Below are 72089 nucleotides of genomic sequence, written 5' to 3' on the forward strand. Positions count from 1 at the left end.
TATATATATATATATATATATATATATATATATATATATATATATATATATATATATATATATATATATATATATATATATATATATATATATATATATATATATATATATATATATATATATATATATATATATATATATATATATATATATATATATATATATATATATATATATATATATATATACATATATATATATATATATATATATATGTATATATATATATATGTATATGTATATATATATATATATATATATATATATATATACATATACATATATATATATATACATATATATATATATATATATATATACATATACATATATATATATATATATATATATATATATATATATATATATATATATATATATATATATATATATATATATATATATATATATATATATATATATATATATATATATATATATATATATATATATATATATATATATATATATATATATATATATATATATATATATATATATATATATATATATATATATATATATATATATATATATATATATATATATATATATATATATATATATACATATATATATATATATATATATATATATATATATATATATATATATATATATATATATATATATATATATATATATATATATATATATATATATATATATATATATATATATATATATATATATATATATATATATATATATATATATATATATATATATATATATATATATATATATATATATATATATATATATATATATATATATATATATATATATATATATATATATATATATATATATATATATATATATATATATATATATATATATATATATATATATATACATCACACATATACATATATACATACATCACACATATATTATATATATATATATATATATATATATATATATATATATATATATATATATATATATATATATATATAGTATGTATATACATATATATATATATATATATATATATATATATATATATATATATATATGTATACATACATATATGTGGCAATATGTGTGTGTGTCTCCTCCATAACTCCAAAAGTATAAAACTGAGCAGCCTGAAACTTTACATGCATATTAAGAAAAGTTTCTCCTCTTCCTTTAGGAATACTGTACAGTAATCCCCCGTTTCTCGCGGGGGTTACGTTCCAAACCTCCCCGCGCTAAGTGAAAATCCACGATGAATAGACCCCTCCCCAAAAAAATTGACTCGTCTGGTCTGGTCGGTTTGGCAGTGATTGGGTTTGAGGTGCCAGAGATCTACTCGTCTGGTCTGGTCGGTTTGGCAGTGATTGGGTTTGAGGTGCCACAGATCGACTCGTCTGGTCTGGTCGGTTTGGCAGTGATTGGGTTTGAGGTGCCAGAGATCTACTCATCTGGTCTGGTCGGTTTGGCAGTGATTGGATTTGCGATGCCGGAGATCGACTCGTCTGGTCTGGTAGGTTTTGAGGTGCTGGGTACGAGCAGTGCTCGTCCAACGGCGGCAAACCTTTTTCCTTCCCAAAGCATATATTGAGCACCTTAACCTTCTCCTGGAGCGTCCCAGGACCTTCCTCTGGTGCTTCGGTTCCTTGCCAGAAGCCTTAAAAGCTGCAGGGCGTTTGGGCGGCATGTTGGGGCTTGGAGAAAAAACGTAGAAAATATTCGAAGTTCACAAGCGAAACTTTGTCTCGTGCGTTGTGTGACTGGTTGAGCGCCACGCGTTATAATTTATTGCTTAAATAATTTTTATTTTATATATTATTTCCAAGATGTACCAGGGGAATCTGCAGAAAAAAAAAGTTACATTCCAAGGGAAAAACCGCGATGAACCAGGGACGCGATAGGTGAACCGCGATGAAGCGGGGGTTGACTGTATATCCAAAACTGGAGAAGGCAATGAAACAAATTTAAATGAAAGGATCAAAAACTATAATGAATGAAGCATTAACTAGAGAAGATACAACTCTGAGGAATAATAAAGATAAAATTTGTTTTTATATTTATAATTTAATAGTTGTAGAATATTGGGTTAGATATCCTGAAGAAAATTAATATATCAGTAATCTTAATGAAATTGAGAAAGGAGAAATTAATGGTGTTAATTTATGAGTAGAAATTGTTTTTCATTTAATCGTTGTCAAAACTCATTTTAAAATAACCTTTACTGTTAATAAAAAAAATTATTGATTGTGTTTACACAAATAAATATATAGATATAGATGTTTCAAGAAATTATGAATCAATATTTTTTCCTTCATATATGAGTCATTATACAGCCAAAGATTTTGAAGATTTAAATACTGATAATAGTGTCTGTTGAAACAGCAGACAGTTTTGAAACTGAGAGTTTGTGTTCAAATTATGGCTATGAAAGTAGTTTTATCAATGATTATGAGAGTCCTGCTTATAGTGTTGATTAATTTTATTTTAAGTAAAGTTATACTTTATAAATATGAGAGTCCTGCTTATTATGAGAGTCCTGCTTATAGTGTGGATGAATTTTACTTAAGTAAAGTTATACTTTATAAATATGTTGAATCCAAACAATATACCAGATATAACCTCTTGAATTCCCTGATACTCCATGTGATAAATTTGAGAATTTGCCTGCATATGATAATGTGGGTTAAACACAGTCAAAAGCCTATAAACAATGTATATTCTGTGATTATCTTCTCATTAATGACAATAAAAAATATAAAAAGGAACATAAATGTTTCAAAATTACAGCAAAAATGAATTACAATGCAAGAATAATAAGAGAAATTAATGTTAAGTACGGGGGTGATAATACACCTTTTCTTACAAGACAAGAGACTGAACAAATGAGGGTCATGTTATATGGATTGATATTATTTATTTTTCATGATTGTTATTTTCAGGGAAATATTAACACAAGATATTATTTAAATAAAATAATTGATTATCTTGAAATTAAACCTGAACTCAGGTTAAAACAAAAAGTTTCTAAAAACGCTGATAAAATTTATATAATTTACATTCTAAATATATAAATGAATGATTTTTTAGCCATTTGAGAAAATATGATAAAATTTAACAACCATAAAAATCTTCCAAATTCATAAAGATGTCTATAATAGTTGGTTCAAGTGGATGTGGAAAAACCTTTTTGCATTTAAAGATGCTCCTTACTCCCAACTTAAGCCTGGTGTTGGCTTAGTGGTTAGGGTGGTGGCTTTGGATCCTAGGGTCCTGAGTTCAAGCCCTGTTTGCCACTGAATTAACATATACCAGGAGGTTGACTCAGCCCCTCATCCTTCCGAGGTCAGCAAAATAGGTACCAGTGTACTGGTAAGGGGGATACTGCATCAGCGGCATAATCGCGTCCCAACCAATGATGCAACCAGCAGCGACAGGCTGCACTCGATAGTGAGACTTCAAACTTTTTAGATTATGATAATTTAATAATGTTCACAAAGTCAAGTCTTCAACCCGTGTATAAACTACTCTCACAAGGTTTTAATGCGTTTCTACAAAAAGAAGACATAACCGGTGTATTTAAACTTCAAAAAAAAACTTAATGATGACAATATTGAAGATACGAGAAGCACCCGCTCCCTACGGGATTCATAAAGGGGGTCATGTTATTATATTTATGCCTATTTTACTCCAAGGGATCCCAGGATTACACACCAAAAAATGGTTGTGATCGGTACAGCCGTTTGTGCGGTACCTGGAAACAGACAGATGGACAGATGGTGAATTATAGTAAGATAAAATAACTATTTTGTGATATACAGAAAAGTTCAAAAAAATTCAAAAACTGTAACTTGTATTGTTAGTGATAATTCAGATGATATACCTTCATGCCAAGATTTGGAGAAATCAAAATATAATCTCGTCATCTTTGATGATTGTGTTAATATGAGAAACCAAACGGTTATGGATAGTTACTACACAAGAGGGAGAAATTCTTCTTATAACACTGAACAACAAATTTCAAAAAAATTTGTTTACTGGAGATGTGTAAAGTGATTAAGACTAATTTGGGTACGCTGATTTCAAAAATCATAACCGTTTTGCTGTATCACGTCAGGATTTTCAGGAACAGAAATATTCCCATTGCCTAGAAGTCAGGATTTCAATGAAATTTACATATGTCTTTAACATGTCTATTTCATACAATTGTTGTTAACTTGTGTTATATTTCTTTCTTTCAGATAAAGATGAGTAGGCGTTCCTGTACCAATCATCCTGACAACTTCTGTTATGTCTGTGGTCGGTATACCAAAAAAGATCAACAGCGAAGTATATCTACAGCAGTGAAAATGAAGGCCGCCTACTTTCACTACTTCGGGTGTAAGGTGGGGGACCAAGAACAGAGCTGGGCACCACACATCTGCTGCACAAGCTGTCACACAACCTTGACTCAGTGGTTGGTGGGCAAGCGCGCGAGCATGCCATTTGCGGTGCCCATGATATGGCGTGAGCCGCAGAATCATCATGATGATTGTTATTTCTGCTGCACAAGCATCGCCGGCTTCAACAAGAAGAATAAAGGTCACATCAAGTACGCTGACTGCGTCTCTGCTCGTAAACCTGTGCCTCATGATGACGAGAACCCCGTTCCAACACCTCCAGCTGATCAGAACATAGCTGTAAGCAGTGGTGAAGAGGATGGTGATGATGAACCTTTTGAACCCGACACTCAAGAATCACACCTTCTGAACCAGGGAGACTTAAATGATCTTGTAAGAGATCTCTCGCTGTCAAAGGCGAAGGCAGAGCTGCTTGGATCAAGGCTGCAGCAGTGGAATCTACTTGAACCTAACACCAAGATATCCTTGTTCAGAGCACGTCACAGAGACATGGCTGAGTTCTTTGAGATGGAAGACACGATGACATTCTGCAGTGACATCAACGGTCTGTTGAAAGAACTTGGGTGTGATCACGATCCTGCAGACTGGCGCCTCTTCATCGACTCGGGGAAGAACAGCTTGAAGGCTGTTTTGCTCCACAATGGCAACGAGAAACCATCAGTCCCACTGGCTCACGCGTTCGGCATGACAGAGACCTATGAGACTATGCGGCAGCTGCTTGATTCCATCAAGTACAATGACTTCAACTGGCACATCTGCGGAGACTTGAAAGTGGTGGCGCTGTTGTTAGGGCTGCAGTCAGGCTACACGAAATACATGTGCTTCCTTTATCTCTGGGATAGCAGAGACGACAAGAATCACTGGACGAAGAAAGATTGGGAAGAGCGAAAAGAGCATGTACCTGGTCGACACAACGTGAAGCATGTCGCCCTTGTCGACCCAGCCAAGGTTTTCCTTCCACCACTCCACATAAAGCTCGGCTTGATGAAAAGTTTTGTACGGGCAATGGATCTGAATGGGCGTGGGTTTTTATACCTCAAGAAAAAGTTTGGCAACACCTTGTCGGAGGCCAAGATCAAGGCTGGTGTCTTTGTTGGACCGCAAATCCGACAGATTATGAAGGACGAAACTTTTCCGACAACTCTAAACCCCAAAGAGCTGGCAGCGTGGAGGAGCTTCAAAGCTGTGACGGACAACTTCTTGGGGAACGAGCGCACGGACAACTATGAAGAAATAGTGCAGCAGCTGCTGGAGTCCTTCAGGAAACTTGGCTCCAGGATGTCCCTGAAAATCCATTTCCTACACCAGCACCTGAACTTCTTCCCTGACAACTTGGGAGCAGTCTCGGACGAGCACGGCGAGCGATTCCACCAAGAGATTTCACTCATGGAGACGCGTTACCAAGGGCGGCACAACCCGAACATGATGGGCGATTTCTGCTGGTTCCTGCATCGTGAAACTGACACAGAGCAGCACAAACGCAAAGCCAAATGCCTAAAGCATTTTTAATTACATTCTAGTGGAGTTTTTCTGTAATTTCTATAATTTTGAAGCATTCATGATGAAATAAATGAATAAATGAATTTTTGTAAATTTCATTGAAATCCTAACTTCTAGGCAATGGGAATATTTCTGTTCCTGAAAATCCTGACGTGATACAGCAAAACGGTTATGATTTTTGAAATCAGCGTACCCAAATTAGTCTAAATCACTTTACACATCTCCAGTAAAAAATTTTTGTTGTTCAGTGCAATTGTACTTATCTTTGTCAATCATATTTCAACTCCCTCATCGCTTGATAAGAAATAATGCCAATACTTTTATTTTATTCAAGTTAAATTAAATAGATACAGTAAAATAATTTTTGGACAGACAATTATTCTGTATTATGTAGTAAAATGGAATTTGAGGAGTATATGAAACACACGATTGGAAGATATAAATATATTGTTGTGAAACAAGATGAGATACTAAAGCATGTTTTTCAATAAATAAATGGATGTGAAAAAAATGAGCAAGAACGTTGAAGGAGTATCAAGAGTTGGTTTCAAAAGTTGTAAGGCAACAGGAAGATGTGCATAAGAAACCGAGACAGAAACTAACAGGTAAAGAAGCGTTTGAAAGAAAAGAAGGGAAATTTTATAATACCACTTTTAAAAACTCCTTAACAAATAGCTACAATTCCGATGATATAATACACTCCTAAAAAACTTCAAATGACAAAAGATTTTAGTCAAATGATGGAGGAAGAACTTGGTAATATGGGAAAAATGATGATGAAGGATTATTCCAAGAGCTGGGAATGGTAAATCGATCTCCTGATTATGCTGTTCAAAACAATGAATATTCAGCAAATTCAAAAACTATAGTGGGTCTCAAAGCATAACCATAATGAAAAAGTAAGAATGAGAAGGAGAAACATATTATATATGCTTGAAGTGAGCTCGGTTCAGGTGTTAGTTTTCTTCCAAATGACAGATCACAATTAGTCAAGAGATTGTTATTGCTGTTAGGTAGTAAGAAGGCAGGAAACAACAATTGTTTTATGGAGGTATCAGCCATTTCAGATTATTTAATGAATATGAAAATAATGTCAATACAAAGATATTTTAACCCATATTAAATGAATTAAATTCTCTCTCATGATGAAAATAAAAAATACAATCTATTGTAGATGCTAATGAAAAATATTTTTTGTTTTTAAAAGATGACAAATAAGTATTTATTTTTCTAGATGAGATAATGATGGAGTTATTACCACTAAATGTTGGAAGAAAAATGATTTGTGTTGTCTTTTTTTTCAAGATTATTTAGCAAGTGTAGTGTTTCAGAGAATACAAAAGAGATTTATAATAATTATATAGAGACTTTTTTAAAACTTATAAATGAGAAGCACAATCCTTAATTTTAAATCCATGATGAATGATCACACGGCTTCATTTCCATACATGCGACAACTTCACCCCACCAAAGATCAATATGAAGCATCTATTTTGTCTTCGGAAACTTACAATACCTTGTTTAATATCTCAGAGAAAAACAACAAGTTTAATTATATTTTGGGAAACGGATACAAAACGAAAACAGTTTCATCTGGAGCCTATGAGATTTCTGAAATATCTTCCAAAATTGCTCTCCTTCTGAAAGAATAAGTTGATGAACCAAAATATTGTTATAGATATTCAAAAACGTACTTCAAAATCAACTATCAAACTTAAAAAATATTGCAAGGTTGATTTCACAATTGATAATTCATTGAGAGAGTTATTGGGTTTCTCCTCAAAAAAAGATTGAAATGAATGGATTTTTTTATAATGATATTGTAAATCAAATATCCGCAGGTCTATATTCAGTATTGATTCACTGTGATTTGATTTATGTTGCTTATAATGATAAAATAAGAACAAATACAATATTTTCATTCAGCACATACTCAACACCAATTGGTTAAACATTCAAAAGGGACCTGAAAATTCTTGTTTATCTACTCATGTCAGAAAAAAAACCATATACAGAGCAAATTTTAGGAAAACCGATCAAGAAAGTCATATGATTTCCTTCAATGGAGAAATTATATCCATTAGAATTCAACTACATGAAGTTTTCAAAAAAATTAATATGATGGTTATTGTAAGGAAACATGAGTTGGGAAAATTTCATATAATTAAAAATTATGGGATGTTCATTTCCCAATATTAAAAGGGTGAAGGTATATATCTTGGTAGAGGATATTATAAACCTAAGAGACAATGAGTTATAGGACATCAATTTAAAGGAGATGGGATAATTGATATTCGAATGGGTAGAGGTTCAGTTGCTTTGAAACATAAGACCGAATGGATTCAACCATTTCTGCCATGGGAATGTCATAGATGCTATAAAGAGTATAAAAGATGCCCAAAAGGAATCCCATAAATTGCAAGCAATAACAGAAATTAAGAAAGCTAAAACTCAGTTGTCTCCCCAAGAAAGACAAAAAAGTCGAATATTTTGGTTAGGGTTTCAAAAGTTTTAACATCTGTTTTTTTACTCAATATATACAAGTATGGAAGCAATTGATAGGAACTATGATTTGGATGATACCATTATCATTTCAAAATTTACTAAAATAGAAGACTGTTTCAAGGTAAATGCTATAGCACGAACAGACAGGAATATAAACGGAATGAAAAGTTTTGAAATAAATTATCAACAAACTTCCATGAATATTGTCGATAGTTTCTTGTGTAATTTTCATTCACTAAGGCTGGGAATAACAAAAATGCTACACTGTAAATGCTTTTTCTGGAAAATGTTCAATGGAGTTCATTTGTATATTTGAACACAATAAGTTGAAGTGGCTGATTATGTCTCTGCAACATCTGAAATGATGAAATTTACAATAAATTCATTTATTGATATAATGGATAAGTGTGCTGTCGAAGGTATTATTCCTGATATGCAACCAGAACAAATGCAGACCCTGGTTATAGTCAAAGAAAGGCAATGTATAATGATGATACAAAAGCAAAAAAAAATAGTTTTACCGTGGCAGTTCCCCGAAAGGGTATATTTGGATTTTGTGATTATGATAAAGTGATTATGATAAAGATAAAGATAAAGATTATGATAAAGATTTTGTGATTATGATAAAGTCTGGACTTAAAATGACATTTCAACGACAAAGTGATGATAAAGAAAATAGATTGCTTTTTGAGGTTGGTAATGCTTTTGACACTCAGAATAAATTTGCTATTGATGAAATGAGTTGATACATTCGTGAATATATTCCTAATCTTAAAACAGAAGAGATGTTGAATGGAAGACTTAAACACAAAGTAACCACTAAATGTCAGGTCAGATATGGGAGCATGTGCCAGAACAGCGCATCACTGCGTTCACTTTCTGCTGGTACTCCAGGGGCCTCTGTCTGGCCATCCCCCAGGCAGATGCCAGGCCCATCCCCATCTCCTTGAGATGATGGTCAACCTGCTGCAATCACGATGCACGTGATCGACCCACTGGCCTCCTCCACTCATGAGACTCCCTCGTTGAGAGAATCTGGTGAGCAGGATCAGCGTCAGGAAAATGAGCCACATGTCCATACAGCCGCCACTGACACTCACTGACTATCCAGGCAACAAATCTCATCCGAGTCTCTCTCAGCAACCGCTCGTTGGACACAAAATCCGACTAGCGATAGGCAAGGATTCTCCGAAGAGACCTGCTACCAAAGGAATAAAGACTCTGTATCAGATCCTTGGTCAGAGTCCAAGTCTCGCATCCATAGAGCAAGACTGGAAGTACCAAGGACCTGAAGACTCGGACTTTCGTCCTCCCGCACAGGTACCAGCAGTGCCACACCCCATGATCCAGTGAATCCATGACTCCCCAGGCCTGACCCAAACGTCTCTTGACCTCTGACTCACAGCCAGCAGAGACATGAATATCACTGCCAAGGTAAGTGAATCTCTCCACGACTTTAGCATCCTCAGCACAAACAGACACAGACAGGACAGCAGCATCCAAGATGTCACCGAAAGCCTGGATCTTAGTTTTGACCCAAGAAACCCATAACCCCAGCGGCTCCGACTTCTCATTCAGCACCTCGAGGGCTCCCAAAAGGTTATCTAAAGTCTCCGCAAAGATGACTGCATCATCTGCAAAATCAAGGTCCGAGATCTTGACATTCCCAAACGATGCACCGCAACTTGATCTCTCCGACATCCTCTCTAAAAACAAGTCCATACAAGTGCTGAAAAGTGTGGGGGCCAGTACACACCCCCAACGAACTCCAGTAACAACTGGAAATATGTCAGAGATGGTACCACCACACTTCACAGCACTCTCAGTACCAGAGTACAGTTCAGACATCAGATCGATCAGTTTTGGTGGCACCCCACGAAGACCAAGAATCCTCCAGAGGACATCCCGATTCACTGAATCGAACGCTTTACAGAGATCAACATAGGCTGCAAGCAGCCCGTGCCGAAACTCTCGTCTGCGTTCGGTGAGGATATGAAGAGCAAGGATACGGTCAATCGTTGACCTCTTTGGTGTAAAGCCTGAATGCTCTGGATGCGGGTGTCAAGCAGATGGTGGCGAACCCTCTCAAGAATTAATCGTCAAATCGTCACCCCTCGGTAGTTGTTGCAGTCTTGGCGATCACCCTTCCCTTTCCAGAGAGGAACAACAAGGCCCCTCTTCCAATCAGTTGGGATGATGCCTGTGTTGCAGGCAGAGCACAAAACTGCATGCAACGACACAAGTGCAGCATTTCCACCAGCCTTGAGAAGTTCAGCATGGATGCCACAGATCCCTGGAGCTTTGCCCCGTTTCAACTGGTTGACTGCAGCCCGTGTTTCCACAAGCAAAGGTGGACCACAGTTGATTCGAGGGTCAGCAACAGGGATTGTAACACCCTTGACGTCCAACTCGACAGCTGGGGGATCAGCCTGGTACAACCGCCCAAAGTAACCGGCCCAGCGGGCCTTCACTTCAGACTCCTCTGTCAAGAGCCTAACACTCTCTGCTCCAACTGCAGTGCTCGGAGGGATGGGCTTGGATGAATGCAATGCGCGAATTCCCCTGTAAGCGGGACGAGAATCACCTGTCCACAGGTGATGCTCTACCCCCTCACAGATTCCTCGCACATAGGCCTCCTTGTCCACCCTCATTGCACATAGTTTTATGCCTCAGCTCCCTGAACAGCTCAGCTCTGCCATTCAGCCTGGCCCTGTGACTCTGGTCAATAGTATCCAGTGTCCCTTGAGAGACAAAATTCTTCTTTGCCCTGCGGTGAGTTCCAAGACATCCACTGGCAACATCAATGACGGTGGTCTTGAAGGCACTCCACAACTCTTCAGGTCCCCCCAAAGCACCCAGACCCACCAAGTTTCCACTCAGCCTGTTCGCAAACTCGTCAGCTACTCTCTCATCCCTGAGCTTGCCAACATCCAGCCTAGGCTGGGATGGTACCATTCTCCAGGATTGAAGGTGCAGCTTTAGAGTTGCTACAACAAGCCTGTGGTCAGTATTGAGGAACTGAGCACTCCGGTAGACCCTGAAGTTCTGCATCATCCTCCAACGACCGTCAATGAGGACATGGTCAATCTCCTTTGCCACACCGCCAGCGTTGGAATACCAAGTTCAGCGATGAGCTTGTGGGTGCTGAAACCATGAACCAGCCACCCTAATCCCATGCCTTCTTGCAAAGTCAAGGAACTTAGTGCTATTCTCATTCATAGTTCCTGACCCATGGGGACCAACACACACCTCATAACCATCCCTATCAGTTCCAGTCGATGCATTGAAATCCCCCAATAATAGAAGTATCTCTTCTGGGGCACTGATCAACCACAGACTCGAGCGTGGCGTAGAAGGCCTCCTTCACGGTGAGATCACTCGCCTCAGTCGGAGCAAAAACAGAGACCAGGGAAATAACACCTAAGGAGTGACGAATCCTTAATCTCATAATACGCTCGTTGACCGGTTACCTCAATTATGATTGGGGTCAGCTTATTGGACACAGCTAGAGCAACTCCTTGGGTATGCTAACCATCAGAGCGACCAGACCAATAGTAGGTGTAAACACACACCATTATCTCGCTGCAATCCGGTGTTCGAACCTCAGAGAGAGAGAGCTGCAATCCCGATGTCCAAACACTTGAGCTCAGATGATAACAGAGACAGGTGATCATCCTCTCTTAGGGATAGGACATTCCAGGCACCCACCCGAAAGTTAACCCAAGGAGACGGCCGTCTGGTGGACGACACCTCAGCACCACTCTGACACACTCTCCCGCTATCTGACCCAGGGATGTTACCCCGTGGTTTCCCTCCTATCATCAAAGATTGGGGGTCCCGAAGGCTTTGCCCCAATCCCGTCATCTGGTGAGCTGCCCTGTGAAGGGAAGCTGCACAGGAGGTACTCCCACGGAGTGGGTTTTCAGATTTTTTTGCGTTTTTATGTTTTGTGGAATGAAGGGTTTTACCGTGGCCGGTGTGCAAATATTGCCACCAACCTCCTCATAAAAAAGTAACCCAACTGCAGGAGGACGTCCGCAGACACAGTTGGGCACTAGATATGGATGGCCGTTGGCTCACAAGGAGCTCCTCCGCCCTTTGACAGGTTTTGTTTTTAATCCTGCTGGGTGTCCATATCAAACACCCTCCTCACCAGAAAACCTGGTGGGGAGACGGTTTAGTCGCCGACAACCCGACCATAGAACAGGTTAGTACAGGTTTACATGGTACCTGTAGCAGGTCACAGTTCTAACCTGACCTGACACCTAAATGTATCATACCTTAAAATAACATGCCAACACGTTAAACTGAACCAAACCACTTACATGTGGAATTTGAGTGTTCTGGAAGGAAAGTCACATTTCCTATGGCTCATTTGGAAAGAAACCAGATGGAGATATTGCTGCTGATAAGAATAATGCATTGAGTGATAATGCTAAGATGAATCAACTTCAGGTTTCTCTGGATGGAATCGTTTATCCACGAGATAGATTGGAAAATGATTGGGAAAAGAATATATGGGTCAAGAATGTTAACATCAATTTCAGGGAATAGATTTAATCGAGAAACTGGAGATAAAGAAGAGGAATAAGGAAAATATTATATTATTGATGATGTTGGTGTTATTGACTTTGGTTAAAGTTTTACATTTTTTCCTCAATAAATGGGGGAGATATTTTAGGGGGAGATGGTTCTAAGCATATTTTGTGAACAAGTGAAGGCATTTTTAAGGATTCGTTATGTTTTAAAAATTTAGATTCAAATGTCTGTGTTGGAAACTTGAAATTTTTTCACACTCTGTATGAATTTTTCTCATAAATATATACAATAACAATGATTTATTGACTTCAATGCAAAAATAACACCAATGCTAAACCTATCTCATATGTTAAAAGTAAAAATAATTGGTTCATACAAAAAGGGATATGTTCAGTGTGTGGTTCTAAAAAGAGTAAGTTCATCTCTCAGCATAAAAGTGGGGGAGATATACAAAAGTTTTGATCAGGAAGTAAATTTCCAACAACTGGACTACCGGGGAAATCTCATCTTCTGGGGTATTATTTCTGTGCTCTGAGCACAAACTTGGATAAAAGAGTAGATGAGGCTATCAATCCAAAACCTTGGGTGAAACTTCTAAATTGGATTGATGAAGTGTGTATGAAGCACAATATTGATTATGGAAATGGCGCGACGTGGAAGAAAAACACAAAGCCGATAGAGAAATGTTGTTGAATTTGTCTTTAATACGAAATCCAACATTGAGAGGAAAAGTTGATAGGATCATCGGGAAAAAGATGATAAGTGCTAAATTAAGACTTGGGCTTGGAAATTCAAAAAACTTATCGGCTTGAATGATGTTAAGACTGAAGAACTTTTAGCTGATGCATTACATAAACCAATGATCACAACGTTTTAAAGAAGGAAGGTTTATTCCAAAGGAGTTTATTACATCTGGTCTGCTGACTGAATTGAATTCAATAATGATAAGGGATACAATTATGCTTCAATTGTTGTTGGTTTGAGGAGTCGATATGCCTGGGTTGTTTCTTTTTAAAAACAAAAGAGGTAAAACTCTTATGTTAGCCTTCCAACAGATAATTAATAAAAGCAAGAGAAAACAAAATTAATTGTGGAGTGATTAGGGCAAAGAGTTCAACAACAAAACTTTTATGAATCTTCTTAAATATAATTGTTTGACATTATACAGCACCTTTAATGAAGGAAAGGCAGTTGTTATTGACTGCTTTAAATCAAGCAAAATATGACAATTGAATAAGAGTTAATGATATCTTAGACTTTCGAAAGTTAGATCTTTCAAAAAATGTTACACTTTTTATGATGATGGAATGAAAAGACACATTCCAGGAACATCAATTAAAGTATATTCAAGATGGAAAGATTGACAATTTTTTTTTGATATGGACTCATGAGCAATACCAAGGTGGGATCATCATCAAACTAACATAGAACACAATATATTTTAAGGTGATTAATGTAAACAATGAGCTCATATATTTATCGTTTGGAACAACAGCAAACAGGAAGGGATGAGGAATACGTATTGACCTTAAGGCCCGATCACACCTTGACGTTTTAGCCAACGTATGCCGATTTTTGAATTTTTTTTTTCTAAAACGCTGGCGCACGTTGAATACGTTATGGGTAAGTTTTGATAACATTGAGAGCACGCTGAAAAACACTGCCATACGTCGTTGTACACAGGCTTTAAACGTACTTTTCGGTTGTCCTCAAATTTTTTCATGCTTGAAATTTCACAACGTATGCCGGCGTATGACTCACACGTTCCGCTACGCTGGCCACAAGTTGTATGCACGGTCTGCGATCGTTGACAGACGTCAACACATGCTATTTGTAAGTTAATCATAAGTTGAGACACGCCGAGGTAATGTTTAGCGTACCCGAAACTTATTTCTAACCTATGATTAACGTGTTGTTGGCAAGTTACGCGATCGTTGCCACACATCGACAGACGTTACTTTTAAGTTACTCATAGGCTGAAAGACGTCGGTATAATGGATCGTCCTTGCGTCAGCGTCCACGGCCAGGGCCAGGACACTTATTTGCAGCATTCTTCAAACTTTTCTCCGGCATGACGAGGATGTTCACACTTTGATGTCTAGCTTGGCTATGATTCCAATTTTAAATCGGCAGCGTCTATTTAAAATAGTTGAGTTTGAGCGTTTTAACACGTTCAGAAGAAACGCTTCAAATTTCAAAACCCCAGCATCAAAAAACAAAGGCGAGTGAGAGCAATTTAAATCGTTCAATGTAAACAATGAAAATAGCTGAGTTGTACCATTTAAAAGTCGTTGAGTGTAAAAAAATCCAATTGTTGAGCGCAAGCATCTACTTTCAATAGTGGAGTTTGAGTGATTTAGCACGTTCAATAGAAACGATTAAAATTTCCGAGCGCCACCGTCAAAAAACAAAGGCGAGTGACAGCAATTTAAATCGTTCATTGTAAACAATGAAAATAGTTGAGTGGTACCGTTTAAAAGTCGTTGAGTGTAAAAAAAATCCAATTGTTGAGCGCAAGCTTCTACTTTCAATAGTGGAGATGCAGCCATTTAAATTGTTGAGTGGCAGCCTATGAATAGCAAACCCTACGTCACCGGCAAAGATAAACTGCCGCACGATATGAGTAGGGTGAATATACTGGTTCTGGCTCACTTTTCCCCATGTAAATGAATGGGGGATTTTCAGCAATTCATTTTTTTTCCCTAAAAATAAACCCCCTTTTTATCCCAAGGTATATTTATTTGTCTCGCCTTTTAACCAGGAGACACTTTTTTTTTCAAATAATCCATGCAATAAGATAAAGATTTGTTAAAGTACTAAAGTTGTAATGTGATTTGTTAAAGGTGATTTAAAAGAAATATCTCCCACAAGCCCCGCCCACACACGCCCCTCCCACCGAAGCCCCGCGCACACAAGCCCCACCCACACAAGCCCCACCCACACAAGCCCCACCCACACACACCCCGCCCACACAAGCCCCACCGAAGCCCCGCCCACATAAACCCCACCCACACAAGCCCCTCCCACACAAGCCCCACCCCTCATCCCCCCTGTGTGCCCCCCACCTTTGACCCACCACCTCCCTCATCCCACCCCACCCTTTCCGCACACACACACATGGGGAGGGGAGGGGTGGGATGAGGGGGTGATGGGTCATTGGGGGAGCGCACCTACCCCTCTCCCCCCACCCCCCCTCTCCTTCATGTCTTGATCCTTTTTTTGAAATTCAAAATAAAGTAATTGTAAACAAAACAAATATAATTAATCAAAATTGAAAATATTAAATATTCATTTGCGAGAATGTACAATCTTTCCCAGCAATCTTCTTCAGATGTCTTGTGATTTCGAAACTCAGACACCATATTCTGTTTTGAAACAAAAAGTGGATAATAATTAGGTTTTATAAAGATAATTACATGGAAATATGAGTAAGCCTGTTGTTGGTTCTAAGTTCAAGCCTCGTTGACCACTGAATTAACACACCAGGAGGCCGACTCAGCCTGTCATCCTTCCAAGGCCAATAAAATGAATTCCAGTGTACTGGTAAAACCGCGTCCAAATTAATGATGCAACCAACATAAGACGACATTCCAAAGAGAGAGTGATATTAATAAACAAATAACTAAATAATAATTCAGAAACATTTACCTCCAGAAAATCATGTGTTGTACCAGATTGCTTCAACAGCTGATGTTGTCTGATTGAGCTAAAAAAAAAAAAATAATGAGTCAAGGGTATAGATGGAGAGACAGACAGAGAGAGGTAGGTAGAAAGACAGACAGAGAGAGATACAAAGAGACAGACAGGGAGAGATAGAGAGAGACAAACAGACAGGGAAAGAGACACACACACATATATATATATATATATATATATATATATATATATATATATATATATATATATATATATATATATATATATATATATATATATTCACACACACACACACACACACACACACACACACACACACACACACACACACACACACACACACACACACACACACACACACACACACACACACGTGTCTCACCATTGGTTTAATTTATTCGAGATCAGAGGCCGTGATAAGACTTCGTACCAGTCATTATAAATGTTTTTCAATTCTCTTCTAAAATCATTGACCTCTTCAATAAGAGCATTCATTTGATGCACCTCATCGTGATATGTAAACTCCACTTCTTCCAAGGACCTGCCAGGAAAAAATATATATTTTCGCATTATCACGATTTAATTTATAATCAATTGCTTCATCATTCAAAGAGGAAACCATACACAAACTTACCAACTTTGTAGTGAGCTGTTATCTTCATCGGAAGAGAGTGAGTCCATGTCTCAGTTTTTTTTTACCATTGGTACAAGATGGGAAAAAGATCAGAGGCTGTGATAAGACGTCGTGTCACTCTTTAAAAATGTTTTTCAATTCTCTTCTAAGATGATTGACCTCTTCAATAAGAGCATTAATTTCATGCACCTCGTCGTGATATGTAAACTGTTCTTCTTCCAAGGACCTGCCAAGAAAAATATATATATATATATATATATATATATATATATATATATATATATATATATATATATATATATATATCAGAATTATCACGATTTAATTTATAATCAATTGCTTCATTGTTCAAAGAGGAACCTATACACAGGCTTACCAACTTTGTGTTGAGCTGTTTTGTTCGCGGAAGAAAGATCGCTCATGTCTCAGTTGTAAAAATGAAAATCCCGTCTGGCAGAAACTTTGTCTGGCGAATCACTTATAAAGCAACGATGAGGAGATTGCTTAATCATTGGGTGTGGCCACAGGAAATGACGCTTCGGGAGAGATAGCTTGGAAAATAACTGGGAGATATATTCTCAAATTGTATGAATCATTTTTAAAACATACTTAAAATACCCTAAAATGGTTTTGATTCAAATGTTTTCAGTTCGTGTTCTGAGATAAAATATAAACACGAGACCTTGTCTCACAGAATAGTTCCTATTTTTTCACAGCATGACTGTCCAAAAACACTTCCTCATTCACACAGCACGACCGTGTCAAAAAAAACACTTCCTCATTTTCATGACATGAACTTAAAACATTTGAAACAAAACTTTTTTTATGGCGTGGTTTATGCACAAAAATGATTTGCGACTCGGGTGGTGGTCAGATGAGATCATTAAGAGAAGTTTATCATTTCGTAATGGCACAAAAGGGGTATCTTAAAAAATATAAAGATTCAAATGTTTTGTTTTTCAATATTTTATATGGGGATTATTGTGCAAAGAAAATTAAACTATTGAAGGAATTTGAGAATGAACAAATCTTTATAGGTTCCATGAGTGAGCTAAACAACATGCATCGGTTATTTGATAAAGAGTGTCCCGAGTCTTCGACGTTTCAGATATTTCTTTAGAATCACCTTTAACAAATCTTTATCTTATTGCATGGATTATTTGAAAAAAAAGTGTCCCAAGGTTAAAAGGGGAGACAAATAAATATACCTTGGGATAAAAAGGGGGTTTATTTTTAGGGAAAAAAATATGAATCACTGAAAATCCCCCATTCATTTACATGGGGAAAAGTGAGCCAGAACCAGTATATTCACCCTACTTTTATCATTTCGTAATGGCACAAAAGGGGTATCTTAAAAAATATAAAGATTCAAATGTTTTGTTTTTCAATATTTTAGATGGGGATTATTGTGCAAAGAAAATTAAACTATTGAAGGAATTTGAGAATGAACAAATCTTTATTGGTTCAATGAGTGAGCTCAACAATATGCATCGGTTATTTGTTAAAGAGTGTCCCGAGGGTTAGACGTTTCAGATATTTCTTTCGAATCACCTTTAACAAATCACATTACCACTTTAGTACTTGAACAAATCTTTATCTAATTGCATGGATTATTTGAAAAAAAAGTGTCCCAAGGTTAAAAGGGGAGACAAATAAATATACCTTGGGATAAAAAGGGGGTTTATTTTTAGGGAAAAAAATATGAATCACTGAAAATCCCCCATTCATTTACATGGGGAAAAGTGAGCCAGAACCAGTATATTCACCCTACTTTTATCATTTCGTTATGGCACAAAAGGGGTATCTTAAAAAATATAAAGATTCAAATGTTTTGTTTTTCAATATTTTAGATGGGGATTATTGTGCAAAGAAAATTAAACTATTGAAGGAATTTGAGAATGAACAAATCTTTATTGGTTCAATGAGTGAGCTAAACAATATGCATCGGTTATTTGTTAAAGAGTGTCCCGAGGGTTAGACGTTTCAGATATTTCTTTCGAATCACCTTTAACAAATCACATTACCACTTTAGTACTTGAACAAATCTTTATCTTATTGCATGGATTATTTGAAAAAAAAAGTGTCCCCAGGTTAAAAGGGGAGACAAATAAATATACCTTGGGATAAAAAGGGGGTTTATTTTTAGGGAAAAAAAATATGAATCGCTGAAAATCCCCCATTCATTTACATGGGGAAAAGTGAGCCAGAACCAGTATATTCACCCTACTGATATGGATAAGTTAGGCTATCGTTGGGCATAGTTTGTGAACGCTGGCTTCACGATAATTATTCGTTGGTATATCGTATCTATAAGTAATCAAAGCGCTCTATGCACATTATTAGTTCATTGTGCATTTGTCCAACCCGTTATGAATAGAGCTAAATCGTAAAAACAAGCTATAGCTCATTGTTGAAAAAGCCCCATAAAAAAATAGCCGCGAAGAACTTCGAACAATGGTGAAAAGATGTCTCCTACCTGTGGACACGCGGACGCAAGGACGATCCATCATAACCCACACCCTCCCCCTCACACTCGCCTACTACTGCCAACATGAACAAACTACTACTAATACTAATACTAATACTGATACTGATACTGATACTGATACTGATACTGTTACTGCTGACATGGACATCGACTCAAAAAGGACTCGAAAACACTGTTGGGTTCCCCTTTTATGAGCAGCATTTTTATATACCAATTCCCAAAACCGCTGGTAACACGTCTTTATATGGCAGTTGTAAGCTAGAAACACGTTCATTTTTTTTTGTTGTTGACCGGAAGACGTCATTGGAATATGTCTACATACGTCGATGTGTGTTGGGACTACGTAAATAATTGGTTCAAAGCACGTCAAACATAAGTTAGAAATCAGTTTCGCGTAAAAACGACATTACCGCGACGTTTCGACTTATGAGTAGCTTATAAGTAGCATTTCTGGACGTGTGTAAGCGTCCACATATCGTGTGTAAAACTTATCCCCATCGCATGCGAAACGAGTGTCATACGCCGAGTACGTCCAAAAATTTTGAACATGTTTAAAATTTCTTGACGTACTCTACTTACTACGACGTATGATAGCGTACTTTAGTGTTCTACTCACGTATACCAAACTTACTCATACCGTATTTGACGTGCCCCAACGTTTTAGACACATTTTTCTTAGGTCGGCATACGCTGGCAAGATCGTCAAGGTGTGACCGCGATGTTGTCACTTCCATTTCTACGGCAGTTATGATTCGAATTGTTGTGCGTCAGCCTTTTAATAGGCTACGTCACGACATCGTCGGCGATGCGTGCAACGCGCTATGCCTAAGTTAGACTATCGTTGGGCATCGGTTGTGTAGGCTGACAACAGGTTCAGCATTCGTTGGTATAAGTTATCTATAACACAACGAAACGTTCTGTGTCCGTTACCAATGTGTTATACATAAGACCAAGTCGCTATGAATACATCCGAATCTTTAAAAAAAAACATCAAAAGTTCAACGTAAGCCAGCGTTTTACATACATTTTAATACGTTGCCATCGCTGGCTAAAACGTCAAGGTGTGACTGGGCCTTTAAAGAGGAAATCTTCGACAGAAGCAAGAAAGCAAAGTGGCACATAACAGCAGATGTAACCATACACATATTCTTTCTTATACAATCTTATTTACACAAGGGACACATGGCTATCATTCAAATCAGGGGAGAATAAGATGAGAAGAAGAACTTGAGAAGAAAAAAATGTAAAGTATGGAGAAAAGAAAAGTAGGGTCTTTTATTTTCTCCCTCACCTCACACAGCCCGACAGGGCTGCACCAGCCGAAATATACTAGAGAATGGGGAAGATAGATGGGGAAGATAGGCAGTAGTGATGCAGTGCGATGGGACATGCAGCCGCATCCCTGAGGTACCCAAACCTAAAAGACCCCAAAGACCCAAAAGTCCGAGGAACCAAAAAACTCAATAGACCCCGATGACTTGGATGACCCAATAATAGCCAAGGATCCAAAAGACCAAGATGACGCAAAAGACCCAAAGACCCAAAAGACCAAAAAGACCCCGAAGTCCCAAAAGGCACAGATGACCCAAAAGTCCTTGATGACCCAAAACACTGAAAATACGCTGAAGACACAAAAATCATTGAGGACTCAAAAAACCCTCAAAGACCCAAAGGTCCCAAAGGACCCATAAGCACCTAAAGATGCAAAAATTACCAAGGACCAAGAAGACCCTAAAAGTCCCCAAGGACCCAAAAGTCCCTGAGAACCCAAAAGACCCAGAGGACTAAAAGACCCCATGGACCCAAAAGACCCCTCAGATCCATCAATCCCTTGAGACCTTAACACCATTTAGACCCCTTACACCTTTCAGCCAAATTAGTCAGCTTAGATGCATGATCATTTCGACCACATAGACCTTTTTAAATTACAAATAAATATCTCACCAATATTGCAAATAATTTTGTACAACGTAAATGTTTTTATTATGATCGGTGTAAGTCATGAAAACACAGAAAATCTGTGACTTCAATCTCTGCAACGACGTGTGGAGAGGCGAGCATAGCAAGCCGATCCATGCTGGTCAATTAATAAATTCAAGAATTCTCGTATCCGAATCCGGATTTGGATCTTCACTGGAATTGAATCAATTCATCCTTGTCACACACACACCCAACCTATTCTCCAAGATTCATCTGAATCCATGTTTAACGTTTTGCGATATCATGCTATATATCAGTTTTAATCATATCCCTCAATGGTGAAGAATCATTTTAATATCCTTGGATCCGGATGCGGTTCTCCACCAAAATTTAAATGATTCGTCCTTGTCACATACCCAAACTGTCCACCAAATATCGTCCAAATTCGTCCATAACTTTTTATGATATCGCACTCGCATACAGACAGACAAACAGACAGACAAACAGACAGACAAGCCGGTAGGTGGCCATGCGTCGCCGAGCATCCGATGACCTTTGACCCCTGATCTGAGTTAATCTAGTACTAATAACTTACGAAATTGCAATCAAATCGGTTAACCCATGTATGAGCAAGGGGGCTTTGGATGGTCATTTTGCCTGAACAATGCACTCATTGACCTTTGACCCCTGACTTAGCCGAGATAGGTCAATATGTCCTGAAGCAAAGTTGTAGTACTCATTGAGTACTGTGTACCTATGAACTTTCATTCATATCGCTTAATCTGTGTAGGAGCAAGGGTGCCTTGAATGGTAATTTCTCCCCCAAAAATGCACTTATTGACCTTTGACTGCTGACCTCCTCGAGATAGGTCATTATGCAAAAGAGCAAAGTTGGAGGAGTCATTACGGTCTATAAGCTTGTGAAGATTCATTCGATTTGGTTCAACCATCTTGGAGCTGGTGTGCTTTGAATTTTCAGCGGGAATGCTCAATGGCCCTCGGACACCCAAGTTGAGAGGATTACCATTTGGAAACTATATGATATAGAAAAAAATGGATGTCATATGGCAGATAGAGAATTACTTTAAAATTATGCATACCAAATCTCATCGAGTTCCATCTACTGATAACTACTCGGTATCAATTTAAATGAAAAGTACGAAAATGCGAATTGATATCGGAAATCCCCAAATTTCGAGGGGGTGCTGTGGGTGAAGAAGGATATAAATCGAAAATCCGGCTTGATCTTTTGTGCACAATGCATTGCAGATATAATTAGTGTGAATTACCATGACCAGCTGACCATAACCCTAGGAGGAGTAGCATTTGGTGCGAAGGCACCCCCAGCTCTCGCATATTATCGATTTTTGCCCTTTGACCCCTGACCTAAGTAATATCGGTCAATATGTCCTCAGGCAAAGTTGTAGTACTCATTGCTTGCTATGAACCTGCAAAGTTTCATTCAGAACGATGCAATCACCTGGTTGCTAGGGGGGCCATCAATTTTCGCCAATTTTCGGGCATACCCCATTTGTAGGGGGTGCTGCGGGTAAAATATTTCATATATCACAAAAACCGGAATATATTTGGTAGAGCATCACCTGTAGATGATGCATGCCAAATTTCATAAGCCTATGAGGGATAATCGCTTTCGGAATTGATTTCGCGTGAACGGTACCGATTTTGAAGGTTTTTTGGCTGTTGCTCGGGAACCAAGGCGTCCCTAGCAACCATCACAATTTCCAAAGCACTAGGTCATAAGATGTCCCTACCACCCGAGTTTGGTCAAAATCGGCCCACGTTTACTACCAATTATGCTGATGACAAACAAACAACAATCCAAACAAACATCCAAACAAACAGACAGAATTACAGACAATAAGGGTCACCTATTTCGGTGACCCTACAAACAGACATGGTGAAAACATAACAACCATCCACCTTCGTGACAGAAGTAACTAAAATACAGTATCATCCATACTTTGCTTTCATTTTTCAGGAACCATTATGACAGCCATTGGATCTCTTATGTCCTGTCATTGTGATATATTATTTTTCGCAAGAACATCTGAAATGTCAGCATGTTGCCCCTTGGGAGATTGAACTTGTCAAAGTTAAGGTGACACCATATGGCATTGGATCTCTCTAAGTGGTCATTCCTACTCCTTCCTCTCCTTTCTCTAATACCCCACTCCTGCTTAAACCTTCTTTTACCACTGTACCCATCACCTACATGAACAATATCACCTGCTGGGGAATCAATGATCCCACCCTTGAAAATAATAAAGAACAGATTCCTCGTTCATTGCCGGAAAGGTTGATGTATATGAGTAAAATCCAAATGCAATTTGTTTCAACAAATGGATGTAAAACTAAGTAGAGACTCCTACCTCATTGATGAGCTCGAAATTGAGTCAGTGTGATGTAATATACTGAATCTTCAAACCTTCAGCATATCATGACAACATTAATCATGAGGACTTACTCGACCTGCCAAAGCATGGGAGAAGGATACTGCCCTGAGAGGAATTTCACTGCAATAAAAAAACACCACGATTAATTATTCGGATATTCTCATTTTATTGAATAGTATAAAAGGAGAGAACAATACACTTTACTTAAGCATTTGTAATTGGTGTTGTCACCCCAAAGTGTGAATGAATGAAAGACATTGTTCCTCACTCATAACATATTATTTTAACTTTGGTGAAATGCTCCAGTTGAGAGGATTCCCTGGTAAACATGATTAGTCATGTATTCTCTTACATTTGCTTTCTGTAAACCATACATTTGCCTTTAGTTGATATTGATTTGTGATGTTGATTTGTCATTTTTTGATTAAAACTACGCAACAACCTGGAAATGTTGCATAAGTTCAAGGAAGACAAGTGTATTAATTTCATATCATATGCACATGATTAAGCATAACTTTGGATATTTCTTATTTAGTTCACAAATTTAAAGAATATAATGCATGGCTTTTTGTGTCGAAAAATTGTGGGAGCTGCTGAGGTTCTGTGAGTAGCCCCAGTCAATGTAATGTTGTTTATCAAAGCTGAAAACGTGCCGACGTAATGATTCACTCTCTTGATCTGTGGAACTGTCTGTACCTCCAAACCCTGGGGAACCTTGAAGGGGCAGTTGTGCTCTTTTCTGATTGGCTGGATTGGGCCTTGTCTCGATTGTTTAGAATGTTCTCACTCCTTTTCCAGTAGCAAAAACAGTTTTTTTGATTTCAAACTGTGGGAATAGTTACTCTTTCGCAGATAAAAAGCTATTTCTCTTTTATCCTGCTTGTTCAATCATTTCCCCCCTCGTCCCTGTTTCATATATAGGGCTTGCATTGGTGTGGTTTTTATGAGAATTTCATTTTCATATTTTCTCCCGTATGTGCACGTACATATTTGTATTAAAGATTCTCTTTTGCATGCTGAACCATTGTGGAAATTGAGTTATTTTCCACCCAACCTATATAGCATTCATGCACAGCTTGATGCAGTACTGCTTTCTCCTCTGGGGTGGCTCTGCTGCCTTACACATCTTGCTCAGCTTCATGGAAGCCAAAACCTGAAAGACTCTTGGAATCTCCTGTGAGGAAAGTGACTTCGCCATTGCAGACAGCTCAATGGTCTCTCTGCCATCTTCCACCTCCTTTCTTGTCTTGCACCCTCTGCTCTTTCCATGCATTGTCCACCCCCCAAGTTTCTTCAGGACAAACACTGTCCAACATCAACCACTTTCACTGCTCTCACCTCCACTCATTTGTTCCTCCTTTTTCCTGCCTGTAGAATCACCTTCCACATTTTCTTCAATCTCATTTTTCCCTCCATATCTTCAAGACATCTTCAAGTCCAGATCTTAATGCTGTTCATAAACATCTTAGATCATCCCCAATCCAAAACCATGATCTTTCTACTGTCATTACCAACCCCAATCCCTCCTCCTTCAAAATTTCCAGTTTTCCCTCCTGAGAGTTTCCTTCTGTATCCATATTCTCCACGCAGTGCATTCTCTGCTGCATTCATTCCTCCCCACACCCACTCTTTGTCACAGTCTTCCTCTATCTTGGCCTTCAATTCTGCTGTTGGTATTCTCCACCCCCACCCCTCTCTCTGCTGTTACTTTTGTCATGTTGCATCATGATCCGTTTCATATACTCGTGCTATCTCTTCCACGAGTGTCGACTAAAAAGAAAAAAAAATACAAGGTTAGGGGAAGAAAATGAGATAAGCAAAGTTTGGGAGGATATAAGAATACGAGAATAGAATAGAAGGAAAGGAGCAGAGAAAGGAGGGAGGGAAAAGAACAATTCTGCCATGTTGGCAAACAAAATAAATATATGACTCCAAAAGTGAAGGACAATAGAGTAGCAGAATCTGAGTGGAGACCGAAGGGATAGGAATATTGGACGGGATATTAAGGGAACTAAGGAAGAGACTTGTATGATATATGCCATCGAGTGGGGTTGGGGTCGAGGGGTTCCACATGTAAACGCCCCTCAAAATAATTCACTGGAAAAGGATGTCATTGACATCCATATCGGGAAAAAGAGTGTTATACAATTCCAAGGAAAAACTTTTTTTTTAATTGAAAAAATCCATGTATGAAAGGAATCCCCACAAAACAACCAAATAAGGTAGGGAGGAATGACAAGGAGGTAATGTCAGGAGATGATAAGGTAGGAATAACACCACAATACAACAACACAATCATTATCCTCGCCAGAGGAGAGGGTATTGCATTTGGGTCAGTTTGTTTGTCCACACAGAACTTTAGTGTTTTTCTCTGCAACCGGTTGTCGGATTAAGACGAAATTTTCAACAAAGGAGCGACTACTCATATAGAATGTTATGTTGATAATTATGATGTCATAGGTCACGTGGTGTGGCAGAAATGTTGGAGAAATGGAAAAACTTTGGGCCTCTGTATCTCTGAACCCACACCAAAAAAAATGAAACTTGGCACACGACAAGTACTCATGGGGAATATGTGATTTTTAATGGCATCACAGGTGCCTTCGTTATTACATCATGATTGCGTAAGGAGAACGCTACATCTGATCAGCATGAAAATTTTTAAGGGTCATCTCGGGATAAAATAGTACACACAAAAAAAAATGATGACGTCATCAGACACGTGATTCAGCAGCCCTATTCTTAATTTTTTTTTAATCCTTCAAAATATTTTTCTCTGAAGTGGCTGAACAGATCAAGGAGAGAAGATTGGGACCATACACTGTGCAGAGCGTTGGTGCTGCTTTAGCAGTCTCCTTGGCTATTGGGCACAATCCTGGATGGGATTGTGGATCCTGGATTGGGCACAATCCACTCCAACAGAGTATAACAGCATGCTGGCACTCATTTTTCCGACCTTGGAAGGATGACAGGTCGAGTTAACCCAACCTGGAATTAATTCAACAGCTGAGCAGGATTTGAACTCAAGACCTCGGATCCAAAGGCCACCACCCTAACCATTGAGCCGACACCAGACATAACAGATTGTGGTGAATATTATATTAATAAAAATATTGAACAATGCTTTCACTGGAAACGCGAAATCAATCAACACAAAACTTCCCAATTATGATCGAGTAGTGATGGGGAATTTATGCTTTAAATTTCAACTTGATCGGACACATGGTCTGACAGCCAGAAGTATTTAATTTTTTTGATCTGGGTTCTTTTCATATTTTTATTTTTGAATAAAGCTCATTTGTCTGCACCTGGATGGGTTTGAGGGTAGAGGAGAAGCAGCTGAAATGTGAATCCTATCCAGGTTTCTCCTGATGACTTCATCTTTGCTTTTTGCTTGTTTGGATTCCTTATGATTGCTCTAATGCAGGACTGTACCTATTTGGTCTTCCTTTTGATTTGAATGGAATTTATTTTAATCCCATTCTCAATTCAATTGAACAAGAATAAACACCATTTGTCAGGGTGAGGTGTCCAATCAAAGTGGGGTGGCATCAAAGCAGGACTTCTTGGTACCCAGTCATCACTGCCAGCATTTATAAATTGGCAGTTATAGTTTCATCCCTTTTTAATTACGTAATGTACCAGTACTCAAACACCGACACAAAACAATTCCTGGCAGTGCTATCCAATCTCTGATTGCTCTTTTTCTTTTTTATGGATTGCCATCATGACATCTTTTGACATTTTTCCATCTTAATTGCACAACAAATAAAATACACAATTACAGTAACCCACACTATGTGTACACATCCACAACTACCTCTAATATAGACATCTTTATACACTTGTTACAGTTGCTACCTAGAACAAAAATATCAAAAGATGTCGTGATGGCAATCCATAAAAGGATAGTGGTGTCATTCCTTCCTACTTTGTTTAGTTGTTTTTGGGGGATTCAATCCCGACGTTTTTTTTCATTCAAAAAATAAAAATTCTAACTTGTGCATATACATATTATATATCTATTATATATTAATATATCTATCTCTAATTCTCTTTCCCCTGCTCTCTTTTGACATGTTGAGTGTTGCAAATCAAGCATTTGCCAAATGTATGGCTCATGCAAAGTGAAGTCAAACAGTGGACAAGCTTCTCCAAAAATCTTGCACTGAAAGCCTGTTTTTATTTTGTGAATGATAGCACTGAAGCAAAAATTGTGGCTTTTTTATGACCATGCATTTTAGGTGTCAATGAAATGGCGAAAAACTAAAGCAGATAATTCCAGAAATGCACAAAGCCATGTATAAGCATGCTTTTAAAATGACAAAAACGTGTATGGCACCATATTTCTACTTTAATGTATACCAGAATTGAACCCGTCTCTTCACTAACAGTAGTTGAAAAACATAACATATCTGTGGAGCAAACAGATCGCTGACGAGATGGAGACATATCAGCACACGTTTGCCAATGTTGAGCTGCCTGTGCATCATGCACACATTACTGTCGAGATGGTGACATAGAGGAATGCCCTTGCCAATGTTGAGCTGCATTGGCGTCGCACTTTGTTTGCTGACTCCCTGTGCTCAAATTGGTACGGCGTCATTTCTGACGTTGTCATGCCAAATCATGATTGCGTTGTTCAGCAACATGGTGATCAACAAATGTCTTTGTGACTTTTGAGAAATTGGGGTCTTTTAGAATGAGCAGATAAAATTACATATTTATAAACTTTAAAAAATAAATATTAATAAATTGATAACAAAGTTGGCTCGCAGGGTATCCCTCCATCTCTGATGGATTCATAGAACTCTCACTTCAAATGAGCAATTTTTGTCATCTGCCATCAGAGGTTATATTCTATTCGCTATGTCACAATTTTAGTTCATGAAAATTTCATGTTGATTTTTACCAATGCGTTTTTTTGTTTTTTTTTGCTATTTTAATGTCTTGCGTTACTAAAAGTTAGCTTGGCATTTTTTTCCTGGAGTCATCTTGAGGTATTTTTAGCCATTGTAAAAAAGCCCCAAGTCAGCATAATCTGGTGCAATTTGATGTAAATTTAATAATGCTATAACTCAAAAATTTTGACATAGTAGTGTGGACCGTTAGTCAATACTGCTGCATTTAAAAGTAACGTTCTTGTTATATCACATTTTATATCAAATGCTGTGCCTGTTCTAGACTCATAAACAAGGGGTCAAGGTTTCAAAACCAGCTGTTTGTGAAAGGTGTTTTGTTAACTATATACAGTTTGGCAAACTTGTGAGATTGAGTTTTATTTCCAAAAAAACAACCGAATTGAACCCTCTAAATTTTTAATTAAAAAATAGCACAAACAATAGTCATATACAACGTAGTTACTGCTTTCTAGAGATTTACATCCTGAGATTTACAGAGTATCGTCATCAGATTCAGAATCGTCATCACCACCTCTGTACATTTTTACAGTTACCTGGATCACATCTGCAAAGTTCTGTGCAGGACACATCATTTTCCTTACATGAACAGTGCCCACTGCACTGGCTCCTCACACATCCACAACTTAACAACTGTACAACAGAATCAGGAGCAAGAGGTACTCTGCTAAGTATTGGCATTCGTTCTCCTGAAGAGTCTTGTGACTGCCCAAGATCTGATGGCGAGTGTATTTCCTCGTGTGGAACGAGTGCTTGTCTCCAAATGCAACACTGAAATCGGCCCTACGTGCATGTTCATGGATGGCTCCTTGGGTTGGAGGTAATTATTTTTCCGTGCCCTGCTGTGTGTTGAGCCCTCAGAAGTGATGGCAACGGAATGTAGCTGCTTGGTTGAAAGACGTGTTTTACAGGCTCAGTAAATTGCAGACAAACGCTTCACAACCATTGAGCACATCAGGAGAAGGTTCTTCCCCAGAACCAAGTCCACAAAGTGCACAAATCACATCGTTGCTGCATTTCACAAAGGCATTCCACCAAGCAGTCTTGCTCTTGCCAAATATGCATCCAGTTATTCACAACCAATTATTGCATGAAAACCCACAAGAGCCTGAGCACGATTCTCACCGAGTGCATGATATATGGGTTGAAAAGAGATGGGCCAACAATTTGCTTCAGTACTGATTATGGCAATGGTTTGATCATCCAGTGCTTGCAATGCTGAGAGTGCAAGGGCTAACATATCTGTCTGGAAAATAGATGTGAACACTCTTTTCAGTTTTGTGCAGTTCTGAAGCATACAGTATTTACAGTGTATCTGCTTCTTCTTGTGTGCTTTTCACACGGATTACATCTTTTTGTGACTGATTTGTCAGCTCGCCCATGCAAGTAATGGTTATGACTGCACAGCTGCACTTCTCAATCACCTGCTGGGCCGAGTGTTCAAAGGTATTTTTTTCGTCTTAGTGCTGTTCAGAAATTTGTTAAAATCTCTGATGCGTGCATGTGTTGTCAATTTTGTACTGTGGCATATGTGTTGATGTCCCTCTGGTATGACATTGTCTTGTGTGCTCTCTCAGCGATTTCATGTTGTAGTTATCAAACACTACGTATGAATTATCATACTGTTGGCTTTTGCTTTCTATGGCATGAACAAAATGATGAGCGAGATCACTGCATTCTTTTATATTGTCCTTGAATACAGGCATTCCATGAAGGACAGCCATTGTATCACCAGTGACCACAATTGGTTGATCAGTGGAAACAGCAGGATATGTTTCCTCTTCTCTTTCTACCTGTTCTTCCAGCAGATGAACAAGTTGTGCTTTGTCAATACACAGAATGAGTCATCCATCCATTGACATCAACATATGGTTATGGGACATAATTTGTATTCTCTGATCACTTCTTTCAGATTAATGCACTGGATGATTGAGTTATTCCAAGCAAATGTAGTGGGGAAGCATAACTCACCTAATGTGCATTTAGTGATAAAAGCACCAAATTTGGCACACTTGTAGAAAGACATATTATGAAGCGATTTGGATATTTGGTCACCACAGATTTAGCCTCTGAAGGCCATGGCAGCCATTTTACAAAATGGCGGCAAGGTGACATTAAAATGGCTACCAGAGGAATTAAAATGGCTAGGGCTTCTACATTTGTGGAACGATTTCATCGTTTATGGGGTCTATGGATGAGTCTCAACGAGTATTACAAACGTATCAGAGCAGATTTTCGAAATTGTGAAGGGGGGGGGTGGGGGGATAACCTTTTTCCGGGAAATAATTAAAATTTTGTATAATATGCTCGTATAGTCGTAACATGGACTCTAATATATTTATGTGTTTTTGCAGGTTGGTGATGGTGGTCGTCACTTAATAGCAGCCATGTCCAAGAGCTTCAAGTTGGTCGACCCAGAGCGACCTGTCTCAACGTTGTCACATCCACCAACAATGAACTGGAACCTGTGTATCATCTGTCAAGACGACATGAAAGAGACACTGACTTGTCCCTCACAGTCCAAGCGAACAGATGTCGGGAGCGGCTACAGTTCCCTGACCGAAAAACTGATCAGATTCAATGAACTAAAGGAGCTTCCACGTACTCTTCAGTTACGCCGGCTTGACGAAGGTCACGGAATTGAAACAGCTATGGTTGCGAACAATGCTGGTTATCAAGAAACCTGTCGACTGAAATATAACAGGACAAAAGTACAGAGAGCCGAAAAGCGAATGCATGTAACTGCTGATGACAGCCATAATACTGATGCATGCAAGCGCACCAGGTCCCTCTCATCGAGCACAGATAAGTCAAGGCCTCCCTCCTGTTTCTTCTGTGAACAACCTGCAGGCTCAGAACGGCTTCATGAGGCAGCGACCTTCACAATTGACAGGCACGTGAGGGACTGTGCGACTCTCCTTGAAGACAGTGCCCTACTTGGCAAACTCAGTGCTGGGGACATGGTGGCCCTGGAAGCTAAGTACCATGCCAAATGCTTGTCAGGGTTATATAATCGTGCCAGAGCGGCCCGATCTTCTGAAGCGCCAGGAGAAACTGAACCAGAGAAAGAGCTGTCAAGAGTAGCTTTTGCTGAACTTGTGATCTTTATTGAAGAGACCAGACAGGATGAGGAGACGGCGCCAGTGTTCAAGTTAGCAGAACTGGCTCAACTATACCAGTCAAGAATTGAACAGCTCGGCGTCAGGAGCAACACAAGGGTACATTCCACACGTCTCAAGCAGAGACTCCTTGCCCAGTTCCCTGACGTGCAATCACACAGCAAGGGAAGAGACATCCTGTTGGCATTTCGAGAAGATGTTGGCGATGCTATTGCTAAAACTTGTGATATGGACAGCGACAATGATGCTCTCCACCTTGCATGTGCTGCAAAAGTCGTGTGATGCCACATGTTTGGAGAAGCCAAGCCTTTCATTGGGTTCCCTGAAGGATGCCAGAAAGAGGCTGTGCCACAAATGCTGCTTGGCCTGGTCAGCATGGTGTTAGAGGGACCCAGCATCGAGGATCAGATGACAGACACAAGCAATGCAGCAGTTACCATTGCTCAAATTGTGAAGTTCAACAGCGTAAAACACAAGCGTATGCAAAGCACCTCACCATCCTCCACTGTACGGCACAGCCCTGCGCAAGAAACGCCTCTTCCAATATACGTGGGGATGATGTTACATGCCCACACGCGCAAGTAGGAACTGGTGAATAGGCTGGCATATGTTGGCATGAGCATCTCGTATGATCGTGTCCTCCGCCTCACAGCACAGATGGGGAACTGTGTCTGCGAGCAGTTTCACTTGGAGCAAGTTGTCTGCCCGCCCAAGATGCGTGGAAAAGTTTTTACTACTGCTGCAGTTGACAATATTGATCACAATCCGAGTTCAACAACAGCTAAGTCCTCCTTCCATGGCACAGCTATCTCACTGATCCAACATCCCACTTTCATCGGAGAAGGTGTGGATCGAACCATTGTCGTAACTGGAGGATCTGGGGATGCAAGCATGTTCATTCGCCAGCTGCCACATTGCTACACTGACGTGCCTCCTGTAACCAGCAGTGTCAAGAATGTGCCTGTCCCTGCTGCTAGGGTGACGTCACTTGACAGATAGGCTAAAGAGCATACTGAGGAAGAATATCTCTGGCTACACAATGCAAGGCAGGTCGTAAACGGAAATGATGAGGGAGGCGAGAACATATCTTGGGCCGCTTTCCATGTCAGCCGCCAGCCACCAGAAGTTAGACCAATCTGCCCCACCACCATGTTCCAGGACAGTGCCCACACAGTGGCCATGATCTGCCACTTCATAGATGTCGTGAAGACTGCTGTTGAACATCTGAATCCAGGACAAACACCAGTAGTCACATCCGATCAGCCACTATTTGCCTTGACAAAGCAAATTCAGTGGAGGTGGCCAGAGAAATATGGTGAAGATAAGGTTGTCGTGCTGTTTGGTGGTCTCCATACCGAGATGGCTGCCCTCAAAACACTGGGAGACTGGCTGGATGGTAGTGGGTGGGTGCAGACACTGGTGCAAGCCGAGATTACCACACCTGGAACAGCCAAATCTTTCCTGTGGGCATCTCATGTCACCCGCACAAGGAGAGTCCATCAGGTTACTGCTGCTGCAATGCACATCCTGCAGCATCGAGCCTATGACCATTATTGCAAGAGAGAAGATAATGATGGAGAACATCAACTTTCTTTTGAAGCTTGGTGCTATCAGAGAGGAGAGGAAATTCCCCAGTTCCAGTACTGGTCAATTGTGTTGCAATTGGAGTTGTTGTTGAATGTGTATGTACGTTCTCTCCGACAAGCATCGTTCACTGTGCACCTAGATGCCCTGACAGAATTGGCCTGTTGGTTCCTTGCCATGGACCACATGAAGTATGCCAGGTGGATTCCAGTTCACTTGAAGGACATGACTGAACTTCCTGAAAGGCACCGAGAAGTAGCCCCAAAGTTTTGAGAAGGGAGCTTCATGGTACAAAAGACAAAGAAGATCTTCTCATCAATCCCAATAGACCAGGCACACGAGCAGAACAATGCCTGCATCAAAGGAGATGGTGGGGCAGTTGGCCTCACTGATAACCCAGCTGCTTTAAGGTGTTGGATGATCGCTGGGCCGGAAGTGGCGAGGATCATAGAGGAGTTTCAATATGGAAACCAGCACTCTGGAAGAGAAGAGAACATACGCCACCATGACCAGACGACCAGTGTCCAAGCCACATTCACTGAAGATGTCCGGTCACTAGTCAAAGTCATGGAAGAGCTTGGGAACCCCTTTGAGGAAGACAGCCCAGATCTCGTTGCTCTTGATACCAAAGAAATTGTTGGTTCTCCTGCAATTGAGGCAGTCAGAAAGGTAAGGGAGATTGGCCTAAAGCAGTTCTAGGCTTTCCCCAGGGATTGCCTTGTTGAAAGAACCAAGCCAGTTGCTGACACAATTCACCGAAATAAGCTCAAAGTGTTCAAGGCTCAACCAAGAAGGAACGTGAGCAAGGAGAAGCATAAGCTCACTTGCCTCAAGAACAATGCTCAACTCTTCTCACGGCTCTACATCAGCTGTCAGATGAGGGATGGAAACCTGGACGAGTTCTTTCGCCATGAAAATCAGGCATGCCCTCCAGCACTGTCTGATGGATGGAGTCTCCGCTGAGGTACAAAAAGCGACCTATTCACATGCTTTGAAGAGATCTCAGATGCAAGGTCAGAGGCTCCTACCACTACCAGTATAGTTATTGATGGAGCAGCCATTGTGCAGATGCTAAAGCTTGCTGCATGCAAGAACTTCAGAGGCCTTCCTGCTGCCATGTCTACAAGGCTTCAATCTTCATCACGCCTGGACCTGGTATGGGACACCTACATAGCTGACTCACTCAAAGCTAGTGCAAGAGCAAAGCGTGGTAAAGGAGTGCACAGATGTGTGGTAGCAGAAGGAGCCATACCCAAAAACTGGCAGAACTTTCTTCGAGTAGACACCAACAAGACACAGTTGTTCAAGTTCCTGTCAGAAGCTCCCCTCCTGTGGTTTAACCTGAAAGACAAGCAACTCGACGTCACTGATGGAGAAGAATTCTGCAGCAAGCCTCCACTGTCTGAGCTGTCTTCGCTGTCCCATGTACCCACGAGGAATCCGACAGTCGAATGCTGCTTCATGTATCTCATGCAGCCCACCATGGCCACAACAATATCATGATCAGAATGGTTGACACAGATGTTGTGGTGTTGGCTGTCTTGGTTGTCCAGAATCTGCAGCCAGAAAATGAACTGTGGATTGCATTCGGAACTGGAAAAGGGTTCCGATACCTGGCAGCCCATGAAATAGCAGCTGGACTGGGGCCAGATAAAGCACAAGCACTTACGATGTTCCATTCTCTGACAGGGTGTGACACGGTGTCAAGTTTTGAAAGTCATGGGAAGAAGACTGCGTGGGCAGTCTGGAATGTGTTGCCGGAGTTGACCGAAGCACTGTTGAAGTTGTCATCTGCACCAAGTGACATACCAGAAGAGGTCATGTACACCATTGAGAGATTTGTCATCCTCCTGTACGACAGAACAAGTCCATGCACAGACATTGACAAGGCATGCAAGAAACTTTTCGCAAGGAAGAACAATGTGGAGTTGATTCCGCCAACCAAGGCAGCTCTGGAAGAGCACATTAAGAGGGCAGCCTACCAGGGAGGTCATGTATGGGGCCAGGTGTTGCTCCCTGCAGCAGAGCTACCGCCGGCAACCAGCTGGGGGTGGACCAAAAGTGAGGAGGGGCTGCATGAGCCCCACTGGACAAGATTACCACAAGCAGCCCAAACTTGCCGTGAACTGCTGTCATGTAGATGTAAGAAGGGTTGTGTGAATCGTTGCAAGTGCAAAAATGCTGCACTTGAATGTACTGTTCTGTGCCAGTGTGAGGGGGAGTGCACCCAGAACTAGACATTTCTACTTTTAATTTTCAGTTTGAGTTTTTCATAATATCACTGTAACATCATGTGTCATTGAAATGTATTATGTGGAATTTTGTATTTCTTGAGTAAATTCTTTTGTATTTCTTTTGTAAATACACCATGCATTTAACTTTTAATGATTTAATAGAAGCTTCGGGGTGGGTGGATGTTTGGTCATTTTTAGATCATATTTTAGTCAGTTGTTGATGATATATTTCCAGGAATGTTTATTCTTACACGCTTTTTCATTGTCATTTATTTTATGTTTGTTATGTAATTATGTCACCCGCAGGGCTATAGGTTGGATTATAAGTTAGGGTTATGGAAGGTTAGCTAGTTTAGTCCAACCGATAGTTGGGGGAGTGGCACCCCCCCCCCCGGTCAGCTTAGCTATAGTTAGGCCTTCCTGCTGCCATGTGGGGGACCAACCAGTTGGGTGACTCTTTACGTGGTGGCGCAGACTTTCTTAAAAAAAACATAAATGTAGTAGGGCCCAGAGTGATTTTTCTATTTTTCTCCCCCCCTGCCCCCCCTTAAAAAAGGCGAAAATCGTTAGCTGCTATTTTGTAGAGCCTCATTAGTCGCATATATAGGCACAGTGATAGTTGTCACCGAAGTATAAACGTAGAAGCCACAGTGATTTGAAAAATTTCCCCATAAAAGGTTTCCCCCCCCTTCAAAATTTCGAATTTCGAAAATCTGCTCCCATAAGTTTGTAGTACTCGGTGAGGCGCATCCATAGACCCCATAAACCATGAAATCCTTCCAAAAATGTAGAAGCCCTAGCCATTTTAATTCCTCTGGTGGCCATTTTAATGTCACCTGGCCGCCATTTTGTAAAATGGCTGCCACGGCCCTCAGAGGCTCAATCTGTGGTAGCTAAATATCCAAATCGCTTCATTATATGTCTTTCTACAAGTGTGCCAAATTTGGTGCTTTTATCACTTAGTGCACAATTCTTTTGAATATTTGAGCTGTGCCGCGCCACTAATGTGCCATTAATGAGTTTGAAGCCTTGATCTTAACTTGCTCTGCTCCTACTTTGCTTTTCATGACTTTGTTGCTTTCATTCCATCCAATAATTTTCAACTTAGTCATTTTTTCGTACAACTTTTGCTCACCACAGAGTCTCTGTTCTACAAAATCCTTGTGAGCAGATTCACCTTGGATTGCAGTGTTGAGTATATTCTCTTTCAATTCTCTTGGTAAGATTACTTTCTTTGTGAGATGTACCAACATCATCTCTGTGCCATTATTCACCTCTCCAACGTTGAATGGATTTGATTTGGACAGGACATCTTTCAGCATTTGTACATATTTTTCCTGTCATGCACGTTTTCCAGCAGAATGATCATTGTGCTGATTTCTAAAAGTGTTCAAGGAAGCATATGTTCTGTTTTAGCAGAAAATCGTGTTAACTCTGGAGTACTGAGACAATATTGCAGTGGGGCCTCTGGATTAGTGGTTATACCACAATCTCCTCCACTACCTTTATGAGCCTTTTTAATATGTTCCTGAGCCTGATCAACACCGATAGCCTGTGAATGCTGTGGGATTTGTTTGGACTGTAAATCCTCCACTTTCAAACTCCTGCCAAATGACTGGATTTGTTTTCTGCAAGCTATACATATATGCAATATATTCTGGGATATGCACCGCATAGATAAATCGGTTGTATGCAAAAAACAGATGCACATCTCAAACGAAGTAAGATGCAAATCACATATGCTCTGAAGGAATGGTTGCAGGTGAGTGACTTGCTGCATGTACACACCCTGGCCTAATTGTACATGGGATATTTCATATTTTTGGAATCAAATTTCTCTGAGTTTGTGGCGATCACGTTTGGTGATCTTAGATATGAATTTATCTTGTGCTGGAACATTCAAGAATTTTTTTTGGATGTCCTTGCATTTCCCTTGACTGTCTGGCATCTCATGTACAGTGTAAAGTTTATCTCTCCATTCCTCTGCTTCTCTGGCTGGCTTTCTGATGGTTTTGTTTTCATATTCTGAAAAAAATAAATCTTTTTTTTATTTGTGAATATAAATGAGCAAATTTATATAACAAACTAGTGATACCTGTGCACATGCACGGGATAGCAGTACAACATTGCTGGTAGCAGAAGACAGACCGTATATGGGGAAAGACAAAAATACGCATTGTGCAAAATGCAAGTGGTACGATGGAACGCCAATAATTCCCAAACATTGTCAGCATGTCTCCCAAGTGCCACAGCAATTTCAAAGGGATCGTGTGATGGTGAGCCGAGTTTTTAGTGTGCAAGCTTGGTATTATAATACAGATAATGTTTTATATAACAATGGGGTAACATACATTAATTTGGCAATTAAAATATCCAATTTAACAGAGCTGGATGATTTGACAAGGTGACAATAACAAGCCAATTTTGGTTCAGGTTTATAAAAAAAATTTTGGTTCACTATTTTGGTTCAGGGCCGGATTCATATCTGGTCTATCAGTGGGATACAAAACGTGAACTGTTCAGCCTGGCAGATGGATGCACTCGACCGAGTCTCATTCTACTTTGGAGTGTGTATTGGCTGAAACGGAAATTCATTGCAAAATGAGTGTGTGGACCATCACACATTGTACATGTTTAACTTATCGAGAATGGCGGGCAGCTCAGAACTATTTTAGTGATATATATATATATATATATATATATATATATATATATATATATATATATATATATATATATATATATATATATATATATATATATTTCTTCTTCTTCTTCTTCTTCTTCTTCTTCTTCTTCTTTCAGCTGCTCCCGATAGGGGTCACCACAGCGGATCATCCATATGATCCACATAGTGATTTGGCACATGTTTTACGCCGGATGCCCTTCCTGACACAACCCTGGTCGCCTCTTACGACACAGGCATATGGTACACCTATTTTATCCGGGGTATACACCGGCCCAGTATACTGGTACTCACTTCGCCGACCTTGGAAGGATGACAGGCTGAGTCAACCCCCTAGTGTATTAATTCAGTGGCCCAACGGGGCTTGAACTCAGGACCTTTTGGATCCCAAGCCGCTGCCCTAACCACTGCGCCAACACCAGGCTCATAAATATATATATATATATATATATATATATATATATATATATATATATATATATATATATATATATATATATATATATTGTTGCAGATTTCAGAATCCGGTCTGATGAATGCATCCACACATCCAGGTCCTCAGACCATTATTTCCTTAAATGCATGTTCAGATTAGCCCCATCCACATGTCTAATGGGATCTTAAATGTGATACGTTGAGAAGGGTAAAGGATAGATCCCCTCTCTTATGGGAAGCTTTTTTAAATTTACGACAGATATGTTCACACATATCTTTCACGAACTGTGAAGCCCCCCTCGTTTTTCCTCAGCAACATTCTTTCGCGAGCTCCGAAGCCCTTTTTTTGAGAGCACACGGGTCGTCATGGTAACCGTGCCCGGTGGTGCAGGATGAGCTTGGGGTGGATGGCACCCCGTAGAGAGGGCCTGGGATAAAAAACGAGTGAGAAAGCGTGAGGGACGTTCTGTGAGGAGAGACGTTCTGTGAGGAGAAAGGAGATGTTCTGAGAAATAAATAAACGAGCGAAAGAGGAATGTTCTCTGAGGAGAAAAATTCCAGAGAGGAAAAAGGAAAGGGCGAGAGAAGTGACCAAGAAGTGGGTGTCTAACCAGCGCCGAAGAGACAATTCGCCCTTCCAGTGCTTTGGCAAGTGAGCGTGTGGTGCGCGTGTGGGTGTTAGCAGTGCTGCCAAAAAGTGAGGCTCGGGTCGATTCCCAACAACACCAGGGTCTACACCCTCGACGGACGATCTCGGTGCCCTCCAGACGTTGACTGGCATTCAAGGCTGCCGAGCGAGAGGGTGCATGGCAAAGCTGGGTGCTGGCGACAGACATGACACGCACGCATGCATGTATTTTCAGGACGTTTTCGCTTCATGGACGACTTTCTGGTGAGCTAGATGATTCTCCCTCTCCCCTCCCCGTGATTGATCTGCTGGGTAACCTTGTCTGTGTTTAGCTGCAAGTCAACCCCCGAAAAGCATCTGCTCTTTTTCTCTTTCCAGGCATTTTAATTGATTTTGCTTTGAAATTCTTTATTTACCTCAGCAAATAAAAAGTTATTTTTATTTATTTATTTTATTATTAATAAATTATTTGTCGATTTCCAACCTGTCCGTGTTTCCCCTTTCCTTCTATTGGTCTCGCATTGTTCGAACCGAGATAGACTGGGAGGTAATTACCACAGATTTGACCCAAAATCGTCGGCACGCACCAGCGGTTAAAAGGCTCGGCCGCCATAATTAAAATCTAATCAGATAATATTGGTGCTTTTCTGAGGGCCGCTCCCCACTCAGGTAACCACGTAACCTCGAGTTAAACGGAATAATTAGACGGTGGACACTGGAACTCGTGGTTGACTGGGTGGCGTTCATGGTTTTAAAACAACCCACCGTACCATAACGTTAATTGTGAGCGGTGGCCCCAGGTCCGGCTCTACCGAAGTCAACCAGTGGTTAATCCCCCTGAGTGACAAGCTGGTGTCTCAGTACCCATCACCGCAACAATATATATATATATATATATATATATATATATATATATATATATATATATATATATATATATATATATATATATATATATATATGTTGTGCATAACATGATACTTGCGAAATCCATAAACAATAGTTACCAAAGAAACAGCAATTTGGTAATTTCGAAAATTTGACCAATCAAGTGTTTTGCATGATTGAATGTTGTGCATAACAAATTTGGTTGATACATTTTCTAATTTTGGCCTGATTGATATTTTTTACATGTTTTGGATGGCATTTACCTTGACCTTTGACTAATTTTGACCAAATTGTATATATTACACATAGGTACAAATAAGCTGTAAGCTCCATTTTGATATCTTGAAAAATTCTGAGGTATAGCAATAATAAAATCACCAAAAATCCCATTTAGTTGTAATGGGGTAAAATTGATGTGATGGCCACCATTTTCTCTTTGCCACATGAGATTATTCTCTTTGCTGCTTAGGAATTTTTTCCATTTCTTGTGGGAAATTTTGCTGTTACCAACCAAAATGAGCAGAACCGGACAACAAAGACAGCAAAAATCAATTAATTAATTATATTTTGCACCATCATAGCTCGGCACCGAGGCGGCTGCCTTTTGATTAGGGTTAGGGTTAATGAACCTCATATGTTAATGCAGAAGGCGCACTGACAGAAGGTCTAATGGGGTCTTAGGATCCTCGAGGGTATTTGGGGTCTTATTGGGTCTTCAAGTGTCTTTTGGTTCTCATGGATCTTCAAAGTAATGTGTCTAAGGGGTCTTAAGAGTCTTAGGGGGCCTGTGGATCTTCGGGGTCCGACGGGTATTAATGGGTATTGGAGGTATTTTGGGTCGAAGGGGTCTTAACAGTTTTAGGGTTCTAATGGGTAAAAGTGGTCTAAAGAGTGTGCTAAATGGGTGTTAAACCATCCAAATGGAATAAAATATCTGAAATGGTCTGAAGGGGTCTGAAAGGTCTATGGGGATCTAAAAGGTGTAAGGAATCTAAAAGTCTACATGTCTAAATGTATGTTCCAATAGTCCATAATGAACACATTGTTATGGATTTCAGAATCAGATCTGAGTAATATCCACAACATCCAGGTCAGGTCAGGTCAGGTATGGGAGCATGCGCCAGAGCAGCACATCACTGCTTCCACTCCAAGGGCCTCCATCTGGCCATATCCCAGGCAGATGCCTGGCCTATCCCTTCCTGCTTGAGATGCTGATCAACCTGCTGCAACCACGAGGTACGTAGTCGACCCATTGGCCTCCTCCACTCACGAGACTCCCTCGCTGAGAGAATCTGGCGAGCAGGATCAGTGTCAGGAAAACGAGCCACATGTCCATACAGCCTCAGGTAACAATCTCATTTGAGTCTCTCAGCAACCGCTCGTTGGACACAAAATCCCAGCAGCAATAGCAAAGAATTCTCCGAAGAAAGCTGGTTCCAAAGGAATTAAGTCTCCATCTCAGATCCCTGGTCAGAGTTCCAAGCTCACATCCAAAGAGCAAGACTGGGAGCACCAAGGACCTGAAGACTTGACTTTTGTCTTCCCCCTCAATGTACCTGCAGTGCCACACCCCATGATCCAATTAATCCATGACTCCACAAGCATGACCCAGACGTCTGTTGACCTCTGGAGTAAAGCCAGCAGAGACAAGAATATCACTGCCAAGGTAAGTAAATCGCTCCATGACCTCAACATCCTCGCCACAAACAGGTACAGACAAGAAAACAGCATTCAAGATGTCAATGAAAACCTGGATCTTAGTTTTGACCCAGGAAAACCATAATCCCAGCGGCTCCGACTCCCCATTCAGAACCTCGAGGGCCCCCAAAAGGATATCCAGAGTCTTTGCAAAGATGACTGCATCATCTGCCAAATCAACGTCAGAGATCTTGACATTCTCAAGCGATGCACCACATCTTGACCTCTCTGACATCCTCCACAGAATCCAGTCCATACAAGTGCTGAAAGTGTGGAGGCTAGTACAAACCCCTGAAAAGCTCCAGTTGCAACTCGAAATAAGTCAGAGATGGTACCACCACATCTCACAGCACTTTCAGTACCAGAGTATAGTTCAGCTATCAGATTGATCAGTTTTGGTGGCACCAGAGGAAGACCAAGAATCCTAAAGAGAGCATCCTGATTCAATGAATCAAATACTTTGTAGAGATCAACAAAGGCTGCGAGCAGCTCTTGCAGAAACTCTCATTTGCATTCATTGAGGACCCGAAGAGCAAGGATGCGATGAAGAGTTGACCTCTTTGGTGAAAAGGCTGTCTACTCTGGATGCTGTTGCTGAAGCATATGGTGGCGAACCCCATCAATAATTATCCGAGCAAATACCTTGCCCGGCACTGAAAGCAGCGTCACCCCTCGGAAGTTGTTGCAGTCTTGGTGATGGCCCTTCCCATTACAAAGAGGGACAACAAGGTCCCTCATGCAGTCAGTTGGGAAGATGCCTGTGTTCCAAATGGAGCACAGAACTGCATGCAATGACAAAAGTACAGCATTTCCATGAGCTTTGATAGGTTCAGCATGAATGTCACAAATCCCAGGAGCTTTGCAGCATTTCAAACGGTTCACCACAAGCTGTGTTTCCACAAATGAAGGTGGACCACAGTTGTTTGGAGGATCAGCAATAGGGATAGTAACACCCCTGACATCCATCTCGACAGCTGGTGGAACAGCCTGGTGCAGCCGCTCAAAGTGACCAGCTCAGTGGGCCTTCACTTCGGACTCCTCTGGCAAGAGCCTACCACCCTCTGCTCTAACTGCAGTACACTGAGGGATGGGCTTTGAATAACGTAATGCATGAATTTGCCTGTAAGCAGCAAAAGAATCACTTGACCGCAGGTGATGCTCTACCCCCTCAAAGATTCCTCACAAATAGGCCTCCTTGTCCACCATTAGTGCACATACAGTTTTATGCCTGAGCTCCCTGAACAGCTCAGCTCTGCCATTCAGCCTGCCCTGCGACTCTGGTCAATGGTGTCCAGTATCCCTTGAGAGATAAACTTCTTCTTCACCCTATGGTAAGTTCCACGATATCCACCAGAAACATCATGGACGGTGGTCTTGAAGGCACTCCACAACACTTCAGGATTCCCCAAAACACCCAGACTGCCCAAATGTAACTCCTCAGCTGCCCTCTCATCCTTAAGCTTGCCAACATCCAGCCTAGGCTCGGGTGGTACTATTCTCCTGGATTTACGTTGCAACTTCATAGTTGCTACAACAATCCTGTGGTCGGTATTGAGGAACTGAGCACTCCAGTAGACCCTGCTGTTCTGGATTATCCTCCAGTGACCATCAATGAGTGCATGGTTCATCTCCTTATTCATACCACCAGCGTTGGAATACCAAGTCCAGCAATGAGCCTGTGGGTGCTGAAACTATGAACCAGCTACCGTAAGTCCATGACTTTTTGCAGTCAAAGAACTTCGTGCTATTCTGGTTCACAGTTCCAGACCCATGGGGACGAACACATGTCTCATAACCATACCTATCAGTTCCAATCAATGCATTGAAGTCTCCTAAGACTAGAAGTGTATTTCGCCTGGGGCACTGATCAACCACAGACACTAGCATGGCATTGAATGCGTCCTTCACGGTGAGATCACTCGCCTCAGTCGGAGGATATACAGAGACCAGGGAAATGACCCCAAGGAGTAACAAATCCTTCGTCTCATAATATGCTCGTTGACCCGTGTTAGCTCAATTATCATTAGAGTCCACATATTGGATATAGCTACAGCAACTCCTTGGGCATGGTAACCATCAGAGCAACCAGACCAATAATAGGTGTATCTACCTGCCATGATCTTGCAGCAGTCCGGTCTCCGAACCTCAGAGAGTGCTGCAATGCCGATGTCCAAACGCTTGAGTTCAGATGATTACAGAGACAGGTGATCATCCTTTCTTTGGGATAGAACTTTTCAAGCACCCTCCTGAAGGGACCACCTCAGTTTAACCATTGGAGACCGCCATCTGGTGGATGACACCTCAGCACCACCCCGACACACTACAGCAATCTGACCCGGGAAGGTTACCCCGTGGTTTTCCTCCTATCGTCAAAGATTGGGGGTCCCGAAGGCTTTGCTCCAATCCCATCATCCGTTGAGCTGCCCCGTGAAGGGCAGCTGCACAGGAGGTAGTCCCACAGAGTGGGTTTTCAGATATTTTTATGCTTTTCGAATGTTTTATGGAATGAAGTGTTTTACGGTGGCCAGAGTGCAAATCTTACCACCAACGTCCTAATAAAAAGAAAACCAACCTGCAGGAGAACATCCGCAGAAACAGTTGGGCATGACATACGGATGGCCGTTGACTCAGAAGGAGCTCCTCTGCCCTTTTACAAGTTTTGATCCTCCTGCTGGGTGTCCATATCATACACCCTCCTCACCAAGAAACTTGGTGGGGGAGATCGTCTCATCGCCTATAACCCGACCATGAAACAGGTTCGTACAGGTTTAAATGGTACCTGTAGCAAGTCACAGATCTCATCTGACCTGACCTGAAACAAAGGACATCTTGGTCCTCAGACAGTTATTTCCATAAATGCATGTTTAGAAGAGACCCATCCCCTTATCTGGGGGGATTCTAACTCTTTGATGCATTGGAGAAGCAGAGAGAACAGGCTCCCTGTCCTTCTTATGGGATATCCTTTTCCTCTTTTCGACACATTCATGATGTGCGATTTTACTTCAGTTTAAATTTCTGCATGAGCAATATTCACCGTTCGTGCACGCGATAGATTGCCGTCAGTCCAACGGAGACTCATTCTATTCCCTTTATATCAAGATGCATTGGCATGGAAATAGACGATTGATTTACACATTTTATTTTGGTTATCTTTTTCACTTTGGACTTACAGGGCATTTGAGTCATTAAAAACAATGCGGGCTTTTCCTAAACAGTTTATTTGGATGGTCAAACATGGCTGTGGTCTTAGATCATTTACCTCAGGCCCACCTTTTTCCATTGAAGATCGACCCCTGCCTTTCCTTCATCGACGACAGATACCCATTTTTCCCCCCATTGGCGTTCGACACCGCGTTCATCAGCTCTCTGGAAGCTAACTGGCTCTTCTTCATATCTAGAGGTAATAATTTCCCATTGACATTTTGTGACCGCTTCACATTTTCACTTTTTCGCGTTTGTCCAATGCCCCAAACATGGTGTCATAAGCCAAGCCTGTGTTCATTGAGAGAAGCATCTCGTTCAATGGTGAGGAGAGAATGACCGTGAGAATTGATGGTTGGAGGTGACATGCAGCGATGCGCCAATAGGCAAACTAGATTTGGCTGAGAGGTCTGCTTGAGGCTCTGCCCACACTGGTCGCCTCTAAAAAGGATGTGAGGACCACCTTCCTGACAGCTCCTGGCCATTGGTAACAGCTCCTTGCAGCTCCGTACATGTACATGTCCTCTCAGGTTGTTGAGAGCTGATGACAGCTCCTGACAGTTGGTGACAGCTGCTGACAGATTCTGATGTTTGGTACCAGCTGGTGACAGCTCCTTACAGTTGGTGACAGCTGGTGACAGCTCCTGACGGTTGGTGACAGCTGCTCACAGCTCCTGGCGGTTGTTGACAGCTCTGATGGTTGCTGACAGCTGCTTAAAGCTCCTGACGGTTAGTGACAGCTGCTGACAGCTTCTGATGGTTGGTGACAACTGCTGACAGCTCCTGTCGGTTGGTGACAGCTCTTGACAGCTCCTGATGGTTGGTGACAGCTTCTGACAGCTCCTGACAGTTGGTGACAGCTTCTGATGGTTCCTGACAGCTCCTGAACGTTCCTGACAGCTTCTGACGGCTGGTGATAACTACTGACAGCTCTTGATGGTTGCTGACAGCTGCTGTCAGCTCCTGGAAGTTGATAACAGCTGCTGACAGCTCTGATGGTTGTTGACAGCTGCTGATAGCTCCTGACGGTTGCTGACAGCTTCTGACAGCTCCTGAAAGTTGGCGACAGCTTCTGATGGTTCCTGACATCTTCTGACAGTTCCTGACAGCTCCTGATGGCTGGTGACAACTGCTGACAGCTCCTGGCGGTTGCTGACAGCTGCTGACAGCTCCTAAGGTTGTTGACAGCTGGTGACAGCTCTGATGGTTGATGACAGCTGCAGACAGCTCCCGACGGTTGGTGACAGCTGTTGACAGCTCCTGACAGTTGCTGATAGCTTCTGACAGCTCCTGACAGTTGGTGACAGCTTCTGCTGGCTCCTGACAGCTCCTAGTGGCTGGTGACAGCTCCTGCTCGCTGGTGACAGCAATTGACGGTTGGTGACAGTTGGATCATTCCTGCTGGTTCTGTTCGGTACCTGGCTCTTGGCGTACCTGATTATATTGGTGTACCTGATTCTTGGCCTATCTGGTTCTTAGTGTTCCTGGGTCCTGGGGGTGACAACGTGACATTGATTGGTGTTTGAGCCTGTTTGCGGGTGGGTGCACTCCGAGGCAGGGCGCTGGCAGCAGACCAAGGAATGCTCACACATTTGGGGACATTTTATTAGATGCACAACGATTTCTGCCTTCGTAAGCCGAGACTGGATTTAGTTTCACCCTGAATGATCTGCTGGGTACCCATGTCTCATGTTTAATTGTTAAGTAAGACAGAGTGATAAGCATCTGATTTGTCCATTTTTCTACAAATGCTTGTTGAATTCTTTATTTGTTTGAGATTATTTTGTTGATTGAACATTTGATTGATTTGAATTCATCCATTTAATTGAGAAGGAAAAATAAAGTTCTTCAATGTATTTGTTTTTCTTAATAATAAGTTCTTTGTTGACGTTTAAACCTGTCAGTGATTGTCATTTCCTTCCATTGATCCACCATTGTGTGAACCAAGATAGACTGGGACATTATATTTCCCAAACTAATTAATCTGTCATAGTCGGCATCCCCCAGCAGTAAACGCTCGGCCGCATTACTTAAGAGCTAATCAAGATAAGATTGGTGCATCGCTGAGGGCACGTTCCCCGGTCAAGATGCCACGTGACCTCTAGTTAACCTGAACATTTGATGGTACACACTGGAACTCGTGGTTAACCGATTGGCATTTGTGGTTGTTAAGCAACCCACCGCACCACAAAGTTCATTGTGAGCGGTGGCCCCAGGTCCGGTTCTTCCAGGGAGAAACAATGATTAACCCCCTCATAACACACTCAGTACCCATGCCCATAACAAAATGTAATTATTTGACTGAGTCATTCATGATCCAATAATAAGTAATTTTTAGAAACTCGGGATCAAACTCACATTGAAACAGTACAAAATGAATTGATATAGCAGTGTACCCCTCTCCGATGGATTTGTATACATTTCACCTCGAATGAGCAATTTTTTGGAGCCTGTATTGTTAGAAATGGGAATTTAATGTAAAGTGATGATGTGGACTGTGACACGTGGTACATGTTTACCTTAGGCCAAGTAAAATAAATTATTAGTTTCTGATCCCTGCCTGCTTACTTTTTGATGGCCACCTCCGTTTTTTCTATATTTACTATTTTCTCTCAAGTTCTAAAAAAAGAAAAAAAAGATGAACTGATTCATTCATCACCACATGCTTCCTTTTTTGAGGCCATATGTTTGTGGGTTGTTTTTTCCTCTCCTTCATAAAATTTGACGTATCAAGTGTATAACCAACGTCATGTTTAAAGGTATATGGGCAGTGGCGGATTGCCCTATCGGCTGCATAGGCTGAAGCCTAAGGCCCGGATGTCTTAGGGGCCTGCCAAAAATATGTGTATAAGTAAAAAATACCAATCAAACCAAAGTATTTCTTTCAGAAAACGAGATCCATAAAAATTAAAATATATTAATCCATAAGTAAAATCAAATTAAAAAAGAAAACTGAAAGAATTTTGCTTTTTATCACATTAAAACTAAAACTAAATAAGATCAACATGAAGGCACTTCCACCACAAATGTATGCTCTAAAAATCCATATAAATAATCGAAAATTAAAACTTTAAATTTGCGCCATTTTTTGTCCGTGAATTCATTAATAATATCCTGACTGTCAATTTACGCAAATGCTCCGACTCGATGTGCATCAATGAGAAGTACCTCAGCTTTTTGTCTTTCACTGTTGACCTTAGGTAATTTTTGATACGTTTTAGAGCAGAAAATGATCTCTCTCCACTGCAGTTGGATCACATCAGGCATAGGTACATTCGAAGGGATATAAATACATTGGGAAATACTGAAGAGAGGTTGTTTGACACAATTTGCTTAAACATATGAAGTTCAAAATTACATTCAGTGTCAATACCAACTGCCTGTACATTAAGTTCCATACATTTTTTGAACTGAATCAATTCATCTCCAATGCTGTATTCAAGATCCTTAGGATAGCAAGAAATCAGATGATGTGCAGCCTGTTGCAATTCTTCATCCTTCAATTGCAAAAGATTTGTCAAGAATCTATACTTTGTGTTCAGTTCTGAGTAAGCATCCATCCGTTTATTGAAGGTGCTACACAGCTGATCAATGACAGGTAGGAAAACATTGATATGGAATGATTCACACGCTGAGCCTGACAGGTCAGTCTCCTGTGCTGGTCCATCATACAACTTCATTTTCACACTGCGCTTACGTTTTCTGGTTATTTCTTCCTTATAAGTTGATGTGGTAGTCTTCAGAATGCCATTCTTTTCAAATTCGTCAAGCATCTCTCTCTGTGATGCAACAAATTATTTCAGTGAATGAAGAATGTTTATTGCTGTATTCAGATCCAGTGTTTAACTTTGCAAACTTATGCTTGTTTGGTGGAAGCATTGTAGGAGCATTGTCCAGACACTCAGTAGAATACGTTTCGAAATTTTCCATTTTTTCAGCAAGAGCTTTTGCTTCACAGCGTGCATCGGCTTTTTCATATGGATCCTCAACCATTTTCTGCAAACACATGAATCTCAGAGTATCCTTGATCCAAAGCATTAACACTGGAAGCATGTGCAGACCACCGTGTGTTGACACACATGTGTATGTTTGAAGCATGTGTACGTTTGAGTACAGGCAGTAGTTCACCTAATTCCCTCAGAAGCAATCTCCATCGGTGTGTAGAGGCTCTGAAAAATGTATAACAACTTTGTATGAAGTCAAAGAAGTGGAAGACATGTGGCACACAGTCAATAGCAGATTTCCCAACCAGATTAAACGAGTGTGCACAGCCTGGTACATTGTCGGCTGGTACATTGTCGGCTGAAGCGGTTCCCTTGCATATCAATGCCTGCACACCATTATACTTTCCATTCATACTTGTGTTGTCAGAAGATTGACCTCGGCAGTTGGAAATGTTCAAATGATTCCCTTTCATGAAAGAGGAAAAACTTTTGACAATATCCTTAGCAGTATGGCCATGCATATCAAGGAACTTTGTAAAACGTTCCACTGGTCCGTCCTTGTGAACATATTGAAAAGTCAGTACCAGTTTGTCAAAGTTAGCAATATCTGGAGTGGAATCGAAAGATATTGAAAAATATTTAGTTTCTTTTATTTCAGTGATGATTTCTTTGAATAATTTCTGTCCTATAATTTCAATCAACTCATCACATGCAGTCTATGATATATATGAGAAAGAACCTGTGCCCTTTCCGCTATGCATTTCCAAGTGATTGGATAGAAACGGGTCAAACTGAGCCAGTAGTGCTAATGTCCCAAGAAAATTGCCATTTGAAGGCGAGTTTAGAACCTCATCATGTCCACAAAATGGTAATCCACATTCAGATAAAAATTTGATAATTGCGACAACTCTTTCCAGGACAGATCTTGCCTACACTCGTTCTGCATTCTGTTCTTTTACCACAAAACTGTGAACACTTCCAGTTAACTTTGAACTCAGAGTCAAGTCGAAGTAGGATTGCGATGCTCAGGACTGTTCTCGTGTCATTCAATACGCGAGTTCACATTTTTCCAATCATTATAGCCACTATGAATAAATGGGTTCAGGTCCCGGTTCTCTCGATGAGAAAATAGCTTTCAATTGAAGCAGAACACTCATCCAGAGCTGAGTGAGTAACAATGCCATGTTCTCTCTCTTTTCTCACCATTGACCAAATTAATCCGAGTAAACAGTGATTTTGCGAAACATCTCTTCTGTCGCCCATCAACTTGTTCAGATATAGACGTATCACTATTCTTGTTTGAACACTCAAAGCTAGATTTTTGTACCCAGTAATCCTGCATTGACTTGGAAATTGTTTCTGGCCAAAGCGCAAGATCACTAGGATACAATACCAACTCACTGACAGGACTTTTCTCTTTTTCCACAAACTGTGTCGAATCTTCACTCTTGTTTTTGTCATTGGTGTCTTTTTTGGTACTTGTTTCTATCTCAGTTGAGCTTTCATCGGTGGGAGATGGTACAGAGTGTTCGTCCTTACTGGTGGAGGCATCTCTTGAAATAGTTGTAAACATCAAAGTTATTGTTGGGGTACATCTCAATACAGCTTCCTCCAGTTGTTTCCTTTCTTCTCTTTCCTTTGCCTTTTGAGCTCCTGATTTGTGATAATAGGTCATTATTTGTTCAGTTCTGAAATACAAAAAAATAACTCTGTAAATGATCATGTAAATATATAAATCATGCTTCCATATCATTGATAAATTTTAAGAATACACATTCACCATACACTCAACTATCATTGGAGAGAATCTTGGGTTTGTTGTAAAGCACAGCACTTCCAATATACAACACTGATTCACCATACTAATGCTTATGTATGCACTTGAAATATGAATGGATCTATAGCTTTTGATATAATCTCGAAAATTTACATACTATAGGAATTTCCAAAAAAACACAAAATTGACATGCTGCTCAAAGCACGCCTCCTCACTCGTCAGCCGTTCAAATGCTAGTGATCTATGTAAACAAACTCTCCCGCAATATCACTCTAAATGTCACGCCTGTAGGTTTCATACATGTTTTCAGGAAATGCACTGCCTGAACCTTCCCACTGCCTGAATCATCACCGCTCTTCTTTATTTCTGCATCATGAATACTTATGGCGAGCCAGAAGAGACGAGAAACAAGAGCGTTTCGCAACAACCACACACTTCGACAAAGGTGTCACACTATCACTGTTATGGCTCTACTCACGTGAAATAATGTTCCCTGCCAAATTGTGTTCCTCTTAGGTAATTGCCTGTTGTCAAAACAATATTTTACCCTAGTTGAACTTTTTTTGTTGAAAAATATACTTGTTTTGTGCACGATGATGCATTACTCCCTCAATGGAAATTATATTTTTATAGTATATTTATATAAGGGCCCGGTCATACATACTAAGCCTCAGGCCCAGAAAATGTTAATCCGCCACTGTATATGAGAAGAATTTTGGTGCAAGTACTAGTCTTTAGTCTGGTGGACTTCACCATGTGGTGGCCATCTGGGAAAAAAATTCAAAAATCTGAACTAGATGGTATTCATGGAATACCCCATGCAGTTTTGAGAAGGACTTAGTGCGATGCAACTCTTTTGTTTTTTAAGGGTTTTTTTTTCTTTGTTACAATATGGCTTACAGAATACATGACTGATTATGTCATCTTTATCAAACCATATTTCCCATTAGCACTTGATCAATTAGTTAAATTTTGCATTGATTGGTGAAGCAGTTTCTCCTATGAAGATTTTCAAAGATTTTTCCTTCGATCCAATATGGCTGCCAGCATGACACATGATGATCATTTTTATGAAAATCCTGTTCAAATTTCAAGTAAATCGAACGAAAATTGAAGATTTCATAAATTTGGCCTATGTTGACCTTTTAGCTTATGTTGATTGACTTCAAAAATAATTGGTGGTTGAATTCAGTGAAGTGATTTGAAAATTATGTTCAAATTTCAAGTCGATTGGATGAAAATTGACAATTTTAGAAACTTGGTCTGTGTTGACCTTTTGGCCAATGTTAACCTCAAAAAAAATTAGTGGTTTAATTCAGTGAGCTGATCTGAAAATCCTGTTCAAATTTCAAGTGGATTGGATGAAAATTGATAATTTTAGAAATCCCAGCCTATGTGGACCTCAAAAATAATTTGGAGTTGAATTCAATGACCAAATGTGCAAATCCTCTTCAAATTTCAAGTCAATTAGATGAAAATTAACAATTGTACAAATTCAGTCTATGTTCAACTATTTGTGAGGTCAACAAAGGCCAAAAGGTTGTGGTTAAATGTAATAACCTGATATGCAAATCCTGTTCAGATTTCAAGTAATTTGGAAGAAAAATGTGGATTTCAGGAATTTGACCGATGTTGTCATCAAAAATAATTGGTGGTTGAATTCAGTGAGGGGATATGAAAATGCTGTTGAAATTTCAAGTCAATCGGATGAAATTGAGGATTTTAGAAAATTGGCCTATGTTGACCTTTGACCTATGTTGACCTTAAAAGAGTGACCACTATATCACATGGTTATATTATAACATGTGGTAAAGTTTCAATTTCCTCTGCTGAATGGTTTTCGATTTACGCTCTTAACAAAATGCAGATAAGTACTACGTACGCTACCGATCGCTTCGCCCTGTTTTTCGCTTCTCAGGCGCAGGGTAAAAATATCAAATAGTAAGGCTGGAAAATACCTCTTTGTTTATTTTTTTATTTTTTTTAAGCCAGGATGAGAAACTAATAATTAAGTTTACTTGGCCTTCTATACAATGGCATACTGCTCAGAAGAAGAACTGTCGTTTGTGATTAAAATTGTCAAATAGACTGCCATTTCATGTCAGATCGTTTTCTAAATGCACAGCTTCAACATTTTGTCATCAATGTGACCCCAACAATGCAAGTATTTGTAAAGGATAAGATGAGATGACCTAATTCTCCACAAAATCGCATGAGAATACCCCATCTATATAAGATTTTAAGAAGACTACTTAGCTGTCTTATGCAGTCGTGCTCGTAATCGTAACTTTGCAGTTACCTCAAAGGGAATATATTGTTACTGAAATAATTATTATGGCAATAATTTAGAATCGTCGGTTAATTTGTTCCCTTCCTGCATCCAGAACCTTCCTCAAGCCATTGGAGGCTGCTTACCACACAGTCCACACAGTGCACTTGGCAGATTCGCCATACCTGCTCGACCTCCCACCTTGCCACCTTTGCTTGCTCCGAACAGTTCGTAATTGGCCTATTGAAGTGCAAAGCGTTTAAATTGTGCTTTTTTCTGTATGCAAATCCCCTCACCTGCTGCTTTTTTGGGGAGGTAAGTCACGCACGAACTTACGCTGTCTTTCCTAAAGTGGTGCTGTGAGACTTGATAGTGAGACTTAAAATTACAAACTGGTCAACGACTTGGAATGTGTTTTATCCTGAGAAACCCCACTCACTCACTCACTTTCTTCAAAAGGACGGTATGGTAAACCTCACATAATTACTCACCAATCCTCTCAAATAAATTCAGTCACGCAATCTATTGGATTTCGCCATCAGCCCTGATCTTTCTTGGGCAAGCCGCATTTCATAGTTTTCCTCCAAAGCCAGTGGCCAACTGGGCATTCTCCATCGTGCAAAGTCTGTCCTTGGCACACCTGGACTCATATCCACCTACAAGGCTTTCATCCGCTGCTTGATGGAATAATGATCTTCCCTCTGGGCTGGCACCTCTGCCTCACAGGTGGAAACTTTGCTCAGCTTGATGCCATAAAAACCAAGGCCTTCATGATTATTGGAATCTCCCTTGATGAAGTTGAGTCTATGGGCCTATCACTTTCCCATCACAGACAAGTTAGTGGTCTATCTGTATTCTACAGCCACCTTTCTTGTCTTCCTTCCTCTGCTCATTCTTTGCCTTGACCCCCCCCAACCCCCAGGTATCTGCAGGGTGCATGTGGTCCACCTGCAACCCCCTTCAAGTGAAACTCCCAAAATCCAGCATCACTGCTCACCTCCATTCAGTCATTTCGAATTTTTCCCTCCTGTGTAACCAACTTACACCTTCTCTTCGATCTTATTTTTCCCTCCAGGTCTTCAATAAAGCTGTTTACCACCATTTCCGATCATTTCCCATCCAAAACCATGATCTTTTCTACACCCATTAAACCACCCCACACAATTGTTTTTTGCTTCTGTATCCATCTTGTCCATCCTTTGCATTCTCCCCTACCCCTCATCGTTACCCACATTACTTGTTTGTCCATCTTAGTCCATTTTCTCTCTCGGCCATGGTGTTGGCAGCTTTTAGAACACTTTGCACTCTGAAATACCCATCATGGATGATAAGAAATTGAAACAGATAACAAATACAATTCCTCTTCTGAGTAGAAAATTAATAAAATACATCTATGGAAACAATATTGGTGAATAACATGACACATTGTGTGAGAAGTGAATAGTAAAAGCAACAATCGCTTTCCCATCAGACACATCGGTGGTCTTTGTCTTTTACCACCTACTTACGGTCTTGCATCCTCTGCTCTTTCCTTGCTTTGTCTCCCCCAGGGTTCCTGCAGGGTACACATTGTCCACCATCAACCACCTTCTGGTGAAACTCCCAAAATCCAGGATCACTGCTCACCTTCACCCATTTGTTCCTCTGTTTTGACACCTGTGGAATCAACTTCCCCATTCTCTTCAATGTCATTGTTCCCTCCAAATCTTCAACACGGCTGTTCTTCACCACCGTCTCAGATCATCCCTAATCTAAAACTATGATATTTTCTGCCTTAGTTAACTTCTCTGCCACCACACCACGCAAAGCCCTCCTCCCAAATTTCAAGTTTTTTCTTTCTGAGAGTTTCCTTTCTGTATCCATCCTCTCCATCCCATGCATCTTTTCCTGCCCCCCCCATTCCTCCCCGCACCCATTGTCCATCAGTCTCCCTCTATTTTGTCCTTCATCTCCACTGCTGGTGTCCTCCCCACCCTCCCCTCTACCGTTCATTTTGTCCTGTTGTGTCCTGATACACTCAGTACATGTTCTAGCTCTTTCTACGAGCCTTGACTCTATCAAAAAAAACAAAAAAAACCAGGGATGATCAATGCAGTGTCTGAAAAATATAAGAGAACCAGTGAAATGACCACAAAAATATTTGATCTTTAATGCATAATATCTCGTCTTGGAAACCCATCTGGGAAGTCCATGAGGGGATTTTTTATCTGATTTTTCTTCAGCCCTATGATATGCTGTCTATACCACACACAGACTCCTTTTATTTGAAGCAGAAACCAATATATGTCAAGACTTTCCACCTTTTGATAAGATCTAAGGAATGACTTTCATGTGTGTTATGCGATGATCAATATGTAATGCAACTATGTTCAATAAGTTATAAAGGCAATAAGGAGGTGTATATACAGATATTGAAAGGCTATCCGAAGAGAAAAATAGAGGAAAATCGGAAGATCGATCAGATACTCTTAGTGATTGGTTTTACCTGTGGATAGATGAAAAGGTGCATAATTAACAATGGTATTGCTTGAGTTGCGCAACTCATATTTTCCATACTGTACTTAGGTATTGAAAACAAACTATTTGGCTTTTGTTGAATCATTGTATTTTGTACCGGGATAATTTTTGAAGGCCACTTGCACGTTTGTGGATGTTTCTGTTCCGACTGTTCGTTTTTGAAGAATATGAATTCAACCTCTTCAAAGGAAATTGTCAAACAACCAGATGAATTCTTAATTTATCACAATCAATTCTGACCGGAATTCCATAACATTGACATCAACATTCAGTTTAATATTCACAAAAACTGATGTGTTTTGAACTACTGAATAAATGTCTAATGAAAAGTGGACAAAAATCAGAATTTTTTTTTTCTTACAGATGCTTGTTTCTTTGACAGTTTTAATGAAAGGCAAGGTGGCATTATTCGCCTCTTGGTTAAAAAAAGAACCAAAAAAAAAAAGGATATTCTTTTTCTGAACAGGGTTTTGGCAGTTGAAAAATTAACAAGTTTGCATGGAGTACTGAAGTACATGGCCTATATTTCATGAACATCATTATGAAATCTGCAGGTGAGACTCTACAGAAGGGCTGGTAGGATAACAATGGTATCATAATTGCCTTTTAACTCTCCAGCCTTGGTTTGATTTCTGAAATGACCATAAACTGTCGGAGTAGCTTTAGGAAGCTGGGCTCTGCATCAATCAAAACATCAGATGAGGTGTTAACTGGAGCAAATATCTGACAGCATTGGTTGCTGGTGAACGTTAAATTTCCCATCGTCCATTTGGCAAAGAGTAGGCCAGATTTCAACTTCCTGCCCGAGCCAGCCAAGGGGTAATTTCAGTTTCCTTCTAGCAGTGGTCACGAATGTAATTTCAGTGCACAAAAGGACCGAAAACCTACCAGGAGAAATTGCCACCGTCATTTTAAAAGGGAATAAAAGCAGTTCAATTGACTGGAATCGATACAGTCCAGAAAGCATGGAATACCATCGTATATGAGGACAATTTTAAAAAGTTAAATGAATTGGATGCTTAAGTAATGTCAAGACACACCAAGTTCTTTTGATAAAGCATTTATATGGCTGTAGGTCAGGGATATAAGGAGAAATCAGAGTGTTGTTAAATTAAACATGAAGACATTACGAAATAATGGACAAAAACTCACTGTGCAGTACAGTATATGAGATTTGAACCTGGGTTCTCCAGGAAAATGATTTTTTCGATTCAGAAGGTAACAACAAATTGGACAACTCAACCGGTATGCCTTGTCTTTCAATATAGTGTAGTGGCAGAGTTCCAAAAAGGGCCCTAAAAATGGAGATAGCTTGCACAACTTTAGAACAAGACAAAATAGGTATCATTTTGTTCATTTGGATGTCTGCTTAAAGAAAAATGATGTTGTACTTGTGAAATCTCCTGCTGACATGGCGTATTCATCCTTTACTTGCGGCATACATGAAAAATTCAAGAAAATTCATGAAAAGTTTGTCAGAGTGAAGTCACCTGAGGCATGTTCCGCCATCTGCGAGGAAATACAAATCCCGTCCACTGTCCTTGAAACCAACGAGGCATTCAAAACCACTGGGAAAGAACAATCGTCCACCTTCCGCTTCTGGTTAAACTTCTTGCGCACTGGAGACATCCTCTTGAAACTTATCAGAGCTGATCGTGAAGCAGATTTGAACTCCACCTGGAAGCAGTTGAGGAGGTGATTCCCTATTTCTTCCTTCCTGGACGAATCAATTATGCATGCTATACCCCAATCTACCTTACAGAAATGATGGATTTGGAAGAGACTGTCCCGAATATGTTCTCTTTCTTGATGAGCAGTGGTTTTGTCATGAGAGGGTCAGAAAACAGTTTGAACTGCGTCCCGACTGACCAAGCCATGGAACAGAGTATCAACCGTGAAGCAAAAAGCAGAGGTGGTGTGGTCAATTTCACCCTGAGGAAAGGTGCACTGCTGCGTTGGCTCATCACTAGATATGTGACTGGCGAGTATTCGCAGTGCTTCAAGTCGATGTACCAGACTACAAAGTCCAAGAAGGGCCATGAAAAACTTTGTGCAGCCCGAAAAAGCAAAGACCAAAATGATGTTTCCAGGATAAAGGCGTATATTTCTAATTAATGCCAGAATCAGTTCGACCTTGATTCAGTTCCAGCTAAATTGGTGAGCATTACCACTGGCCAAGTCGCAACTGAGAAAGTAGAGAAGTCGTTGGCAGAAGGTCCCGAAAACGGGAAATCCATGATGGAGAATTTTGTCAAAGAGAGAATGGTAGAGAGGTCTACAGGTTTCTGGGAGCCAATCCATAAAACACTGCTTGCAACTTTCGCTTCAATGAAAGTATGTATCAAGAATGACAAAGATAGGAAGCCGTTGATTGACACAGAGGTGCTGTTTCGGAGGTTGCTTGCAGTGTCAAAATACCGTGAAAGCGACATGCGTGAAGTCCTGCAGTACGAGTTACCAGGGGTACCCACGTCCATGTTTCATGATGATGGCAAAATGAGGAAGAAGAAGAAGTCGGATATTGCTGAAAAACTTGAAGAGAAAGGGCCCAATATTGTAGTTCTTCCACCAGCATCTGTAAACACAGATGCCAACCTCATTGATGGCATGGCCATGATCCAGGGTCTAAATGACAACCATTTCAAAACCTTCAATGATGTTGGAAAGCTTGTACTGAAGAGACTCATCAGGATTTTGAACGAGAGGTATGGATGTTGATGTAGTGACTATAGTGTTTGATAGATACTAGTGCATGCCCGTAGATGCCTGGCCGTACGTGGAAACCCTACCCCCCCCCCCCGCAAAAAAACTCAAACCGCGTGCCAGAAACAACAACCACACAAGCCGTTCATTCGCTTTCACGTGCCCCTACATGCATGGCTGTAAGTGCAAAAAAAATATATATGTATATATACTTTAAAACCGCTTGCCACAAACAACCACACAGGCCGTTCCTTCGCTCTCGCGTGGCCGTACGTGCGTGCCCATACATGCGTGTCCGTACGTGCATGGCCGTACGTGCATGGCCATACGTGCATGGCCATACGTGCATGACCGTACGTGCATGACCGTACGTGCGTGCCCATACATGCGTGCCCATACGTGCGTTGCCATACATACAAAAAATTTTTTTTTTTAAAAACTTTCAAACCGCGTGCCAGAAACAACAACCACACAAGCCGTTCCTTCGCTTTCACGTGCCCGTACGTGCGTGGCTGTACGTGCAAAAAAAAAACAGTATATATATATATATATATATATATATATATATATATATATATATATATATATATATATATATATATATATATATATATATATATATATATATATATATATTACTTTAAAACCGCTTGCCAGAAACAACCACACAGGCCGTTCCTTTGCTCTCGCGTGGCCGTGCGTGTGGCCATATGAGCGTGTCCGTACGTGCATTGCCGTACATACAAAAAAAAACTAAAAAAAAAACTTTCAAATCACGTGCCAGAAACAACAACCACACAGGACGTTCCTTCGCTCTTGCATGTCCATATGTGCGTGGCCGTACATGCAAAAAAAAAAAACTTTCAAACAAACACACAGGCCATTCATTCGCTCTCATAAACGACGACTGGATTGGGGCATTGTGTTTATCTATAAATGCGGATAAGAAATCGAGAAATTATTCGAATACAGTAAGTCATCACTTTCCAAAAGTAGTGCGTGCCCGTACGGAATGCTTACATCATTCCACGAATTATCGCTTGCATTGAAGTAACAACTGCTGTGATACTTACACACAGAGTTAATGAAAATCAAGTTTACCTCCCTGTCTTTGCTTGCCATGACATTCTCTGCCATTTACCGTTGGCACTCCTACCCCACGCTAACTAAGGCACCGATCGATCCCCATCGTAACCAGCACGGCATGTGACGTCATCGTCGGCAGGCCGTGCATCGGCCTACGCAGCCACGCCCACGCAGCAACGTGTCCTGTGATTGGTAACTAAATGGCGCATCGGCCACGCCTTCGCAGCACGTGTTCTGTCATTGGTTGGTAAATAAATGGCCATAACTTGGGAATCACTCGTCAGATTAATATCAAATCTTGAAAAGGCACATCTTCAGGTCCCCAGCAATATAGCTGGCGAGTTTCAATCAGATCGGACCAGTGGTTGTCAGGAAACAGCGGTCACAGACACACACACACACACACACACACACACACACACACACACACACACACACACACACACACACACACACACACACACACACACACACACACACACACACACACACACACACACACACACACACACACACACTGCTGGATTTATAGATAGATGAAATGAGGTCAATGAGATGACAAATGAAGGGGTTGAATGCAGACTGCAGAGCAATGAGTAAGGAAACCCGTTGTTGTGAATCGTTTTTACCACCAAATTGAGATGTATTTCGTTGGAAAGCATGTTGAGTGGAGCTGAATTCCTTAACACTTCCAAAGGCCACAGCGTTTTGACAATTGGAAACAAAAAAAAGTTGTGCACTTTTTTGATAAATTTTTTTGGAACAATTTTTCTTCAATAAATAAATAATAAAAATCGTTTCCTTGTGCATTGTACACACCTTTATCTCGTTAGCACCTCTTCATAAACAACATCGCTGAGGAAACGGTGCTTCTTCTTTGTTTCCTCGTCCAGGGCAAGAATACAGAGGCTTTTACTGACCAATTATTGCCAACGTATTTTGCCTTTTCGCAAGGAAAAACGAGGAGAGGAGAGGAGAGGAGAGGAGAGGAGAGGAGAGGAGAGGAGAGGAGAGGAGAGGAGAGGAGAGGAGAGGAGAGGAGAGGGGAGGAGAGGAGAGGAGGGGAGAGGAGAGGAGGGGAGAGGAGAGGAGGGGAGAGGAGAGGAGGGGAGAGGAGAGGAAAAACCCGTAATGACGAACGCGGCTGAGTTTCTCTTCACCATCAACCATGGCTATGCAGCAACCCTTCCTGTCATTGGTTGATATAAAATGGCCGCAGCAACGGTTCCTGTCATTGGTTGGTAAATAAATGGCCATAACTTGGGAAGCACTTGTCCGATTAATATCAAACCTTGAAAAGGCACATCCTCGGGTCCCCAGCAATATATCTGGCAAGTTTCAATTATATCGGACCAGCGGTTGTCGAGAAACAGCGGTCAAACACACACACACACACACACACACACACAGACACACACACACACACACACACACACACACACACACACACACACAGACACAGACACACACACACACACATACACACACACACAAATTGCTGGAATTATAGATAGATGACCAGGAGCTTAGCATCAAGTCGTCAGAGAGGGAGCGTCGTGGAACCTCAGATGCTGGGAGTACCATCCTGATACAGGGTAACAGGAATGTTCCCAACTATCGATGTTTTCTGAAGTCGGAAGCAAATAAGGCAGGTATTGCAGCATTCATCTCTGTTTATGTTTGCACGAATGGTAGTGAGTTGTTGCCTGCGGGGAAATCAGTCATTTTAGCTGGAGGATTCAAAGAAGGTGAACTAGTGAGAGAGGTAAATGAAGACGGTGTGTCAGACATCCATGATATGAAGTGTACCCATGAGGAAGTGGACACTCGCCTTCTATTGCATGCAGTGAACTTGTCAACCCGTCACTCAAGAATCATCTTGAGATTTGATGACACTGATGTCTTGGTGGTGTTACTTTACTACTGGAGTTGAGGGATGTTGTCTCGTGAGGTCTTCATGCATTGTGGACATTCTGGAAAAGACATTTCAAGAGAACGCGACATCCCGGTCCATGAAATAGCTCGAACACTTGGTCAAGATGTGTGCAACGTCCTACCCGCAGTCCATGCACTGTCTGGTTGTGACAGTACATCTTCCATGTACCGGATGGGAAAGAAGACCGCCTATTCAGTCCTCATGGAAAATGCCGAAGCACTGCAAGGGTTAGGGAACCTCCAGGATGAAGAGTCATTCACATCATCTGCAATGGATTTTGCCTTGCTAATAAATGGAAAGAAAGCAAAAAAAACAAGCATCATTGAATGATTTGCGCTATCACCTTGCCACTACCACAGACAAACCAGCCTCGCAACTGCCTCCCACGGAAGACGCCTACAAGCAACACTCCCTTCCTGCCCGATATCAGACCATGATATGGTGTCAGAGTCATATTGCTAGGCCAGAAATCGCGGGTCCTGTCGGTCATGGATGGCATATGGACAATGTGAATGGACTTCGACCTGTCTTCTACATGAATGAATCTGCTCCTGCTGAAGTAAGGGATGTTAACCTTTTGTATTGTACGGACAAGAACTGTGAAGGTCTGAAATGCCAATGCTTGCAAGCAGGTCTAGAGTGCATGCAGATCTGCTCCTGTAGGTCAGACTGCAGTAATCCATTCAACAGGAAGCCAGAGGAGATTGAAGGTGAAACAGATAGTGGAGATACCTAAGATCCCTTTTCTGATGATTTGGGTGCTGGTAATTATTCTTCTTGTTTTGTACTGAAGGATATTAAGCCTGAATATAGGACCATTAATTATGCAAGTTGATCTGTTAGTGAATAATGTACTAATCCCATTGTGGTAAATGGCAAAGCCCTGGAGAGAAAGTGATAGGTTGTCCCAAACCTGACAGTGATTTCCGATCCTGAAAAATGGACTATCTCATATTGTCTTGATAAAGCTTAACGTATTTCACGGTACATAAAGAGTTAAATTCACTTGTAATCTTGATTATGTATTATTTGGAACATACAATTCCTGTGTGAAGTACCTGACAACATGCTATGACAAAATTATCGGCTCTGCTGGAGCAGTAAATCAAAGCTGTGTTCAAGTGTTGAGGGTAAAGTGATGGAATGGGGTGGGGGGGGGGGGTTGAAGGATTAACATAGTTTGTAGCACAAAAAAGTTGCTCAAGTACATCAGAACAGCATATATGTGAGTGTTTTGAGTGTTTCTACCATTCAGTAAGAATAAAAACCTATGCGGAAAATAAATTTCATGTATTTTCTTCTATTTCCATATTTTCAATGTTTCCGGATGCAAGGGGTTAATATGCCATGTCAGCAGGAGATTTCACGAGTACAACATCACTTTTCCTTAAGCAGACATCCTAAGGAACAAAATGATACCTATTTTGTCTTGTTCTAAAGTTGTGCAAGGTATGACAAAAATTTGGCCCCTGAACCACTGCACTAATATAGAAGTATGTGTACGGGAAAGAAAATAGATAAATTTCCAACCCACACTTCGAAAGTGTAACAAAATAAGTGAACACCCCAATGTGATTGAAAGGAGGCTGTTGTCCTGCTGAAAATATGCTGATGTTTATGAATGAATGAATATATAAAATATTTCAACATAATAGAATACCTAAATTGGGATACAAAGTTCTGAGTTCAGCAGATAATTTATTAAATTAGATGTGATGCTAAAGTTAATTATTATATGACCCAAAACGTCCTTTCTAGGGATTTCCATGAACGATTGGGACATTGTAAGACTTATTATAATAAGAAAAATCAAGTCTGTCTGTCTTTACATATCTATACTAATAAAAGGCAATGTGTGTTTGTCAGTGTGTCAGTGTGTCTCCTCCATAACTCCAAAACCATAAAACCTTACAGCTTGAATCTGCATGCATACTAACAAAATTCCAAAGAAGTGTAACAGTGAAAATTGGGTGTTTGTGTTAATTAAAACACCCCTTTTGAAGATAATTAACGGCCTTATTTAATTATATCCTTCATCAGGAAATCATCGGCTACCTCGTTGTCTGGGATCTTAAGGTGTTTCCTGGGTAACCTCGCTACGGTCTGAAGCCGCCATGTTTTTTTACCTGCTCAACCATATTTTGACTTGGAACAGGTGGCAACTTGCAACTAGCTGTTCATCAGAGCTACGAATTGCTTGGTGCATTGCAATGCTTATAAACACCCAGAGACGTCAGCGTTCATTATTTTATTTCATTTCCGCATATGCGATCGCCATGAGTATCTCTTAAACTAAGAATAATTACAAAATTTAAGCCGCAGAATCAAACTTACAAGCACTTCTGACTCCTAAAAAGTGTTAATTTGTCCAATTCGGACATATATGACTTTTTGGGCATCTCTGGGAGGTGTTTGTTGAATATGACGGTTCGGTTATTGTCAATTGCATTCCAAGGAAGCCGTTTCTTATCGACCATTTCATTGGAATGCTTACTGGAATGCTTAAGCCACTTGGCGAGTGCTCTCCACGCTGCTTGGTTGTTCATTTCCGGAAAAAGTACACTTGCTTTCAACCTCACATTGATTAGACATACATTTCCACCTTTATTGGGTCCCGTGGTGCCATGCGGTGGGTGACTTGGGAGATGTCTCATCCACTGAAAATGAGCAATTTTATTTTTACAGGACATTGCTTTGTTTAAGCTTTTCGTGTGATCTCCTATGCATATCCACCTCTCACTTCGACATAAATACGTATTAAAAAACGCAGTATGGTCCATCCGACCAGGTGTTCACAATATTTGTTCTCGTTGTGAAGGCAGAGAGTATAGATTGACATTTTGTGTTCTGTGACTTGATACATTTTTGAATTGAATTTCACTAATTACCAACATTAAATCCTCTTTCAAGAACGCTGTTTCAAGGTAAATCTTTGTGTTTGTGGTTTTTATTTCCTTCATGCGTGTGTACATTTGCACGTGTGTGTGTATGTATACAAGCTGGATTACTCCAATGGCACTTGGCACCAATGTGTGTTATTGGTTATTGGTTGTTGGTTGTTACCTCCATATAGGGGTTTCAGAAAGTGGAATGGTGCCCTCCTACATCTCAAATTATCCACGTGTGTGTGTGTGTGTGTGTGTGTGTGTGTGTGTGTGTGTGTGTGTGTGTGTGTGTACGTGCAAGTTGCTGTTGCCTGATTTCTTCACATGTGTGTGGGTTTCTGGAGGTTAAACATAGATCTACCATGTCTCAAAGTATTCACCTCCATGTGTGTGTGTCTGTGTGTGTGTCTGTGTGTGCGTGTGTGTGTGTGTGTCTTTGATTGGTTGTTACATATTATGTGGGTTTCAAAACCGTGAAATGGAGCCCTCCCAGCTCTCAAAGTATTCATGTGTGTGTCTGTGTGTGTGTGTGGGGGGGGGGGGGGAACATGCGCACGCACTTGTGTACGTGCAAGTTATTGTTGCCTGCTATCTACACATATGGGTGGGTTTAAGAAGGTGAAACCAAGACCTACAATGTCTCATTGAGAGAGAGTGTGTGTGTGTGTGTGTGTGTGTGTGTGTGTGTGTGTGTGTGTGTGTGTGTGTGTGTGTGTGTGTGTGTGTGTGTGTTGGCGCGTGTGTGTGCGTGCTTGTCGTTGATTGGTATCTTCATATGTGGGTTTCAGAATGTGGAATGTAGTCCTCCCAGGTTGGCTCAAAGTATCCACCTTTATTTTGGTAAGGGGTCACGATTCATGAACCAAGCTGTGAAATTTTCTGTTTTCCAAGTTTTGTGTCGAGGGCTCTCTTCAGGATCTTCGCTGAGCCGAGCCAGCTTCCAACTGTAGTTCGTTTGTAATAATATTCCCAGTGGTGTTTTTTTACTATCTCAGTGAGGCTCTTCGTCATTCCTGTAGCTCCAACTATCACTGGTCCAACGTTGGCATTCTTCAGCTTCCAGGATCTTTTCTCGTCATTCTTGAGGTCTTGTTATTTGGTCATTTTATTAATTTCTCCATTGTTTAGTCCAAAATAGCTGGGTACTGACACTTCACTTTGCATTGCCTTATTCTCTCTTTTGCACCTACGTATGATATCTGGTCACAACGCTTTGTTTTCGATGCTCATGCTCGATGGAATCATCCTACTGTGAGCGGTACTTCCATGTTTTCAGTCCATCCTTTTGATTCATGTTTCCACAGATTCTCTGGAACTGGCGTATCAAAGCTTTTTCAGATGTGCCAGTGGTTAACATCACAAATTCTGTTTTATCAAGTGTACAGCTATTTTGACATGAGATTTGTTTTTTTTTTTAATTTGTGTTCGGCCATGAAGCAGAACATATTACTCTCTTAACTAATACCACTTCCACCCCTCACCGATCTCTTTTTTTTTCCTCCGCCCCCCCCCTTTTCTCTGTCACCGAGAAATAAAATGCAGCAGTCTCCTCCAACACCACTGTGGCTTTCTGTCTGTCTTTCTGTGTCTCTCTCTGTGTCTCTCTCTGTGTCTCTCTCTGTGTCTCTCTCTGTGTCTCTCTCTGTGTCTCTCTCTGTGTCTCTCTCTGTGTCTCTCTCTGTGTCTCTCTCTGTGTCTCTCTCTGTGTCTCTCTCTCTGTCTCTCTCTCTGTCTCTCTCTCTGTCACTCTCTCTGTCTCTCTCTCTGTCTCTGTCTCTGTCTCTGTCTCTGTCTCTGTCTCTGTCTCTCTCTCTCTCTCTCTCTCTCTCTCTCTCTCTCTCTCTCTCTCTCTCTCTCTCTCTCTCTCTCTCTCTCGCTCTCTCTCTCTCTTCTCTCACTCACACCCCTCCCTCCCGCAGTGTATAGCAACGTTTTGTGAGGTGTTGCTCTCCCCACCTCCACCCCCTACCTCGCTCATCTCCCCTTCCGAGCTTTCCCTTCTTCATCCACTCCTATATTTCGGTAAGGGGTCACAAACCGCTCACGCCATCCCCCAAAGCGACTCGACCAAAGCGACAAAGCATCTATCAGATCTATGTCGATAATGTCAGAAGTTTTGTGAGGTGCTCTTCAGGGAATCAAAGCAAATATGGTGAAAAATGGATGATTAAAAATGAAGTTGTACGTTTGTGCGGACTGTGCACTGATTTACCACCCGAAGCCTGCACAGATGAGCAGGTATCTTGATGGGTTATATGCAATGTTTATTTCATGGGCAATTATATTTTGTGATGTCTCCAGAATTGTTCTCCATAAAGAGCAACTCTTTTATGGATTGTCATTATTTGGACAAATTTATTTTATTTCTTTAACTGCTGCAGGCACGGTGAAGACTGGCTTTAAAGTTAAAGGGATCCTATAATAGTGTGCAGCCACAGCTTGACCAGTCATTCCTATCAACCATTTAATTGGAGTGCTTGCTTGAGTGCTTAAGTCACTTGCCAAGCACCCCACAGTCAGAAGCGGGACCACGCTACGTCAATCTGAGTGAATCGTTCACTCACTGTGGATGCTTTTGCCACGAGATGTCATTCAGAGTGAGTGGTTTGTGGTCCATCATCCTGAGCGAGTAGTTTGTGTCTTGTCATCCTGAGCAAGTGGTTCATGATCACTCGTCCTCTGCGAATGGTTCGTGCTCCATCAACCTTAGCAATTGGTTTGTACTCTGTCATCCCGAGGGAATGGTTTTTGATCCATTATGCTGAGCAAGTGGTTCTTGCTCTGTCATCCTGAGTGGGTAGTTCGTGATCCATCATCCTGAGTGAGTGGTTCATGCTCCGTCATCCTGAGCGAGTGAATTTGTACTCTGTCATCCTGAGTGAGGGGTTCGTGCTCTGTCATACTGAGCGATTGGTTCGTGCTCTGTCATCCTGAGCAAGTGGTTCATACTCTGTCATCCTGAGTGAGTTGCTCATGCTCCCTCATTCTGAGTGTGTTGTTCCTGCTCCGTAATTCTGACCGAGTTGTTTATGCCCCTGTCCTTCTGAGCGAGATGATCGTGCCCCATCATCCTCAGCGAGTTGTTGTGAAATAACACCCCATTTCTGACCCGTTTGCCATATTAACGTGTTTTCTTAATTACGGAGCCCAATGTTTTTTTCCACCCATTACACAATGTTTGTGAACATTGCCTTACACTTCTATTGAAATGCAACATTATTTTTCGGTGAAAGCTACTCAAAGTTTTTGTTTCATACAGTATGTACTTTAGTTTGTAATCCACTAACTCCAACCTGCCGATTCCTGAAAATTGCTGATATCGGCCAAGTACGAGTGTGAGTGTGTGTGTGTGTGTGTGTGAGTGTGTGTGTTTGCGTGCATGCATGCATGTGTGTTTGTGCATTGTTCATAAAGCATAACATACACACTTCTTTCTCTCTCTCACTCTCTCACTCTCTCACTCTCTCACTCTCTCACTCTCTCACTCTCTCACTCTCTCACTCTCTCATTCTCTCACTCTCTCACTCTCTCACTCTCTCTCTCTCTCTCTCTCTCTCTCTCTCTCTCTCTCTCTCTCTCTCTCTCTCTCTCTCTCTCTCTCTCTCTCTCTCTCTCTGTCTCTCTGTCTCTCTGTCTCTCTCTCTCTGTCTCTCTCACTCTCTCACTCTCTCACTCTCTCACTCTCTCACTCTCTCACTCTCTCACTCTCTCACTCTCTCACTCTCTCACTCTCTCACTCTCACACCCCTCCCTCCCGCAGTGTATAGCAACGTTTTGTGAGGTGTTGCTCTCCCCACCTCCACCCCCTACCTCCCTCATCTCCCCTTCCGAGCTTTCCCTTCTTCATCCACTCCTATATTTCGGTAAGGGGTCACAAACCGCTCACGCCATCCCCCAAAGCGACTCGACCAAAGCGACAAAGCATCTATCAGATCTATGTCGATAATGTCAGAAGTTTTGTGAGGTGCTCTTCAGGGAATCAAAGCAAATATGGTGATAAATGGATGATTAAAAATGAAGTTGTATGTTTGTGCGGACTGTGCACTGATTTACCACCCGAAGCCTGCACAGATGAGCAGGCATCTTGATGGATTATATGCAATGTTTATTTAATGGGAAATTATATTTTGTGATGTCTCCAGAGTTGTTCTCCATAAAGAGCAACTCTTTTATGGATTGTCATTATTTGGACAAATTTATTTTATTTCTTTAACTGCTGCATGCATGTGTGTTTGTGCATTGTTCATAAAGCATAACATACACACTTCTCCTCTCTCTCTCTCTCTCTCTCTCTCTCTCTCTCTCTCTCTCTCTCTCTCTCTCTCTCTCTCTCTCTCTCTCTCTCTCTCTCTCTCTCTCTCTCTCTCTCTCTCTCTCTCTCTCTCTCTCTCTCTCTCTCTCTCTCTCTCTCACTCTCACACTCTCACTCTCTCACTCTCTCACACTCTCACTCTCTCACTCTCTCACTCTCTCACTCTCTCACTCTCTCACTCTCTCACTCTCTCACTCTCTCACTCTCTCACTCTCTCACTCTCTCACTCTCTCACTCTCTCACTCTCTCACTCTCTCTAATTATTGCTCTAACCCATTATTGCTCTAACCCTCCCAATACAGTGCTGCACCTCTCTCTATCTATATCTATATGTCTCTTTCTCTGGACGTGTCCAGACAGAGTTTGTCTCTGAATGAATGGCAGTATTTATGTATGGAAGGGAGCTTGTCTCTTGACGTGTCCAGATGAGAGTTTGTCTCTGGAAGTGTCTGAGATGTGTTTGTGTCCAGAGTGGCTAGCTACGGATTCGTCCGGGTGGTGTTTGACTCCGAACATGTCCGGGCAGTGTTTGTCTCCACACATACCTGGGTGGTGTTTGTCTCTGGGTGCTATCTATAGTATAACTGGTAGAAAATGGATTTCAGACATTATTTTGTTTCCATCTTCACTGTTATTTTATGCAGAAGCATTTTGATGAGACAGTATGAATTGTATTTAATACTCCACCGCATGTCTGCCTTCCCTTCCTCTCACCTCTCACTGCCTGCCCTTCCCCCACCCCTCACTTTACCTTCCTCCTCGCTCTTCCACCCCTTCTCACTCTCCCACTCCTCCTCACTCTCTCACCCCTCCTCGCTCTCACACCCTTCATCGCTCTCCCACGCTTCCTCTCTCTCCCACCCCTCCTCACTCTCTCACCCCTCCTCACTCCCACTCCCTCCTCTCTCTTTCCCTCTCTCCCCCACCCTCTCCATCTTCCCTCTCTCCCCCCCCCCTCAGTATTCCGTCAGTGAAGCGATGGGTGGTATTTGCTTGTGATAATATATTGAGAAATTAATAAGTTCATGTTTCTCACTCCTCACCATCAACACCATTCGAAGTTGTGGTTTCTTCCTCATCACAATCAACTTTTGTTCATCCTGTCCATCAAACTATATTCCAATATAGCAAGGCTGATTGGGATTCATTGCATTCTTTTCTTGCTGATGTTCACTGGAACTCAATCCTTTGTCACAACCCATTTGAAGCTGCCAAGGAAGTTACCAAGTGGCTCCATTTTGGTATGGACCTCTTTATCCCTTCTCAGACCTACAAAGTGAAACCACACTCAGCCATGTTGCACTCTGGCTTGTTCTGCTGCTATCACCAAAGGCAATCATTTTTTCAATCAGTATCATCGTATTGGCTCGAGTAAGGTACATCACTTGTTTTGCCTTGTGAGCAATCACTGTAATCGAGTATTAGAGATTACTAGTTGACAGTATGCAGAATCTGTTTGTGATTCTATCTCAAATAAACAGCTAGGTTCCAGAGATTTTTTGGAGAATTTCTAATAGCATTCTCAACCATAATATATCATTGAATCCTGTCCTTAAGGCCCAGTCACACCTTGACGTTTTAGCCAGCAATGGCAATGTATCAAAATGTATGTAAAACGCTGGCTTACGCTGAACCTTTGATGTTTTTTTTTTTTAAGATTCGGAAGTATTCATAACGAGTTGGTCGTATGCATAACATATTAATAACGGACACAGAACGTTTCGTTGTCTTATAGATAACTTATACCAACGAATGCTTGGCCTGTTGGCGGCGTTCACAACCTATGCCAAACGATAGTCGAACTTATGCATAGCGCGCTGCACGTATTGTCGACGATCACGTGGCGTCGCCTATTAAAAGGCTGCCGTACAATGATTCAAATCATAACCGCCGGAGAAATGGAAGTGTCAACATCGCAGTCACACCTTGGCGATCTTGCTAGCATATGCCGACCTCTGAAAAATGCATCTAAAACGCTGGCGCACGTCGAATACGGTATGGGTAAGTTTGATATACGTGAATAGAATGCTAAAGTACGCTATCATACGTCGTAGTAAGTGGAGTACGTCTTGAAATTTTAAACGTGTTAAAAATTTTATGACGTACTTGCCGTATGCCTCACACGTTCCACATGCGATTGGAATAAGTTGTACGCATGATATGCGATCGTTGGCACACGTCGACAAAAGTTACTTGAAAGTTACTCATAAGTCAAAACACGTCGAGGTAATGGCGTCAGTGTTCCAGACTCCCTGTTTTTTTTTCTCCTTCTTCTTCTGTATGATGGTGATGTTGACACTTCTATTTCTAGTGCGGTTATAATATAAGATAATTCATAGGCTGCCGCTCAACGATTTAAATCATAACCGCACTAGAAATCGAAGTGTCAACATCATTGTCATACCGAAGAAATAAAAAACAGGGAGTCTGGAGCACTTACGCTAACCATTACCTTGACGTGTTTCGTCTTATGAGTAACTTACAAGTAACGTGTGTGGACGTGTCTCAACGATTGCGTAACGTGCCTACATTACGTTACTCATAGGTTAGAAATAAGTTTCAGGTACACTAAACATTACCTCAACGTGCTTCGACTTATGATTAACTTACAAGTAATGTGTATCGACGTGTGTCAACGATCGCATAACGTGCCTACTACTTATGGCCAGTATAGCGGAACTTGTGAGTCATACGCTGGCATAAGTCGTAGAATTTCAAGCATGCTAAAATTTGAGGACAACCACAAAGTACAACGATGAAAGCCAGCATACTACGACGTATGGCAGTGTTTTACAGCGTGCTCTCAATGTTTCCAAAACTTACCCATAACGTATTCGACGTGTGCCAGCGTTTTTGACAATTTTTTCAAACATCGGCATAAGCTGGCTAAAACGTCAAGGTATGACTGGGCCTTTAACAATGGCCCTGTAATGCTTACTTCTCCTATTGATAAGGTCAACCTATTCGCTGAGAATTTTGCTGCAAACTCCACATTTGAAGACCACGGACACCCATTGCTTATTTGTATTTCCCATATTGACACCATGCTTTCCACTATTATCATCATACCCAGGAATGGTGCTAAGATTATTGAATATATACTCAATATATACTCACTTGACATCTCAATATATACTGGACCAGATCGAATCCCTGGAATTGCTTTGAAGATGTGTTCACCTGAACTGTCTTCTGTTCTGTCAAAATTGTATTGTTTGTGCCTGTCAAAGTCTGTGTTTCCACCTCGCTA

At 40.9% G+C, this 72089-nt stretch overlaps 1 pseudogene; it reads left to right on the top strand.

Moving 5' to 3' along the window:
* The first annotated feature begins 31324 nt into the window (after positions 1–31324).
* On the top strand, positions 31325–35877 carry LOC147034589 (uncharacterized; annotated as a pseudogene).
* The last annotated feature ends 36212 nt before the right edge of the window (positions 35878–72089 follow it).

The sequence above is a fragment of the Eptatretus burgeri genome, chromosome 1, assembly GCF_056783735.1.
Source record: "Eptatretus burgeri isolate ZD-2024b chromosome 1, Ebu_testis_v1, whole genome shotgun sequence".
Taxonomy (NCBI): domain Eukaryota; kingdom Metazoa; phylum Chordata; class Myxini; order Myxiniformes; family Myxinidae; genus Eptatretus; species Eptatretus burgeri.